The sequence below is a fragment of the Necator americanus genome, chromosome III (genome assembly GCF_031761385.1).
Source record: "Necator americanus strain Aroian chromosome III, whole genome shotgun sequence".
Taxonomy (NCBI): domain Eukaryota; kingdom Metazoa; phylum Nematoda; class Chromadorea; order Rhabditida; family Ancylostomatidae; genus Necator; species Necator americanus.
Genome location: NC_087373.1, coordinates 29,062,875 through 29,123,349, shown reverse-complemented (window position 1 = coordinate 29,123,349; position 60,475 = coordinate 29,062,875). Strand labels below are relative to the sequence as shown.

The window sequence follows — 60,475 nt, the reverse complement described above, 5'->3', positions numbered from 1 at the left end:
TTGATGATTTCAGGAGGTTTCTGAATCGCTTAGAATTTTACAATTTTAGGATTGGAATCATATCAGTGAACAGGCAGTTGCAAAACTACACTTTATTAGTCATGGAAGACATTCCATTGGCAGAATAAAATAATTTTACGACAGTAGAAGAAAGATTCTAATGTGAAAAAAATTGAATTGTGAAATGTGCCACATTTCTAGCACTTTTCCATGACCGACCACTTGCTAAACAATCGGTGAATATCTATTTATGCATGATCTTACTCTGTTTATTTTCAGGAGCATAAGGACATAATGGTTACTAGCTTTAAGCGATAAATATGTAGTTAGTTTAAAAGAAAGAGAGAGAGAAAAGGTCAGAATTAGCTTACCATAGATGAAAAGAAAAAAACTGCAACGCAATACAATAATAGCCGATTGCGCATGTTGTTCATAGTGATCGCTTGACAACGATGAACCCATTGTCGAAGAACCGGTGTTGCTTACACGAAACCTAATTCTAGCCGTTTAGCGTCAGAACTAGTCAATGTAGGATGTGTTCCGATAAGAAGAAATAGTGATGGATGTGTGCTTACTCAAGATGCTTCACAAGATCGCTAGGCCACCTTTTAAACTATGGAAAAGTGACTCGCATTCAGGTGCTTATCGCTTGCAAACGAGACACAGTTCCAAGCACAGTCTGAACGTCCGACTAAAGCCGGACTCCAGACCTCTGGTGGTGCTCACTTTGCTTGTCCTCACTGATCAATAAAAATAAAAAGTAATCACACTTTGTGCAAATTTTTGCAACAGAATTTGCGTTTTTCCCTAGCAACACCTTATTCTTTCTTTTTAACAAATTTAAGCATTGATGAAAGATCCTACAGTTTCCTTCCTAATCGCGTCAGAACTACATTTCGAAAATATTCTAACCTGACTTTACACTTATCTTCTTTCGTTACTACCATTTGGAAATATTATTCGAAATATGTGTTTCTCTCCTTTTTGCTAGCGATTAGCACAAAATCCCAGTGAACTGACGTGAATATCTTCGTCATGTTGATGATGATAAGGTTCTACATTAGATCATGTGTAAACTGTTGCCCTCTATTTAAAGGCATCACCCCAAATCTGGGGTGGTGCGGGTTTCAGGTGGGTTATGCCTATACGGGGTCGTAGGTTGTGGGGAAGAGGGTGATCCCGTCCACTTCTTCATAACTACCGTAAAAAACGGCCCGGAAGATGCAGCGCGTGCACATGGCTGGAGCGCTCCAGTCAAACTCGTTGTGGAAAAAGCGCCCCGGAACGCTCGAAGCCGCATTTTCCGGCCGTTTTTTTTTGCGGCAATTAGGAAGAAATGGGCGGAATCACTCTCTCCCCATAATCTACGACCCCGTATAGGCATAACTCACCTGAAACCTGCCCCACTCCAGATTCGTGGGGTGATGCCTTTAAGCAGCAGTCCGCATTAGTGCATCCAATTTCTTAGTAGAAGAGAAGCCAAAGAGAATAATGCTGCACCAGTAACTGCGCTGGTTCCAATTTTTGCGCCATTGTACCAATCCCATACTATGGAGAGTTCCTCAGTATATTCTGGTGTCGACGCACCATCTTGACGCCACGCGACCAGTTTCACCCCATTTTGCCCTTTCGGGCCCGGTGCAGTATTTCGACGTCGCGGAACCCAACCCGCTCCATCTATCGTTTTCTGGGGTCGGTGCGCCGAATGCCAATCTTCAATGCTGTTGAACCTGCCTCACTGCATTCTGGAATTTCGTTACACACATTCTCACACACTCCAGCACAGCACAGGACGAAAGAATAAGCCCTTTATTTTTTGGCATTATAGCTAGGAGTATTACTTCTTTATTTCTGTCCCAATTTATTACTAAAATGTATTGTACATTACTTGTACATTACATCTGACACATGGAAAAACAAACATACAAAATCTCTTCTATGCAGTTATCATGTGATCTATGAGATAATCTCAGCTGGGTGATTTCCATAGTTGCGAAATCTAGCACATTCATCCACCACGACAACTAAGAGGAGCAAGTAAACTGTAAACTAAGAGGAGTAAGCAGTTAGCAACAGCCTTAGGCGATAATATCAGCGCACCGTTCAGGTCAAACAAGTCGAACCCATCAAACAGGTGTCACACCACTGCGGTATGGTATTTCGGTAGCCATTCGATGTTAAAAATTCCCCGTCCTCGCGGCCTAGGGTTCACGTATCAAAAGGCAAGCATATATGGGCCGATCACGTTGTGAGAAGAATCGACAATAGATTGGCTAAACGAATGTTAGAGTGGAACTCAGGAGATGCTAACGCCCTCGAATAAGACCGCTGGTGGGTGGCCTGATGTGTTTCCAACACAGATAGATCAACTGCGAGATCAATTAGATACGGCTCGCAGACCACCTCAACGCCACACACGAAACTCACGGATATCTTGCGACTGCAAAAAAAGATGAATAAGAAGGAGTTTGAGACATGCATGACTAATGAAAAATGGCCTTCTAAGCATCTGAGTAAGAAAGAAGCTGGGAATTGCGAACAAACCCATATTTATTGGTATACAGAACCCAACACCAAAAATTTCCAGGAGAGAAATATCTTTGCTATTTCTCTCGATCAATGATTGATGTGAAATGTGGTTGTGTTCTTTCTTGAGACACAAGCTTAGGGATTGCTGTCTAAGTAATGGTTCTAGTCAGAAGAACACAGGATAATCATTCTCTATAGTAATTTAATTAGAATTTATACACTTACCAGCACATTCCAACCTTGAGTACATGCGAGTTTTAAGTTTCTTTGCTTCGTAACAGATTCTTGAACATGTATATGTTGACGAGAGTAGTCGAGATAACATGGACACTTAGTATTGTGAATTGATATGCTTTTATTTCACTGTTCATGACTGGATGAAAACAACACATATGTATATAAAGAGTATTTCAAAGTGTGGTTCAGTTTCTCAGGGTATTTCGCCGTTTACACTTCAAGCTCCTGCTTTGTCTAAGTCTCGTAAGCATGAGCGATGAAGAAGAAGACGATCTTGGGATCAAGCCGGTTTGTTTCTATGTTGTGTATTCTCCAAAGTTTGCATTAGCACTGACATCCTGAAATACAAGGAAAAGATACAACTCCACTTCAAATGATGTCCTTTTCAGGGAACTGTAATAGATTCTAGTAAGGCGAACTACGTTGTTATCAAATTGCTCGGCGAAGGTGGATTCGGAGCAGTATTCAAGTAAATCTTAATTTCAAACCCGGATTGAAAATAAATTATAGCGAAGTTACTCCCCCATATAACTGGGCTTTGAAATCCATTGGCTGCATTGGTGCAAGATACATAGTACTATATGAGCTTCTATCGAATCATGATCATGCTATATAATAACGGGCTTAGTCTGAGTCTTTGTCAGGTGAGTGTGTGTATGTGTGTATTTGTATGTGTATGTGTATGTGTGTTAGCACGAGTCCAACGGTGTGGAATTGGTGTGCAGTGGTGCAGTAGTATCACGCAATAACTTTGTGTGCATTTTCCAAAAGGTGAATGAGAGATGACAACTGTTTCATAGCCGTGGCCACTGCCAGTGTTGCGTTTCACCTCTATGACTCCTCCGCATGCCCCTTTCCCCGCTCTTTGATTCAGGATAGTAACATTCCTTCTTCAGAAACTGGAAATTCGCATACTAACGGCCGCTTGAAGGCATCACCCCACGAATCTGAGGTGGTACGGATTTCAGGTGGAGTATTCTTATACGGGATAGTAGATTACGGAGAGAGAGGTGATTTCGTCCATTTTTTCCTAATTGCCGTTAATTAAATTAAATTAATTAAATTCCGTCCGGAAGATGCGGCGCGTGCCCAAGGCTAGCGCGCTCCAATCGAACTCGTTGTAGAAAAAAGCTTGTCGGATCGCTCGAGATCTGATCTATCGTCCGAGCCGTTTTTTACGGCAATTAGGAAGAAATGGACGGATCCTTCTCTCCATAATCTACGACCCCGTATACGAATGCTCCACCTGAAATCTGTACCACCTCAGATTCGTTGGGCGATGCCTTTAAGTAATAGCCAACAGTTCACATGATCTGATGTGGAACTTATCTTTATCAGTACGTGATGTTGTTGAGATCATTTTATGTTAACACATCACTCCTTGATAACGGTTGGGGAAAAACAGGAAGAAAACCCATTCGAGTTGAACTTCCAAATTTTGTCTATATTATATTGGTATCGTAGGAATGTTTGAAGCCCGAGTTCGAATGTTCTACAAATGTAGAACTGACCCGTTTAGAAAGAACACTATGAGATCTTTCGCCTAACTTTAAAGACAAAAGGAGAAGAACGCACTGTTAGAAAAACACAATTCTAATTTTACAAAAAATGGCACTACTACTAATTTTCCTTGATGAAGCGAACACCAGAGCAACTGGGAGGCAGCGAAGCGAACCCCACAGAAAGACTGATGTCCGCCTTTAGCTGGACGTTCTTGAAAAAAAAAGCGGGAAACGGGTTTACGGAGCATTTGTACCTACGAGAACGCACCTCTCTGTACATACAACGCGTCCAGAAGCTGACACGAGTCAATGAGGACTCCTCAGCAGCCTCTCTTGGTAAAACTAAGGGGTAAGCTACTGAGAAACTGGAGCTTGTACAAGGACTAAGGACTTGAGCATGATCACGCTCATACTCGTAATCTATACGTTTAACTCTATATTTTTTTACGAAAGGTCTCAACAATGATTTGGTGGTGTGCTGACTTTAACTGCAGGAGTAATCAGTGAGAATAAAGCTTTTGAACATCAGTTGAAATTGTTGTACTCAAAAAATGTTCCATATTGAGTTTAGTTTCTCCATTTCCACCTTTTTAACCGACGCATCCAGAAGATTTCTCTTTCCTTTTGTCTCATCGCTAAACAAAGTTATATGAAATTTTGTTGGACTGGAGTACAGTGGATGTTTTTGGAGCGAGCGATACGCTCGTAATCACCTGCGAGGAATTGGAAACGTCTTCGGTTTGAATGTAACCGCATACTCAATTTTGTGCCACAATGAGGGTTTGATCTAACTACACGGTACCTAGAATAATCGTTCTTCCATTACTTTTTTGTATTCAAAGTCTTTCTTGACAAGCCTGTATTTGTAGGGATACGGTTGATCTCCCCATCCCGTCTGAGATCTCTCTCGACTTCTAGGTACAGTATCACTTGTCACCTGTACTCCCGTTGATCATCGATTTGCCCGAGCGGGCACCACTAATATAGTCGGGTCAATACGACATGAAACACGGACATTTGCGCAAGCGGCTGCGCTCGAAGCGGAGCGGTGGACCGTAGCGGTTGGGATCGCGAAAGGACCCTCACTGCCGCCACTCACCTCTGCAGTTCGCCATGGTCCCACCTCGATTCCAACCGCTGTCTCGACCGCACCGCTTCCGAGCGCGGTCACTTACGTAGCTGTCTGTGCTTCATGTCGTTTTGACCCAACTATGCTTCCATTTGTCCCGATCGCGCGTGTTGCCCAGTGGCATCTCTTATCGCGAAAGACCCGGAGAATAGCGTATTTTTCTTTGAAGGACTTCGTAAAGAGGACTGACCCCTGTGTCGGCGGTCTTCCTGCGGTGCGTTTGATGTCGCGTGCTATCCAGTCGGCTCTGGTCCAATGATCGTCGCTGAAACGCACCACGTGTCCGACCCACCTGATTTTGCTTTCCTTGGCATATTCATCAGCGTCCCTGATCTTCGATCGGTGACGTAAGAGTGAACCTTGAATCCCTTCCTTCACTTGCGTGAAGCGGGTTACTCCTAGCATCACCCTTTCAATTCCCCGTTTTATGAAGCTGATCGCATTTTCCTCCTGCTTGCGAAATGCTCACGTTTCTGAAGCGTAGGTGAAAGCAGGAAGAACCGTTGCGTTGAATAGGTGAGCACAGAGCCGGGTGTTCCTGGTCTTCACTACATCCTTGATGCTCTTATATGCTCCCCAAGACGATGGTTTCCTTCTGCCCACCTCGGAGATCAGGTCGTTCACGTTGATTTCGCGACCTAGATATACATAGCTGGAGCATTCGGCTTTCCGTTGAGCGCGAATGGTGCATCAGAGACCCATCCGTTCCTCATAAACATCGTCTTGTCTAGGTTCAGCTGAAGACCGATCTTTTACACCTTCCATAAAATTCAGCCAGCATTTGTTCCGCCTGATTGTTGCCTGATGTTATAAGAACGATGTCATCAGCGGAACGAAGATGGTGTAAATGCCGGCCTTCACCTTTCACTCTAATGTTGTCCCATTCCAATCCTCGCATCGCGTTCTCGAGAGTGGCACTGAATATTTTGGGTGAAATTGTATCACCATGACGAACCCCTCTCTTCACCTCGATGATGACATCATTGTAGAAAATTTGGTAATGAAGTGGCTATACACCTCACGAATTATCTTTACGTACGAAGTAGGGACACCTTGGTTGTCCAAGGCCTCCATGAGCACTTCGGTCTCAGCTGTATCGAAGGTTTTCTTCAAATCGATGCAAGTGAGACACAGCGGCATCTTGTACTCTCGCGATACTTCTATGAGTTTTGAAACCGTGTGTGATGCGCCTCTACTCAACCCTTTTCGAAACCCTGCTTGATCGCATAGCTGTCCTTCATCTAATGTTCTTTCTATCCTGTTTAGGATTACACTTGTGAAGAGCTTCTAGATGTCAGACAGTAAGCAGGTTGGGCGATAGTCGCCCATGTCTTGTGGTTCTCCCTTCTTATACAATAGCATGGTCTTGCTGGTTTTCCATTGCTAAGGAACCTTGCATTCCGACAGATAATGAGTGCAGAGCCGTCAATGTGTTGATGAGGACTGGCGGTAGGTACTTAATTTGTTCAGGCAGCTTGATTTTGTCGGGACCGACATGCCATCATGTCGGTGAAGTACGATTCTTCATCGATGTCATGTCCATCTTACCTCAGGTGGTGAGAAGGCAAGTGGACCCGGCTGTCGAAGAGATCTGAGCAGAAGTCATGAATGACCTTTTCCATCCTCCTTCTCGATGTTGAAGTTCCAGCGGACGTAGCGAATGCTCTGTTCCGCCTCTGTAGCTTCAGCGAACACTTCTCTTCTCTCTTTGAAGTCTTCTTCTATCGCCTCTCTACAAAACCTTGCAAACTCGGACGCGAGTCCTTGGTTGCCTGCAACTCGTGCAGCTTCATGCTGGCGTATCAGCTCGACAGTTTCAAAAGACAGGCGCCTCTTGGTGGTTTTAGAACTCTCAGCCTTCCTCGTGCAGTCGTGAAGATGTTCTACAAGCCGTTCATATTCGCCCTTTGTATAATTTCCGCAAAAGCCAGCTAGCGTACCGAAGAAATCCCAATTAATTATAGTTCTGGGAGTTCGCTTAGTGAAGTTGGCGGCATTTTCTCCTCCTCTCTGTGAAAAAAAATATTCCTCAAAGAAAGCGATGTTCCGACCCCGTATGAAACTTTGGTCCAACAGCGACATCCGACTGGCAAAACCTTTGACTGACAATGATGTGGTCAATTTCATCATGATATCATCTTCGGGAGACTCCCACGTCCAACAGAGAGAGGAGGGCTACTGTAATTGCGAGTTCCCATGGATGGTCTTAGTCGTCATGAACTCGGAGAACCTCTCTCCCTACTCATTCCATTGTAAGCCGTGAGTTCCGATGTGAGGTTCTTCAAGCTCTCTTCTGCAGCCAATTTTGGCGTTGAAATCAAAAATTGCGACCTTGTAGAAGGTATGATCTTCTTGTAGAACTTCTCCAGATACATATAGAAGGCTTCGACTTCTTCTTCTTCTTCTTTGTATCTTGATATTGGAGCGTAAATGACGAAGATAGTCAAAGCTGGGGTAGGACCACATCTTCTCATCCGTAGACGTCCGATTCGGGTCGTAAATTGTTCGAAAGAGTCGATTTTCGATTTTCACTGCCATATTCGTGTTGACGAAGACGCCAACTCCACCAACATCTCTACTGTCGTATGTTCCTAAGAACAGTTCTTCTCCAGTGTCATACACTTTGTTCAGTGGGTGGCTTCGCCTCGTCTCGGCCAGTCCGATGACGTCATACTTAAACTTCCTGGCTTGCATCATCAGATCTTCAATGGCCACATCCGACGTACGCGTTATAGGTATAGATCGTCATCCTGTTCCTTTTCCATTTTGGAAACCCATATGACTCCTGCAATCCCGTCTTTCCTGGCGTTACTGTACCAGGCTTTCCTCTGACTCAATCTGACTGAATCAGGAGACTCTTTTCTATTACTGTGACATGCGTAAGGTGGAGCTTGTTTGATGAAGACGACTCCAAATCTCCTCCCTTGCACCTCCCAGTCCCATCCTGGCACAACAGGTACAGGGTTTCCATCCCTGAATCCACCTGCGTCTCAGGACAGGTACAAGGTCGCTTCTAGTCCGCCGTTAGCCCTCTATCCGCCAGCTGGTGACGCGCCACGTAGCCTAACGACTAACCCTTCTAATGGGGAAGATCCGTGGTTAGGTACAGTACTGAATAAATTGTGTGTGCTACGATGGTTCCGTCTTGTAATCGGTGTCTGTCGCTTTTTCAGTGTTTGAAGACAAACTTTCTCTTTCGCACACCTTTTTCCTATGCATCTTATTAAAGGCAGCGCTTAGGAGATTTTCACTTCAATAGTAGACAAAATTTATGCAAGCTTGCAAGCTTCACAGCAGAAATGCAAAGCACCATCTTAAAGGCATCACCCCACGAATCTGAGGTGGTGCAGATTTCAGGTGGAGTATTCGTATACGAGATGGGAGACTACGGAGAGGGAGGTGATTCCGTCCATTTCTTGCTAATTGCCGTAAAAAACGGCCCGGAAGATGCGGCGCCGCACAAGACTGGCGCGCTCCAATCGAACCTCTTGTACAAAATGGTGCGCCAAAACAAATGAAGCCGTATCTTCCGGGCCGTAGACTGCGGGAACCGGGATGGTTCCGCCCATTCCTCCCCACTCGTCCCAAAGAATGGTGTGGAAGACCACGTTTTTTTTTATGACAACTTCGGTCGCGACGCGACACCCTTGCGCACGCGATGCATCCGAGTGCGGTCAGTCGAGGAACAGTGGTGCCCTCTCACCAGCGTACTCGAGTGAAACCAATGAATAGGCAGGTGAGAGGACCGGAGTGTGTGCATAGAGGTGCGTTCCAACCTCTCAGGAATTAAGGCGGTTCCAACGCCGGTTTTTACGACGCTGAGGAAAGGTTTGCTTTGCTTGCTTTTTGGTTTGCTGGATTCCGCACCACAAATGACCACAAAAACGAATGACATCACGATCTCTCCAAGGAGAGGTAGGAGTGTGGGTAGTTTACGAGTATTGAGCGTAATTGCGGTCATTCTCGTAAGTGACACTCTTACTCCTACCCTCATCTATTCGTGGAGAGATACAAACAACGTCAGTTTTGTGATACGCTGCCTTTAAATTATGGCAATCTAGGGAAGTTGGAGATTTTAAAAAATTTTGAGTTTAGTTCTTGAGTATGCGAAAGTATTGTTGCTGAAACATCAAAATCAGTTCGGGATTGACGTTGTTAGAAACCTAAAAGATTACATGCATAAGAATCTTAAAGCAAAAGAAGCGGGTTCAGAGTTCATGACCAGAAGGATCCCACCAAGTTGTTTGCAATGAAGGTAGAAAAGAAACTTGAAACTCGGAAACACTCAAAGTTGAAAATGGAGGTATGTGTACTAATTCCAATCATAGATCAGTGTTTATACCGTGGAGTATGTTGTGACCAACACCCTAGTTTAGATAGCAATCCTCAAACTTGTTTCTCAAGAAAGAAAACAATCACATTTTACATCGATCATTGATCGAGGAAAAAAGGAAACGTATTTCTTTCTCGTTATGGAACTAGTCGGAAAGAGCTTGGCCGATTTAAAGAACCAACGTCCTGGACGAGTACGTTCCAAAGTGCTTCAAGTTTATGAACTTTCAAAAGCTGTTCCTTTCAGGTATTCAGTATCTCCACGGGACTAGGCGCGTCAATCCAGTGTTTAGAAGCGTGCGAAGATCTTCACAAATATGGTTTCATCCATCGTGATCTGAAGCCGGCTAACTATGCGTGCGGCCTTCGAGAAAAGAAACGGGTGGTACGTTGTGAAAAAAATATTTGATTTGAAATCACCGACGTTCGCACCAGAAAATATGATGCGGATGTTGTTTACACGTCACACTATGAATGCGCTAAACATCCCGTACAAATTCAGAGAGTAATTGGTTCAGCAACACCAAACTTATTAATCTGCCCGTCGAAACAACCCTTCAGAACACCCGTACGAGTGAAGAAGTAGAAATGAGTGAAGTGACTCACTGATGAGATTAGTCGATGAAGCGACCCTTTGAAGCCAGCATTTATTCCACTTTCACATTTTCACGGGTATATAGAGCTACTTTGGGTGAGCTGATTAGTCCTTTGCTCTTGATTCGCGTTATCGCTGTGGAGATCGCAAACTATAGTAGGGTCAAAATGACATGATCTACGGCGCAGTTGCGTAAGTCGCTACATTGAAAGCTGTGAACCGAAGCGTTTAGGATCGAGGAGGGACCCATGCTAGCACCGCTCCTCGTTGCACCTTCGCAATGGTCCCAGTTCTTCGTAGATGAGCCTGCGCTTTCGACTTGAGTTCACAATAGTTTGATTTATGAACACCTGTGTAGTCTATACAGTGAGTGCGTGGGCCAATGTACCAAGCCAGCGGTTTTACCTCTCAGACAGGCCTGGTAACAATTTATAGACATCTGAAGGACAAAAGTCTTTGTTGGCCTGGGGTGGTTTCGAAGCATGCAACCAAAACCACTTGCAAAGGGAGTGAAGAAAACTGCGAAGAGCCTAAACGCCTAAACACCATGGATAATATTAAGCATCTCTAAACATGAACACTATTTGCAGATTTATATTCTTGATTTTGGAATAGCAAGAAGAATTTTGAATGACAAAGGGGAACTAAAAACGCCACGGATGACAGTGAAGTTTAAGGTGCCGATTAAAAACATTAACAGGGTTTTGAGCTATGAAAGTTTAGCTCGAAATATAGGGTACAATTCCATTTGCGTCAATATCTTGCCATCGAAACACCGAGATGGGGCCTAAGGATGATTGTGAATCGTGGTTTTATTTGTTACTTGATATAACAGTTCCTCAAGGTAAGAGAATCTACTTTGATTTGTTTATATATTTTAGATTGCACTGTTCATCTTATCGAATTCCACCACGGATATACATCTGTATACAAATTCCCATCCAGGATATACGTACGAAAATGGAGCAACGATTCTATTAGCAGTGTACGCGTTTTAAGGGAGTACAACATTATAGTAGAGTCGAAACGAAATGAAGCTCGGTGCATTTAAGCTGTTGCGGTAGAGGGAACGAGTAAGATCGAGGCGGGACCTTCCTTAGTTCCACTCATCGCTGCGGTCCGAATTCACCGCGCTGCTTCGAGCGCAGCCGCTTACGCGACTGCGCTGAGCTTCAAGAGCTCAGAAAAAAGTAATCCTTACAACTTTTAGTTTACCATTATTGATTACCTTGACTCCCGTTTATCTTCGAACTGGTCAAATGGGCGCCAGTAGCTCTTCCATTTGTTCCGATCGCGTGCTAGAGTCGCAAAGTGGTTCCTCCTTTCGCGTGGGGCACGAAGAGCATCATAATTTTCCTTGGAGGAATTCGTGAAGAAATCTGACCATCGGGTCGGCGATCTTCCTGTAGCGCGCTTAATATACCCAGTCGCTCACGGCTCTAGTCCAACGGTTTTCGTTAAAGCGCATCACGTGTCCGGCACACCTGATTTTGCTTTCCTTTCTCATATTCGGCAGCGTCTCTGGTCTTCGATTCGTCTTCGACGTAGGAGAAAACTTCGAATCCCGCCCCTCACTTGACTCACTCACAAAGCGGGATACTCACTCTTTCAATTGCGCGTTCAATGAAGCCCACCACATTTTCTTTCTGCTTGCGAAATGTCCAGGTTTCTGAAATATAGATCAGAGCAGGAAACACTGTGGTGTTGAGGAGGTGAGCCGGGTGTTCCTAGTCTTCTTCACTACATCCTCGATGCTCTTATACGCTCCCCAAGGCGCTCGTCTCCTCCTGCCCAGCTCGAGGTCAGGTCGTTCATCATGTTCAACTCCCGACCCAGATAAACGTAGCTGGTGCATTCGGATATGTTCGTTCCGTTGAGCGTGAATGGGACATCCGAGACCCATGCGCTGCGTGAACATCGTCTTTAGCAGATTCAGCTGAAGGTCGATGCATCCACATGTTTCGTCGAATTCGGTCAGCGTTCGTTCCGCTTGGCTGCTGAATGTTATCAGTACGATGTCATCAACAAAGCGCAAGTAGTGTAGCTGCCGACCATCATCCTTCGCTCCCATTTCGTCCCATTCTAGGTTTCGCATTGCCTTCTCAGAAGTGGCTGCGAATATTTTAGGTGAAATTGTATCATCCTGTCGGACCTCTCTTCATGTCGATTATGATCTTCTTGTAGAATGGCGGAATGCCGATCGTGAAGTGTGTAGTCATGCTGTACAAGTCTCGAAGTACCATTACGTACTGATTAGGGATGCCTTTGTTGTCCGAAGCTTCCACAACCGCTTCTATCTCAACTGAGTCGAAGGCCTTCTTCAAGTCGATGAAGGTGAGACAGAGCGGCATCTTGTTCTTTCGTGATACCTCGATGAGTTTCAAAACAGTGTGAATGTGGTCAATCGTACCTAATCCTTTTCGAAACCCTGCTTGCTCGCATGGCTGTCCTTCATCCAACACTTTTTCAATCTTGTTAAGGATCAGTCTTGTAAAGAGCTTGTAGATGACGGACAGTTGGCAGATTGGACGATGGTTGGCGATGTAATGTAATCTCTCTTCTTATACAACAACACGGCCTTGCTGGTCTTCCACTGTTTAGGAACCTTGCATTGCGACAGGTAACTTATAAAGATCCCTCAGATGGTGAGGAAGCAAGTAGACGCGGTCGAAGAGGTCTGAGTAGAAGTCATGACGACCTATTCCACCCCCTTCTTGATGCTGTAGTTGTTCCATCTGGGGTCCGGCGAGCAGTTGTTGTTGTTTTAAGATTGGCGAAGTTCCGGCGGGCGTAACGAATGCTCTGTCACGCCTCTGGAGATTCAGCCAACGCTTCTGCTCTTCCCTCTTTGAGGTCCTCCTTTATCGCCTCTCTGCAAAGCCTTGCAAGCTCGGACGTGAGCTTTGGTTCCCTGCGGCTCGTGCTGCTCTACGCTGGCGTATCGGCTCAAAAGTTTCAAGAGACAGACCTTCCTCGTGCGGATGTTCTACAAGCCGTTAATATTCGTCGTCGAAGTTGCCCATTGCGGAATCTTCCCAAAAGCCAGCTAGCGTACCGAAGGATCCCTGTTAATGATAGTTCTGGGAGTTCGCTTTATGAACTTGGGGGCATTTTCTCCTCTCCGTGCGAAAGAAAATATTCTCCGAAGAAAGCGATGTTCCTATCCCGTATGAAACTTTGGTCCAACAGCGACATCCTACTGGCCAAACCTTTGACTAACAATGATGTGCTCAATTTCATCATGATATCATCTTCGGGAGACTCCCACTTCCAGCACAGAGAGGAGGGCTACTGGAATTGTGAGCTCCCATGGATGGTCTTAGTCGTCATGATGAACTTGGAGAACCTCTCTCCCTACTCATTCCATTGTAAGCCGTGAGTTCCGATGTGAGGTTCTTCAGGCGTTCATCTTGGGCCAATTTTTGCGTTGAAATCGTCAATTATGACCTTGTAGAAGGCATGATCTTCTCTGTAGAACTTCTTCAGGTCCATATGAAAAGCTTCGACATCTTCATCTTCTTCGTAGCTTGATGTTGGAGCGTAAGCGACGAAGATATTCAAAGCTGGGGTTGAACAACATCTTCTTCCGCAGACGTTCGATTCCGATTCCGACGGGTAGTAAGTTGTGTTGCCGGACCGACACGCGGGATACAAAGATGTCGTGAGTCGGTCGTGGCTCAGGAGAAACAGGGAGTCCATCCCCTGAATCCACCCGCATCTCTGGGCAAGCACAAGGTCGCTTTTCGTCCGCGATTAGCCCCTATCCGCCAACCGGGGAAGCGCCACGTAGCCTCGCGACTAACCAGCTGTGATCCTTCTGGGGAGGGGGATCCGTGGTAGTTTAGCATACGAGGCATAATTTGATAGATTTGATTTAACACTGCTGATTCTTGAGCTTGTGTGATAAAGTCATTTATGAGGAATTTCGGATGAACTCCCTGCTGTATCATGCTTCAATGTTAATCAAACATTACACTCTGAACAAAAATTGCAGGCCTTTTATGGAAAGCTTTTAGTGAGAAGAACGAGGTTTTGCGTATGAAAGAAGAAATTCGAAAGGAAAAACGAGTAGGTTTTGCTATCCAGATTATTCTTTATCGTTGACGCGTTGACATTTTTCCATTTTTCAGGAGGCACAATTTGGAAATATGAAGTGCAAGGAGGAACTAGGGAAAATAATTGACTATATAGATACTCTACATTATCACGATCATGTTGACTACAGCTATATATACAAACTGTTAGAAGAGGTACGGTTCAAAATTTCTATCTAAAAAATGGCGTTCTTCTCATAGTATAGTTCAGGGAGCAACGGCAGCTGGTGGAAGCATTCATAATCCTTATGATTGGGAAGTGGATACTGCGCGGGGGACACCAGTGAAAAGAAGCTCACTTTACTTAGCCTGATAATGGGCCTTACAGGACAAAATCCTGTTTATAGAGATTTTCATCGCAATATCTCTCTACACAACATTCGTGTCGTGTTTCTGTATCGATTTCATAAAGTAAATGTTTAACTAGCATTGAGCATTCACGTTTTCCACGAAGACAAGACTTTCGTTTTTACCACGTTCAGATGATATTGGACTTTTGCAGGTCTTTATTTCCATGTTTGATTTTAAATTTTCTACGATTCGCAAGGTGTTCTGCTCTGGGAGGTGCTCGATGGTAATCAGACATTCAACGCCAATCTTTACGTGAAACAACTTCAGAAACTGGTCAATCCAGAAAACGCCTTGAAGTTGCACAGCTGCATAACAGCGCGACACCTCATGCAGCAGAGATGGCGCAGCAGTTTTTCAGTTTCCGCAATGGGTGGGCGGTGTATAATGACACAGGCAAGTTACGCGTTCGTAAACCTTAAAAGAATTCAATTGAAGTGAGCGCGATGGCTCACCTCAAGCAGACTTATTAACCACAGACACTTTATACACACACCTTAAGACTTTCTCGGCAGCCATTATCCTCTTACTATCAACGAACGACGACTCCAAACGCGCTCTGTTGATTGGACATCCATTCTTTCTACTTTGCAATTCATTTTCTGCAAATTTCCTTTATATCACCAATGTTAAAGAGCTACGCTTTCCTCTACGGCAAACTGGCAGTTTCCAAAGTAAAGCAGTTAGCCCATATTTTCCCTGGTTGCTGTGGAAATCCCGTTATGGAAGATACGGACCAGTTGAAAAAGACCTGCTCACCTGTTCTCAACAGTTTTTTCATCGCCCTAGTACGCAGTGAAGACGTGGGCGGACACCACGAAGTTACTTCTCACCCACGGAGTGCAAGAGAGATATAGTATAACTAGCGCACGCAACGCTCAGCCGGTCTTTGAAGCTTCGACCGTAGAAATCTCTCAGTCTATACGACACAACCGAAGGTATATCGAGCGCAGACAGACCAATCACATTGTGAAAAGAATCTACACTAGATGGACTAAAAGAACGTTTGAGTGGATTCCAAAAGATGCTAACTTCCTATTGGGAAGTGCCAACGACATGTGCTGGCGTAAATGCGGTCAGCCTCATAGAACGCTCAGCTGAAAGAGTGATGGTGGTGGGAATATCCAGTTTTACGCACGTAAAAGGTAAAGTAGTAGTAAAACTTCAGTTCTACGTCAAGGTCGAGGAAGGAGAAATTAAAGGAAAAAAATTATTAAATTAAAATCAAAATTAAAGAGCACGATAAGTAAAATTAAGTGGACGTGATTTGTTTCAACTACAATTCCTGAACTAGAGCAGTGAGATTTAGATTATACGCGAAGTCAAACGCATTGCGGAAAGGCCGGTGATCTTTTCTGATTTCTTCACTAAGCTTTTCAAAGAACTGCATGATGCTCTTCGAATCCCTCGCGAGAGGAGAAGCCACCGAGCAACCCTCCACCGCGCAATGGCGACAATTGGAAGTGGCACCTTTCTGTGATCTCTCTCGTTCTCTGTTTGCTGTGCACATTTCCGTGGTGTTTTATTTTTATTTTACTTGGTATATGTTCTTATTTTAAGTTCTATTTTATAGAAATGAAATTGTACACAATAGATCTCCTAAGAAGCAATGAATTCACCATTGATTAACTTGGAACATCATTCTTCAGTTCACGCTTTGCTTAATGTGAATCTCTTTATTTTCTTAACGATTATGGTTAAAAACTTCTAAAGACTCACTGCAGCGCAATACAATTTTGTAAAAACGAAATGAAGCTCGGTGCAGTTGCGTAAGCGGGTGCGCTCAAAGCGACGCGGTGGTGCGTAGCAATGGGTGTCGGGGTGGGACCATCGCTAGCTTCGGCTATGAGTGGTGCTAGTGAGGGTCCTTCTTCGACCCCAATCGATACGTACAACTGCGCCGCTTCGTGTGCAGGCGCCTCCGCAATTGCACCAAACATCATGCCACTTTCACTGAACATGTCCTCCAGGCTACTTGAGAAGGCCAGTTTCGTATCTGAAAGTTCAAAAACTCTGCCTATTGCGTCCAGTTACTAAGTTCAACACTTGCTTTGTACCTACCTAATGTGTACAGTTACAGTACTCATGTTATACCATAATGTGAAAAATATAGTAGAGTCAAAACGACATGAAGCATGTCGCAATTGCGTATGCGGCTTCTCTCGACGCGCGTTGGTGGAGCGAAGCGACGAGCAGCGCGGTGAAACCCCCGCAGACACCACCCATCGCTGCAGTTTGCGACGGTCCCACCTCGGCTCCAACTGCTTCCCATACCGCGCCGTTTCGAGCGCGTACGCAGATGCACAGCAACTACACTCGTGATTCATGTCGTTTTGACTCGACCATATGCGCTAATGGATGAGAGCAAAATCTTGCATGAGACCTTGAAAAAGCGTTTGTGCATTTTTGTGAATTTATTCAACTGCTGCTTTCGTGAGCCTTGCTGCCACTGCAAATCTTTAGTGGTCAGTGATAGGGGGATCTCTCAAATTTATTTGTCGTTTTGGTTGCTTGCTTGTTATGATGGCCACACCATGATTGTGACTAAAGCACTATTTAATTCCTGGTCTATCAGTGAAACAAATATTCACAAAACAACGAAGAATGGTTTCATTTGTGTGTGCTTTCCTGACGTTAGCCAACGAGTGAGCACACTCACGCTCCAATCACTCATTGTTGCCAACGATTGGTCCCACTTGGAAAATACAGGATGCCAATCAATCTTGAGCAGGAGGTTTGGTGATTAGGTGTTCCGGCTAAGCTTTTTTTGTTCTTTCCCGGGTATAATGTTAGTAACTACACTTGGTATTCCTTTATCATTTATTGCTTTCAGACGCCAACTGATGTGATGCTTTCAGATCATAACTATTCGCGTTAGAAATGGGCCACCACGGTAGATACGCAGCGCGACGACAACGTAAGGTAATCGCACGGTGTTCGATTTCGTTTTGGCTCGTTTCTGCATGTTCCTTAATTTTCTGTTGTTTCACACAAAATAGATCATTTGGTCGCTTTTGTGACCGTTGTGACCAGCCGGTTGGCGCCAATGGGGATCATGACCCGACTAGAGTTGCTTTACATGTTATGTCCCGTAAATTTTCCGGAATAGAATTGTAATTTCGTTATATCTTGTGAATTTTCCGGAGTAAAATCCTATTTTCGAGTTCATGAACTCGATATGACCAGTTGGAACGAGTTCAAAGAGCATACGAAGTATCGGGAAATTCCCACATAGCGATCTGTAGCGTGTCTTAGTTTTTGCCAACTCGACCAGCGTTTTGGTGATCTTCTTAACATTTCCCCATTTGTTTTCTTTTTCTTTTTCTTCTCCAGCAATTTTCAGAAGTCTTTTTTTTCCTCGTAACCGTGCAACATTTAGTGCACTGACAACTACTGTGATTGATGGTAAGAAGACGAAGCAGTGCGTGAAACATTGTCGACAAGCGGAAAACGTGAAGTGTTAGGCGATCCTAAGAAAAGTGGAATTTGGTGGGTGGATTTATCGTCGCCTAATTCGTTGTTTTACTGTTCATCCTTGTTCTCTCTTATATTTTTGAATCAAATGTTAAACAAGGTTCAGTTTTTTGCACGTCACGATCTTCTTCGGGTGCCAGTGGATCTTAGTTTAGTTGAATTAGTTAAAGTTAAAGGTTTTTGCGGAAGAATAGCGTGTGCGCAAAAACCTTTAACTTTGGATGGCTAAAATGTTCGCATTCGACTTCCGTTTTGACTTAGCAAGTTATTCCGAAGTGTATGTAGGCTTTGATCTAATCACAATTTCTTTATTGTTAAGAGCACAAGCAAAGGATTGTTCTAGTCTTTTCCCTCTATCATATTTCTTCTTGCACAATGGTTAAGGATTACATTAAGTTAAGTTAACACCAGCGTTCGTTTAAATTTTCTGTGTACGTTCTCCTTAATAGTACCTGGGGTTCAAGATTGTTTGTACGAGCATCAAAGCAGGAACGCTGAGCATCCCCAACAGAACCATTCTGCGGGTAGCATCAGGAGCAGCAGAAGCGTTGTTTAATCCATTAATCTAACTGTAACTGTAATGATGCCATGAAAATGTATTTCATTGCTCTAAGCTGTAGAAATTTTCCCCGACGAGTATTTCCACCGCTGGCTCCACCTCAAGCGTTTCTTTTCTTCAACCTAACGAGAAGAAAGAGCTGTTTTGTTTGAAATTGTTACCCTTCTCTGCTCTTGATGCCTCAGGTCCCTGGATTTTCGGTGGGCGGGGATGACTGTTTCACACTTTCAGTAAAAGAAGAAAAGGCCATAAAAGAACCTAACATTTAATGTTTTCTCAAGCGTGTCTTTAAATGCTTCTGTTATCTGAGTAGAAGAGTGGAAATGACTATACATGATGCACTTCAATTGCTATGCTATCAGTTTTCGGAAACTGGATCTGACAGTGACGGTGATGAATGCAAAATCACGTCTTGGGACGGGTGGTGTCACCCGCTGAGATTGTGCATTGGTTATGCTATGCTGAAATGCACAGCAGATTTCAAACAGCCTTGATTTGGTTGTGGAGAAATGTGTTGACTAAGTTTAAGAACACAATATAAATTTTTAGTTCTACCTTTGTTACAAGCAATTATATTCTTTCGAAAATTGGATGTGTAACTCTCTTGAACGAAGGGGCTGTGGACTGTTTTCTTGGTGCAGAGTGTTCTCACAGGTGTCAGTGGCATTTGAATTTCATTTCCTGTATTCCTTACCACCTCCCGATATTCGGGGTAATTGAACGATAGTTGTTACAAACTTCATTTGAGGTTTTCAATTTGGTCGTTAGACCATTATGACTGATGGTCAGCCGTATTCGCGGAATAACTTACTTGAAGCCCCAAAGAATGCCCAGCAACATTCAGCGATGCTGTCACCCTTGCTGGCTTATGCATACATACATGGTGCAGAAGTCTCTAGTTTTTGCTCTAAAGGAAACTTAGGATTCAGCAGTTGGCACGCTCTGGATAATTATTTAATTCCATCTTCGCATAAACGAACCAAGCTTTTTTGTTAAGAATATTGTCGAGAATGAATCTTGAGTGTGTACTCTAGTTTAAATTTTTATGTTTTAATTTAATCAATAATTTATTCAATTAACATGATTGAAGTTCATTTGGTTTTCTTAATTTGATTCGTTCTCTTAATTTCCAGTTCGTTTCATCTAATTCCGAAGGGTAAGAATTAGTTGATTGTTTCGGAAAGGTGGACATAAGATGAATTGCAGTACGGTCGAAATGGCCCAGTTTGAGATGCAATGTGTGAATGGCACAGTTCCTTGCTCTCGATACAGAATTTTTCAACCGCTGCCAAATGATCGCGTACCTATCGTCCATCGTGCTCTTTCGACCGTTTACGCCAAATTGCGCCATAAATAATGTCATTTTGATATGCTTTTGTCTCGCTGTAGATATAGTAGAGGACATCGAAACTCCCGACTATTGTTCTTTCAAACTTTCTACCGATGTTTTTAGTACTGTTCCGCAGCAAGTTCTTTTTTTTTGAAACTCTCAATTCACAAAGTGCATCTGTGGATCATCCTATTAGCATTGTTGTAGGTGTTTTGAAATGGCAGATAGTCTCAAACTCAACAGCATTCAGCAGCTTCTTACCGTGTAGTGTTAGAGTATAGTTGGTATGTGAGACTTAAGTCGTATCAGCAAAATATTCGGTTTCGTGGGAAGCGCACCAAAGTTGACGATCGCTGCCGGTCGTTTCAGCTTCCCGTACTTTTGTATGTGTGGACCGTTTTTTTCCTGTTCTTTCTTTTTCTCCATAACAGACATCTCGTTAGACTATTGTGTTAAGGTAAGATATTCAGTGCCGCCTCATCACACGGAAAGATATTGTTAAAAAAAAACTGTGACGTTTGAGTCCGTGTTACGGACGTTTCCTTTAACTTTGCGTCTTCCATTGTGTACACATCTGATGGATGTACTATTCAAGAGTCCTTAACATTGATGGGAAGGGAAAGATATTGTTTAAAAAAAACTTGATCTACTTACGTAGCTCTTCTTTTTTTTTCGCTGTAGCTCAAATGAAGGGGGATGAAGAGGGGGGGAGGGCTTCTTTGTGTGCATTCGTTTGGTGAAAGCAGATTTTGGATTTCTTGCCTTCTAATAACGTTAACCTGATGTGAGGAGAAAATGCTGCAACCGAAGACTTTGAACAGAAGTTTTATCCATTGTGTTTTTAGCGCTGTACCAGTACTGTAGAGCTAAAGAAATTGTAGGATTTGTGTAGGAGAAATTTGGAGGCTGTCAGATTTTATGGCTTCGAATAAGGAGCGTCTATTGGAATAATTGATTAGGCCACTGTTGAACATGTGCAATCGAATGCATGTCGAGCATAAATTGCAATCAGCTGTTGATCGTCATAATCGCAGCGATGCGTAAATCACTGCGCTGACAGACAGCGGTCCACAGACGTACGATACAGTACCCCAGCACTGTAGCGGTGTGCGGAACCCTCCGAGATAGGCGCGCTCATTTCGAGAAAGGGCGCGAACCGTGAAGGATTATCGATTCTATGGGATTACAGGGAGCAGCTGCAAAACGAAGCTGCCTGTTGCAGACGCCAGCATTGTTCAGTAGTGTCATGGTCTTCTCTCTGTGTGATATAGGCCACTGCACAAGAACTGGATCTGCGAGATTTCAGAAGTGTCAACAGCAAATGCGATTTGTTTGAAGTTTAGCTGGGCATGAAATATTAGCAACGACGCATGGTAGACGTACAGTTAATATTGCTGTACGTGCTAATATTTCTGAAAGCGATCAGAACATTAGTATGTAGGCGATGATTGGTCTGTTACTGGGTTTCATCCTTAGATATCGTTCAAGTGTTTTCTCGATCATTTGAATTAAAGATGATCTCTGTTTTCACTCTTGTAGCATCTAACATTTCGAGCGAAAAACTATTCGTTTTAACCGGAGCTGAACCAGTTTTCATTTAGTCGACTTCAGTTTAGGTTGTAGGTGTGGAAATGGACCTTCAGTTCACTGAAGTGTACGAAGAGTTAGTTACTCTTTATGTAGAAATTGAAGTTCAACTTACACTTGAAAACTCCATTTTTAATGCGACTGTTTTTTTAAAGATTTTAATAACAGAAATTGAGAAGGAGAAAGTGATCTTTTTCCATCCAACTCCAACTTTATGAACTCATAGCAGCATTTAAAGAACGTAATTAACGAGGATAAGACGTGGGATATTTTAGTAGCTGAATAAAAATGACTAAAATTCCTCCTTTTTCAATCGTGGAGGAAGCACTTTCACTCGAGTTCTCGGAGATAGGTTGCCGAGGTTTACTCACATGGTAAACCTGGCATCTATCTATATTCACTTGAAAGACATAACATCTTCCTGTTGTATGCATATCACGCAATACATACATATATGTGTAGAAATGTGTTCATGTTCCTTCACTATGGAACGTCGGCACCTCACGCAAGCTTTACATAAAGTTATCTCTAGCCGTAGTACTTCTCCGCGCTAATATTTTTATAATTTATTAATTTCAGTTTATTAAAGCTACTCATTTGACCTACAATTTTCTTCATGCTGTTTTTAGAAAAATGACAAGTCTGCAGTATGCAAGTACACAGCAAGGAAAAGGTTGAATATATATTTTCATATGTTGAATGATAAAACACCCGCTTAGCCAATGTTTTCTAGTCGCTAGGATTTTTTTTATCAACACTGCATCCCGACCGACAAGATCTAAAACATAACCATCACTTGAGGCTTTAATTCACATTAAATAAGTAACGAATTTAAATTTTCAACTTCTAGATATTACCTTAGATATTTAGAGTCGTTTGTTAGAAAGAAAAGGATGTTTTAATTTGAGAAGTAGAAAAGCTAGTGTTCTCAATAACAGCGCCTTTCTGCATACATTTCCCTAATTCTTCGGTTTAGGAAGTGTTGACGAATAGGCTGACAAGTAGCCACAGTTTGTCTATGAGAATGTCGCAATCACAGTTGACGAGTAGAATGATAGTCCAATGAAATTTTGAAATGTATCGTTTATTCTCAGATTCAGCATGCTTCCTAGGCGCTTTTTATTACGTTCCGTTAACCTCTCACTGTTCCTTTCTTTCGCAAGTTATTGGAGTTGAATTTTTGTTTCGTTCTACCCGTACCTCAGAAAAATTTCTCATTCTTGATTTCCTATTAGTCGATAGGATGCTTAGGATTGCGCTGGCAGTATGCGCATAGATCCACTTTTTACCACCTTTCTTTGTCTTCCACAATATGGCATCTTGAAAAACTGCACGCATTACTCATCGTCGCTACCGCATCCATCCGTTTGTTCTCCGTTTCCCCCACTGCTAGGTAGGTGATCTTCTTCGAATAAAGTCCAGAATTCTTCAAGGTAATTGTTCCATCGGTTATACGAGATTTTCTTGCACCCGTTGTTATGCCTCTACTGTTTCTACCACTTCACTTATTCATAAACACTGTCAGCCCGCCATCGCTAGAATCAAAGCAAGTTCTCCTCGATGGCTGTTGGTTTCTTGTGTCAGTGACCGTAATCTATGATCGTTGTTTACCGGAGTGCCACCAATCTGACCCAATCGATAGTTGGTGGTGGTTACATAATGTACGGCTGACCCTTTAGGTTCTAACAGAGGTCGAGCTGAGCTGATTTGCCGCAGAGTTGATGCGATTGTGGGCGCCTACAGTTTCGGTTCTTGTAGGCGGAGGCTAATGGATGACTTTCGACAATCAAAGAAATCCAACAGTATATCTTTGTTTTGGAAATCTCTAGGAGGGAGCGAGTTAGGGTGCGCATCAGAAGGCCTCCTGAGCGCCTCCCAGCGAGTTACTGTTAAGAACCCATGTACACATAAGTGACTCCATAACAGCAAATGCAATGAAATACACTTCTTCGCCAATCAGAGTCAATGTTCATCGGTAAAATCTATTTCATTATTTTTCAAATTAATTTGCTGATTTTTTTAAATTAATTTCTGATTATCACACGAGCTACTATACTATAAGGAATGAGAAGAGGAAGAAAGCGAAGGGGAATCGTTTTAGGAGCATCGTGTCCACTCATAAAAATCGGCAATTTTAAAAAAATCCTTTTCCAACAAAGCTGCTCTGCTGAAACACTTCGCTTTTTTTTTGATTTTATTTAGAAGCTATCAATTTACATAGTTGTTGTATCTTCGTTCTCTAACTTGTTCCTGTTTCTTGAGTTACAACAAGAAAGATGTGAGCTTTCGTTTTACAGTATGCTCTTCAGTTAGTTCAAATTTAATTAGGCTTAGATTTGAAAAAAAAAACTTCAAACTGTATCCTACTCTTCAGTGGTATGGCTAGCAGTTAGGATACCTTATAGTTGTCTTGCGTTAATGAGTGAATGCATATTTTCGATGCTTGAAACAATCAAATTTGCGCAAGTTGCTCATTTTGTGGAGTCTTCAAAGGAAACGCTCCTTATTCTTAGAAATGGACGCTCATTTCCAAATATTTATTTTCCATAGATTATTGATGTTTCAAGTTTTGCAGACAGTTTTTGAATATGTGATTGGTAGGATAAAATTTTGCGTGAGTTCTGAGCAAAAAGAACTAATATTAAGTTTAATTTTTGCTTGTTTCAAAGCGTTCAGAATTAATTCGAAGATGTAGTGTGATTGTTTCAGAAAAAAATTGCGAGCAGTTAAAGGCATTTTCGAAGTAAAATATTATAGTACTATTTTAGATTTAAGCATTCCCATCTTCTTTTTCTTGAAAATAGCCTTGCAAAGTTTATAATATAAAAAAGTAGTAATATTGGTTTTACTGATAAGGTATTGGTATTTAAAATCCTAGAATCCTTTGTTAAAATGTTAGAAAGGACTGGTATTTAGAATCCTAGAATTCTTTGGTAAAAGAGCTGTATTTTGAAGCTGACATAGGTCATTTGATTACCTGGAAGAAATTGATAAATCGACATTTTCAGCAATAAAAAACGATCTTGTTATAGTCTTCATAAATGTACGTTTTCTCTGGAAACACTCCCTTTTAGTGCAATATTGCGAGTTCTCATTTGTTGCCTAAAGTTTCCTACTAACTCGGGGGAAAGAGAAGTTTGTTAGTTTGAGGTGCTGAGGACTAGAGTTGTAGTAAAGTAGTTCGTATCTTTGAGCAGGTCAATCCTTTCAAAGCGGGTTCTTCTTTTGCATCGTGCACTTACAGTCAGATCGGGGGAGCAATTTTTTTCGGCTTCTGCCGCTGTCTGCAATTTGCATATCCCGGCAGATGGTCTCGGGCTGACCCTCACTCTGTTCCCTCTATTCCTCACACTGTCTACTGCGATCGCATGGCCTGGTTTGTACCGCCTTCATTGAGAACCTCTCTATCGGCATGCTCTCTGCTTAGCTCTGACCAGCCGGTGCTCCACCCCTAAAAGAGAATAGAGGCATAAAGCACTCAGCACATATCCAGACAGTCATCTATGTATTGTTGACGCAATTTCTGAGGGCTACTCACGTCTCCATCAACTAATACAAGGTTACAAGTGACTACGTACATCAAAATTAGCAGGTAAGCCTGCTGCAGCTTAAGTTAGCTACGAAGAATGAGCTGAAGATATTAGCAAATCAACGATATCCTGTAGTTTAATATGAGAAGAATGTCCCTACATGCTCGGTGTTAGCAAGTTTTGCCCTTCAGTGCTCACTTTATCTTGCTAAAAAGCCGGAAAATGAAAAGATAGACCTTTTCTTAGCCTAAGTTCTATCGCACCATTCTTCTTTCGGATTATTCACATCTAAGCTACCACCCTGTTTTCAAACGTTGAAGCATCGCTGATGATGAATGATTTAGTTTGAGGGATCAAGGCTTGACTCCTTGTTTTTGGTTGAATAACCGAGGTTTCGAAATGTTTTATCCTTTCTTATTTCAGTTTCACTTTTCTAACTCTAGAAATCACCCATGAAGGTTACGGTGTTCGATATCATAGGTGATTAGTGAATTTGTTCAACTCATCACCATTTCCCAGTATAAACCGCAAAGAAATCCTAGCAATTAACAAAGTTTTTCCCGCGCGAGGAATTCTGCATAACGTTATTTCATGCGTCGATCTTTTTCTGTTCGCATACGGTGCTGGGGCATGCTTTGCGGTTACGGTATTAATGTGCGCGCGACATATGGGAGTCGTAAGGACCTTTTAGAACTGCTCCTGTTGCCGTGCTGTTTAAAAGGGAGAGACACGGGAATTATTAATGGGTTGAGCTGAACCTCTATCCACTCGCCCTTTATATGTCGAAATACCGTTTTGTCTTAGTGCTGTCGACCTACGACCTGTCCAAGTGACCTTTTTCATGCATCGGCTGTGACATACTGCCATTGGCAACCGCTAGGTACCTCTCTAATTGACTCGATATCGTATATGCTTGGCATATCTATGACTTGTTCCCAATCGGCTACCGCAAAACCATACAGCGTCGTCGGCAGTTTTGGGCGCCAAAATGCCGATAGCATGGGCGGAACTGATCCAGAGGCTATTTTGAAGGATGGGACAGATTTGGACTAGCGGGGTCAGTCGCAGCCGTCTACCCACCCTAGGCTTGTCTTTACCTGTTTTCTTTTTCGTTGTGTCACTTAAGCTTCAGCATTCAAGGTTTTCAGTTCAAGATATGTTTGAGTTGGCACTCTGATAAGAAGAACCCCTTGTTGAATGTTTAATGTTGTAGTAATAAGGCCACAGTATTTGTAATCATTTTCTGATGCTTTTTTTTGTCAATTATCATTTTCGACGTTCATATGGAACGTTCCATACATGGGCAACCGCAGCCGTGTAAGCGTCTACCTTCCTCTCTAAGAATTCTTTATACATGTATTCTCACCGACTACTATTATTTTTCTTTAAAGAAAAATCAGTTGAAGAAGAGAAGGGAGACATCTTCCATATGCTGAGGTAAATCTTCCTCACAATCCTCGATCTTCTAGTATCTTCCCGTGTCATGCTATTGGCAGAGGTGGGACAGTGTGGGTGGGTGTGAGAGGTCGGGCATCAGAGGCCCGAGTTGTTTTCTGCACAGCCGGGTCGTGGCTGGGTCGCATTGCGTAACCCATCATTCTCAATCCTTCTAGCCAACCTCCTTTTTTCCAACTCGTATCTGCATTCTCTTTTTTGGTTGCACAGGATCACTGGGCATATTTGAATTAAACATTTGTGGAAATGCCTCGAATGTATGTCATAAGAGCTTACGGGACTCGGTCTTGAGCTTCCATCTGCAGTCATGCGCCCTTGTTGTTTTTTGTTGAATGATTCCTTCAGAACGAACTTTAATTTGCGTTTCGCATAGATGATTTCATACTTTAAACATTGTATGTTGTGAATACACTATCAATTAAAATTAGACTTTCAGACAATGGCGGCTGGAAAACCAAATCAAAATTTTGGAGTGGAAATGTACGGATTCCCAGACTTTGTGGTATGTTCGAATTTGAAACGCTTGCTTACTGAGCTGTGCGCTTCAACTTTTCTCTTTAGCACGTCCCCTCTAAAAAAGCACACTACGACGCGTGGAGTAACAGTACCGGAAGCAGCAGCGGATGCAGTAGTAGCTGCAGTCCAAGTCATCTAGAAGAGCTACACGTGGTATGCGTTTAGTACTTTTTCAATACAATGTTTGTAGAAGTGTAGGCTCATTTGTCACGACATGATGAGCTCAAGAACGTCTGCTGACCTTTTGCTATCCAATCTCCTTTTTGATCGAACCGCTACTATGCTTACCTGCCGAGCTACTTTTGCAAACAAACAAAGTTTGAAACCGTATAAGCTTCCTTCAGGACATCCCACACTCTTCAACAGCTTCTGTTGCATCAACGAGTACTGCATCGCACTCATTTTCCGAAACTGATGTGAATGCTGTTCGAGCTCCTGTACCTACTTTCGTTGACCTCAAGCCTAGTACGCTTTTAGCAGAATTTTTTCAAATTTCCTCTGGGTTCTGTAGGTCAAGCCTCTTTTTTCCAGTTTCTCCGAAAGATGGCGCACCGTCCATCGCAGGTGCTCTGGCACTAGCATCTGAAGTGCTTGCAAATAGCGGTCCTAGTAACGAAATTCCATCGTTATCGACGTCCTTCTCTGAAGCTTCTCAATCTGCGTATCAGTCTGCAACCACGACAGCACCGGATGCAGTGGTAGCACCGCTGGCTCCTAAACCGATCTATCCGAATGTGCAAGCAAATGTAGAGAGTGGGAGTCATCCAGTGATAACACACGATGCACGATTTTCGAGGCGAGGGTTTTCTGAAACATTTACATTTGCTTTAGACACTCATATCAAGTCTGTGACTCGTTATAGAGAAGATAAAAAGCTGACCAAAACCAAATATTAGTGAGGTAACGACCCATGAAAGCCGTTCATATAGAGATAAAGCTTGATTATGGGACATGGTTTCTAGCGTTCTTATACATAACACGATGCGTGACGTTTCAAGTTTGGCTAATTTTGATGGGGGATGGAAAATCACACTTCGCTACATCTTTATGTTTAGAATTTCAAAGATTCTGCAACGACTTAGGAGCACTCTATTCTTTGAATTTTCTTCCATTTGAAACATACATTCATCAGTTTACCAGCAACCATTTCACTAACGATGCTATTTTAGTTATGCGGAATTCGACGAAGCTTTTGAAGCATGGAAAAGGGAATGCTTGCATCCTTTCCGAGTTGCATCATCGGAAACTTTGAGGGAACCGGATGGCACCGTAAATCATCGCTTTAAATATCGCTACGTTGTCTTCCATTGCGCACATTACGGTGAACCAAGAATGCGAGGTAAACATTTCAGTTATTTCACTCTATTTTCACAACATCACCTGTGGTGATTGCATAGAATTGTTCCAACTTGACACATTCACCCATCTGTCGCTCGGTTGCCGTCCCCGAGACGTTGAAATGGACATGTCCGCATGTGTAATTAGGTGAAGGGGCGCTGAGGGTGGAGAACATGTGGCGCGACTGGATGCCGTTTTCTGTTACCAAAAAACTGTTCCACCTGTAACCGCAAATTTGCCCCGGTAGAGCTGCCGTACAAGGTCAAAGGTAATGCAGAAATTTTGCGCATATGAGAAAGGGAAACCGCTACCGTATTATGACGTCGTCATTACAAAAAATTTTTCTCTCATTATGATAAGGTTGGAAGTTTCAGATGCTAGAGTGATGAAGTTAGAGTAGTGATGGTGTGGTAGAAGTTATCTGCTCCGCTCTATATTCCATAAGCTTTTTTCATACCAGAGTAGTGGATCTAAGGTTGGTACTCCCAACCCTTATAGGGATATATCTTGTTGTGTAGTAAAATTCAGTTGCAGCTTTATTGGCGTTCTATTCCGCATGTAGCTGGATTTGCTTTTCTAGGGTTCTGAAATAGTAATTGCTAAGTCAGTGCAGGGTTGATTTTAAAACAATTGTAAATATATAAGCTAATAGTAAGAAATAAACATACAAAATGAATATACTCATTTTTGGAAGATGGTAAAGATTACAGTCTCGTCTGAAGCATGAAGTCTGCTTACTGTTGTATTTTCTCTGGGTTTGTTCCCTCTTTCTTGTTCCGAATTTCCGACACTGTCTTGGCGAGAAGAATGCGTACTTTGAAGGGATTATTTCATCTATTTCCTTTATATTGTGCCAAGAAGCGCAGTAAAGATCTGTTATGTTGAGTAGACAATTACTCCTTGGCAGTTGTGGAACGTCATCAGCCACTATTAGGTCCAGAAATTCCGAATCCCAGCTAAAGAACTGCTGCGCAGACAGCTGTGCGAATTGTGTTCTATGCACGTCGATCTCTCTATAATCTGCGTTGTACATTGCACGGTAACCCACAATTAGCATAGACAGATGCTATTACCAGCTGACAGACTCGTGTCCGCCTCACTGTTGGGTAGCTGGTTGTTTCGAAGACATAGCACACGATTTACTGCCGCTCGCCGTTTGTTCGATATTGTGCTAAGCGTTTTTGGAGCTGCGCTAGGAGAAAAAAATTGCGTCCGAAGATAGCAATAAACCATAATGCGCGACACAGCTGTGTGCACTATGCGGTTCGATTGTTCTATAACAGACTCGCCCAAGGGAGATTTGTGTCAAGGGGTGACTTAGTAGAGAGATAACGAGAGTTTGTGGCCTTTTGCCTAGGAATGCATCTTCCTGGAACCATTGTGTAAAACAAAACTAAGGATTCCACTACTTTAAAGCTGGTATGAAGCACACTCAATCCAATCATTTTTTTGCATTCTGATAGAAGCGGGAAGATTACTGTAGTTTTCTTTAGAGGTTTTTTTAACGCTGTAATTATAAATCATTCTAGGTATTGGAAAACGACCTAATCAACACTATTTACCATCAGGGTGTCGTGCTATGCTACGACTAAACTACAGTTTTAGTGAGCAGGTGAATCTTGTTCGTTGTTTGTTTGATATGTTTTTTCTTTCGGTCTCTGCTCTGTCGGATTTATTTTCTTGAATTTTTGCACGTTTTATTTTTGGAATTTAGAGTTGACGGCTATAGTCTTTGTTTCAGCTACTAAAAATTACCACACTTCACGATGAACACCTTAACCACGAAGTTTCCCCTGAGATGTTCAGAAAGGTGTCAGCTAAATTGAAAAGGTCTTCGTGTGGAGGTACTGTCCATCTCATCTTCTGAAATTTTATTTTCCTCATTATGAAATGAGACAATTTAGCGCCGTCACCGGCAGGGAAGCGAAGTAAGCTTGACTCGCCAGTTCCGTCATCACAAAGCGTGTCCTCACCGGTAACAGCTCAATCGTCACCAATGACTGGATCAAATTCGCCTTCATCAGCAAGTACAGTAGGCTCTATGATGAACGCTTTTCCTGCCCAGGTATGTTGGTGCTATCTTATATTTTATTGCTTCAGGATTTACTATCCCATTATTATTCACAGATTTCTTTGGCGCAACCAAACGCCATGGCAAATGTTGCGATCGCGTTGCAACAACAACAGGTCTGTTTCTCCTTTTCTCCTTTTGTTTTTGAAATGATGCAGCATTTTTTTCTAGCGATAGTTGCTTTATAGAAGTGTTCTTGTTCGCACAGTTTGCTGTTTTAGATCATGGCATCACTGTTGAACCAGCAGAAAGAGAACATCAACTTGGCTGCAGGTCTATCCTCTCTTGGAATTCCGAGACCGCAGCCGTCGATGCTGAATATTTTGGTAAGTTGTGAAATTATTTCTATGCTTCTTTTAGTGATATTCTATGAATATGTTCCATTATAGAGCATGATGGGGTTGCAGCAACGAATGTTGCTTCAACAACAACCTGCATACGGTCTGATGACACCTTTGGCACCGCAAATGGCGACGCTGCAGCAAGCACAGATTCCTTCGAAGACGGATGGGAAATCCAATGCTAGTGATGTTGAACGACAGGTTCGTATAATTGAACGTCTGTAATATGTAATAATATTACAGACAATAATATTACATGAAAGAGGATGAGCCCAATTTTACGCTGACAGTAAGGAACCTAAGTCTCGTGTTCTTATTTTAGTGTTAGACTAAGGAATTATTAGATTACTTTACTCGAATTGTTTAGAACCGCACAAAAACTGATCTACCAGCGCCAGTCGCATTGAAACCAAGTACTGCTTCATCTTCCTCCGCGTCCCAAGTGGAGGTGTCTCCGGGAAGTCCTCCACCGCACCTGGTTGCAGAGGCGCCAGTTCCAGCATCGCAAGTGCCAGCGAACGCTAGTACTTCGCCTGCGCCAACGACAATTGCCTCTGCTGGGTCCTTCGAGGAGTCGTTAGCTCTTCTCCGCAATGGTGGCCATGACTCGGAAATAATGACCCGTATTGCTCAACTGAACTCACTTTCTTCATTCTGGGGAACACCAACAATTTCAGAGTTTAGGTAAACCGTGTTATTATCGTGTTTAGGACGCACAGCTCACGTCGAACTGACCCCTTTAATTATTTGTTGAGAAGTACTGTTCATGTAGACCATTCAAACGTACGTGTAATGAGTGCGTGTAGTTGTGAATTTAGTTGTATTTTCGTTATTTATTAATTACCTATTTATTTATTTATTTGTCTTACTTAGTGAGACGTTTCTAATTATAGGACTGCCTCAAAGGTTATCCATGGTGGTTGTTGGTTATGTATTTATTTCAGTTTTTTCTTCTCTCATAACGGACTTGAACTGTACGGTTTTAAATTAGGTCAACGTGCTATCTTTGCTCTTTTTAAATGGGCATTTTGTTCCGTGTTCAATATTCAGCTCAAATGCTATTTTCAGCGGTTTTCACTTCCATGTTAGGATACGGGAAATTGATTTTGTACGATGTTTATTGTATAAATGGTTGAAATATGTTCGGTTTCATTTAAGTGCAAGTTGGACAGAACTATTAAAAAGTTTGGAAGTGGATGCGGGATTTGCGATGCTTGATTCTAGAAAACTGTACAGGAGACAACTGTACAAGAAACTCTGAGAGCAAGCAGAATCTCTTACCTGATTTTGATCTACTGCTGCAATGCTTGTACAGAAGGATTGAATCAAATGTTTTAGTTTCTTTCGGGGAAGTAGGAAGCTGGTGTGACGTGTCCTGTAGATATGGAAAATTCTCGTACAGGTAGGGTGTGAACACATGGACAAGTCACCAATAAAGCATACTGCCTCTCAAGGAAAAAAAGTTCAAAGAAACTGACAGCCAGGATACTACAGAAAAGAGGTAGTGGTCAAAGAATGGTAAGAACTCACTGAATAACCTAAAGTCAAAAGAGTAAAGTTTAAAAAAACTCTGAGAAATTGACGAAAAAATGTAATCGTGAATAGAATTATGTGCAAAATCAAATAAGAGCAGAAGCAAAAAACAGGAAGAACCGATCGTCTACAAACCTTCAAGCCTTTTTATTCAGCAGAAAACGATCCAGTTGCATTTGTGGTAAAGTGCAAACGGTACAAATCCAACAATGTACTTGGAAGTGCTTTAGAACGTTCTTTTGCGTCACATCAGCCAGATATTGGTATGGCTTTGCGTTTCGCAGAGGAAAAAAAAAGAAAAAAAAGGAAAAGAATTGAAGTTTCGCGGAAGTGTTCATCATAAAGTGTTTCTCACGTTAGTCAATTTGGTTAGGATGCATTCATGCGTCAATTCAGGATCATTTGAGGTTCACGAACGCGTGTCTAGCTCAAACAATAACCTTCCGACGGCGAGCCGATCCACTAAGTCAATGTTTTTATCTTTCCAAGTAGGTCTGGCACCAATTTATCGATCCCGGAGGAATGAAAGGTTTGGATGGCAGTAGACCGACTTCAAACTATCAATGGTGCAGTCACAACCGAACCCCTCCCTCTACCGACTGCGCCATACCCGGTCCCTCACTGCGACATACCCTTAAATTTCACTTTGCTCTGTCTTAGACATTCGTAGTATCCACAGGAAAATTTCGAAGACCATTGAGTTTTATCTTGTAGTTCGTTACAGATTTTGCTTCATCTGAAAGATGCAATCTGTTTCAAAAATGTTCCTAAAATGTAAGCTGAAGGAAGGATGCTCGGTGCCAATAGGTACACGAGACGCAGAATGTTGAACGGCGACAAATGGACGGATTATGTGCGGACTTTTGCTGAAGATCGAGATAGTTGGGTGAGTTATGCTCGAGACTATCAGAGGATGTTGGAGCTAGAGAATTAATCGTACAAATAATTAAAGTGGTTATTCTATCTGAAGGGTCCTAAGGAACATGAACCACATTGAAACTAAGGTTATGGTAAAGTATGAAATGCAATAGAGCAGCGTATGCCATTACTACCTGCTTCTGGTTGCAATCAGTTCTTATCAGATCATGAGTCTGTGTTCTGATTACGTAAGAGCCACGCAACTGACGCAGTTACGTGATGGATCTTATCAAAATATTGCAAAGACTTGGTGTTCAGTACAACAACACATCGCCAATGCACATTCGCATAGGTCAAATCCCTAGTAGGAACGTGGAAATTTTGGCAATAACTTTCCATTTCGTAAAGAACGTCAGGAAGCTAGGACGATACACCGTTTCGAAAATGCGAGCAATTGCGTCACGACGTAATCATCGTCCCGGTTAAAGGCATCACCCCACCAATCTGGGGTGGTACGGATGTCAGCTGGAGAGTTCCTACGCGGGGTCGTAGATTATGGAGACGAGGATGATTCCGTCCATTTCTTCCTAATTGCCGTAAAAACGGCACGGAAGATGCGGCGCGTGCACAAGGCTGGCGCGCTCCAATCGAACTCGTTGTAGAAAATAGCTTGCCGGAACGCTGCCGGAATGCTTTTGAGTCAACTGTGACTGAGATGTACTCAGAGCACTTGCGAGCGCAAGCAGTTTCTTGATTCTTATGAGATCTAGCGTGAAATCACTTGTCGTTCTGTGATTATATCCATGAAGGATAAAGGATAAAGTTTCTGGCGTTAATCAATCCGCATGGGATGCGCCCTCACGCTCACTTCAATTCAGAATCGCTTGAGGTTTACGAACGTGTATCTGGCCTATACAATGACTTGCGGTGGCTAGCCGATGTGTCAAGTCAGTGTTTTTATCCTTCCAGACAAGTCTTATACCCATTTAGACCCCGGAGAGATGAAAGGCTTGGTGAGCACCGAGGCAGATTGAACCTCGGATCGATCGCGCAGGAAGCGGAACCTCTAACCGCTACGCTACACCCGCCCTGATTATATCCATAACTTCTGAAATAACAGTTTTTTTTCTAATTAAGGAGGTTGTTCGGGAATTTCCTGCTCGTGGTCATACTTAAACCTAGTAATCATGGCCATCTTCGATTTCTGTTGTAGTTTTTCTTTAACCATACCGAAGGTGTTCCAATTTTTTTTCTTCCAAAATTGAAAAAAAAAACATCAACTAACCAAAGCCAAAAAAATGCTTGTTTCACTCCAATGCAGGACGAAACAACGCGTGCGTTGGTAAAAAATGAGACGGTTTTAGGACCCTCATCTAATACACGTAAGGCGATGGTGTGGTGATGAAATATTTTCAGTAATTTTCTTTTTAGAAGAATTCTAGTTCAATTTGATCTTTGTCACACTTCAAAGTCACTTTCACTTTATTCTAATAGTTAACCTATCTCAATTTTTATGAAGAAAACAGAAGTACTGTTTTCACGGACAAAGATGAGTAAATACACGTATAAATATGAAAAGCAAATGACGTACAATGTATAGAGAAAGGGAACAGATAATTTTTTTTTACAGAAGCGAGTTGCTTAGAACTACGCCGGTAATATAGCTTTATTCTTTGGTACCCTTAAGTCTTTCAACTGCGTGTTCAGTAGTTTTGCAAGGAAACTGTAAAAGATGAGGAACGATAGTAACATAACGGGAAAAAGTGGAGAACCGTACGTAAAACTGTCCTCAAAGTTCTCATTCTTCTAATTTATCCACTAATCTCTCACTGTCTCTGCTTTTTTGTTGTTTATTCATTTCTGTGTGTTCGCATGGGTCAAATCTTAAACATAGGAAAAAAGGACGGGATATAAATACGATGTTAATTCAGGTAGTTAACTAATCTAAGGTGGAGGGAGTTTTTCTTTGTGTCTTTGTTTATGTTGAATGTTTACGTCGTCCCTTAAACGTTTTACTTGAAATTTTCATGTCCACTCTGAAATTAAGTACTCCACATATGACTATAGTGCGCTCAAAGCGAAATGAAACACAGTTAGAAGAACGAGAAATTAACTAAGACTAAGACCATCCATGGGAACTTGCAATCCCAGAAGCCCTCCTCTCTACGCTGGACGTAGGAGTCACCCGGTGGAGGGTACCGTAATAAAATAGACCACATCATCGTCAATAAAAGGTTCTGCCTGACGGACGTCGCTGTTGTACCGAAGTTCTATACGGGATCGGACCATCGCCTCATCCGAGGAAGATTTTCCTTCACAAGGAGAGCAGAGAAAGCCGCCAAGTTCAGAGGGAGAAATCCTAGAACTATCATTAACTGGGATCTCTTCGCTACTCTAGCCGGCTTTTGGAAAGATTCCGCAATGGACAACATCGACGAGGAATATGACCGGCTCGTTGAACACCTTCACTGCGCGAAGAAGGCTGAGAGTTTTAAAAACACCAAGAGACGCCTGTCTCTTGAAAATCTTCAGCTGATACGCCAGCGTGGAGCAACACGAGCCGCAGGGAACCAAGAACTCACGTCCGAGCTCGCAAGGCTTTGCAGAGAGGCGATAAAGGAAGACCTTAAAGAGAGAAGAGTAGAAGTGCTGGCTGAAGCTGCAGAGGCGGGGAAAAGCATCTGCTATGCCCGTCGAGACTTCGCCAGTCGCAAGACGAGGATGACTGCTCTCCGGAACCCGAAGGGAACAACCATTGCATCGAGAAGGGGATGGAGAAAATCATCTATGACTTCTACTCTGATCTCTTCGACAGCCATGTCCACTTGCCTCCTCACCATCTGAAGGAAGACAGACATGTCATTCCAGAATTCTCCCGTCTGAAATACGACATGCTATCATGTAGGTAAGGAATCGTACGGCACCCGGTCCCACCAGAATAAAACCAGAACAACTGAATAACCTTCCGCCGGTACTCATCTACACCCTGGCGAGGCTCTTTACCTTTCGGAATGCAAGGTTCCTAAACAGTGGAAGACCAGCAAGACCGTGTTGTTGTATAAAAAGGGAGATCCATATGACATCGGCAAATATCGCCCAATCTGCTCACTGTCCGTCATCTACAAGCTCTTTACAAGAGTGATCCTTAGTAGGATTGAAAAAGTCTTGGATGAAGGACAGCCATGCGAGCAAGCAGGGTTGGTATTCGGCACGATTGACCACATTCGCACTGTTTCGAAACTCATAGAAGTATCGTGAGAGTACAAAATGCCGCTCTGTCTCACCTTCATCGACTTGAAAAAGGCCTTCGACTCAGTTGAGACGGAAGTGGTCGCGGAAACCTTGGACAACCAAGGCGTGCCTACTCAGCACATAAGGTACTTCGAGAGTTGTACAGCACGACTACACACTTCACGATTGGAATTTCGCCATTCTACAAGAAGATCATCGTCGACGTGACGAGATGGGTCCAACAGAGTGAGGCAATTTCACCTAAAATATTCACAGCCACTCTCGAGAACGCAATGCGAAAGCTGGAATGGGAAGACATGGGAATGAAGGTTGATCAGCACACCAGCTACTCCATTTGCGCTTTGCTGATGGCATCATTTTGATTACACCTAACATTAGTCAAGCGGAACGAATGCTGACCGGATTCGACGAAACATGTGGATACAGTCTTCAGCTGAATCTGCAAAAGACGATATTCATGCGGAACGGATGGGATGCCCCATTCACGCTCAACGGAACGAGCATGTCCGAATGCACCGGCTACGTTTACCTGAGTTGGGAATTGAACGTGATGACGACCTGACCCCCAGCTGGGCAGGAGGAGACGAGCGCCTTGGAGAGCGTATAAGAGCAACGAGGATGTAGTGAAGAAGACCAGAAACACCCGGCTCCGTGCTCACCTCTTCAACAGCACCGTACTTCCTGTTTTGACCTATGCTTCGGAAACCTGGGCATTTCGCAAGCAGGAAGAAAACGCGGTGAGCGTCATTGGGAATTGAGAGAGTGATGCTAGGAGTATCCAGTTTCACGCAAGTGAGGGACGGGATCCGAAGTTCTCTCTTAGGTTAGCAATCGAAAATTAGATACGCTGCCGCGTTTGCCAAGGAAAGTAAGATAAGGTGGGCTGGACACGTGATGCGCTTTAACGACAACCGTTGGAGCAGAGCCGTGAGCGACTGGGTTCCCCGCGATATTAAGCGCGTTACAGGAAGATCGCCGACCCGAAGGTCAGATTTCTTCACGAATTCCTTCAAAGAAAATTATGATGCTCTTCGTGTCCCACGCGAAAGGAGGAACCACTGGGCTACTCTGGCGCGCGACTGGAACTTATGGAAGAATTACTGACGCCCGCTCGACCATTTCGAAGATCAACGGGAATCAAGGTGATCAAGGTGATCATATTGAGCCAGCAAATTGTGTTCTAATAGCACTTCTCTTCTTTGAGAGTGACAAGGAAAAGAAAATGTGCATAAAACAAATAGAGATTTTTTTCAAGTGTTTTTCCATTCTCACCTATTTTACAAACTTTGCTTCTATGTGTGTAGTACAAAGTGTTTTTCTCGTCTATTTTGGCTACTTTTTCCTGAATGTATCTTTTTTTTCCAAAAAGTTGACCGTTTTTTCGATTACGTTCCGCCCCACCACATGCGTTCCTTGCAAAAAACAGCTACACGCGCAACTGTTCGTACTATAATCTTTTTAATAACGTTGACTCTGTTCTCAGTGTTTCAAAATGTATAATTCTGTGAAGTAACTCTGCGTTAGATGTTAGATGAGATTTTTCTCAAAAAAAGAGATGGCATAATCTGAAAAACTCACAATGATGGCCTATTTCCATTTCATTAATGCATAGTAATGAATCAAAACATCATGATCGTTGTTTTACGCATCTTTAGTACTCCATATGTACATTAATTGCATTACAATTAATGTTCTGTGATATCCTTATCCTCTGGTAACATCCTATAATATAGTCCTCTATTTTCCTTAAGACGGGTGTAACGCAGCCGGTAAGAGGTCCGCTGTGGCGGTACGGGTGAGGGTTTGAAACCGCTCCAGTGCCAACCAAGCCTTTCATTCCCCGGGGTCCATGAATTGGTGCCAGACTTGTCTGGGAGGATAAAAACACTGATTTGATCATCGACTGGAACCCGCAAATCAGGTTAAGAAGTGTTCCAAAACCTCAACGATTAAAAGTTGCAGTAAAAATTCGTTCTCGCATCCCAACTGGATTGATACGCTGTAGACGTTAACATTTTCCTTTGTTTAGATTTCAAAACTTTTTTGAAGTCTTTAAATAAAATTTTTTCCGTTCGAAATTTCATTGCGACATTTTCTTACATCATTTCCAAATCGAAGTTACTATATATGAAATTATAGTTGAAAGGTGCTTTTCTCATCGGAGAAATTGTTTATATGGGATATTTCACGTTTCCTCGCTATATCTCTGGTCACTATCACTTTGTCTATAGTATAAATATCGTAGCGCGGTGGTAGGAAGTTTCGCGGCGTCTGTACATCAGATTGCTGGAAACTCTTATAAGCTGACCAAACTTTTCCAGAAGATATCAATAAATTGATCTTTATCTAACAGGTTTTGGCTTACGTTTTAGTGTAGTTTTAAAAGCCAACTTATGTCGCCATATCACTTTTCCTTCTGCAACACCTTGTACCTCCGCTTCTGTTGTTGCAAACTTGCAGTTTTTTCCCAGCTAAAAACTTGCAGGATGGCACGGATCAGCATTCTTTTTGTTTCTTCTGGAAAAATAAAGCCTAGAAAAGAAGACAGATCAATAAAATGACTTTATTTGTGAATACATATTCGGACGTTATTATGGATGAATTAAAAGGATAAAGTCACTGGCGTATCAATCCACTTGGGATGCGCCAACGCGTTTTAATGGAATTCGTAAGGTTTTGGAGCGCGTGTTGATCTATACAATGACTTGCGGGGCCCAGCCGGTGATCAGGTCAGTCCCTCCCAGACAAATCTGGTACCAATTTATCGACCCTGGAGGGATGAAAGGCTTGGTTTGCACTAGGTCGGTTTCGAACCCTCGACCGTGTGCCTATAACGGACCTACAACAGACTGCGCCGCACCCCCCACTCTCCCCTCCCCCTCCACCCATTGTGGATGAATTACGTTGAATTATGTATGAATTATGTTTATATCGTAGCATTAACCGCTAAGATGAAACAAGGTCGATTCTACTAGTATCCGTAGCATGATGAACAGTTGAAAAGTCTTGTTTGCCTTGTCTGCTTCCACAAAATATCTAACAATTAGGGCAGAATCATGGAAATTTCTACAGCGCTTCCCTAAATCTTATTATCAAATGTTGGTTGAACAAGATGCAGGAGTTGGACATCTGCAGCATTGAATCAGCCATTCATGCCATCTGGCGTAGCCCGAAAAGAAAATCCACCGCCTGATGTCTGATTAATAAAAGCGAAGCCGCCTGTTTGCAAAAATGTTTTGTAGAGCATTTTGTTGCGGCTCATGCGGCTTCAGAACAGCGCCGTATTAGTTAGGCTAGGATTATGGCAATTTGACCAGAACGTTAGCCTTTAATTTTATTCCAAAAATGTCCTTACCCACCAGAGTCGTTATTTTATATCTTTCGCATAATATACTCATGTGCTCTGTGGTTTAAATGGTTTGAAAAATTTCCAGAAGCCTTGATTGGCAGTTTGAAGATGGATTTGGATAGTTGATGTTTTAACTGAGCCAAACTGAACAAAAATTGTGGCACACTTCATAGCAACTAATGTTTCTTACCTCTGCCAGATAAAAAGAATAAAGGATGAAGTGTCTGGCGTTTATCAATGCGATTGGTATGCGCCGCCACGTTCACTTCAATTCAGAATCGTGTGAGGTTACGAACGTGTAACTGGCCTATACAATGACTTGCGGGGGCTAGTCGATATCTCAAGTCACTGTTTTTATCTTCTCAGACAAGTCTGGTACCAATTTATCGACGCCGGAGGGATGAAAGGCCTGGTGAGCACTAGGGCGGATTCGAACCTCCGATCGATCATGCAGGTAGCGGAACCTCTAACCGTTACGCTACACCCCTTATTTTTGCCAGAGGAATTCAGAAATTCTTTCGAACAAGGAAATTGGAATCAGTGGTCGAAGGAGAGAGAATCGGTGACATCTATTCGCCTCAATCATCCTCAAATGTTCTAAAACTGGACGTTAGAGACTACCGCCAAGGAAGTGGTGTGGTGAAGGAGCCGTCCACGTCTGCAGACATAAGTCAAAACATACATAGATCGGCGAAGGACGTTGTTGTTAGTTATGGAAGCACATTCATTTCTCTTGTTTATTTTGTACTCTTAGTGGGAATCCAGAATATATTTGAATTTCCCATAGTTTTCTAAAGCAGGAAATTTCAGTTTATTAGGATTTGCTCTCGTAAAATGGGAAGTTTTTGCTTACAGAGGACAATAAAGATTTTGGATTTCTGACTTTTGGATTTTTTCAGATCTTCAAAATTGAAAAAAATATACACGTGTTCTCCTAATTAACAAATTCGCACCTGTGTCATCACCCTTCGTCCCCTTATCTATCGTTTTTGAGGTTTTTTTTCTTAGTGTCGATGTCATTAGATAGACTATGATGTCAACTCAATCTGTAGTGACCTTACAGATTCAGTTCATAAACTGATCATAATTATTGATCCAAAAAATAAAATATACTTTACATGTGTATTTCTTCAAAAAAAAAAAACCCAGAAGAAACCCAAAATTAGTATCATCAAATTTTATTGGGAGATCCAAGGCCTGAAAGCATGTATAGTTAAACAAAGAAGGATCCGTACAGGGTCAGGCTTCAAGTTTTTTTTCTTTATGACTCTATATCCCCCTCAGAATTCCTGTCCTAAGATTTGTCCGCCTTTCTGTGGGACGATATGTCAAATTAGTCCCGCAGTCCTTACTACTTCTTAAAACGTTACTTGGGTCCATTTTAGTGATCGGAATTGTACGATTTCATTGTCGCTTCCTTGAAAAACTGCTGTTTACACTAACGCACAGATCGTCGAACATATGTCTAATCGGTATAAAAAGAAGATCGAAAAAGGAGCTGTGGAACAGCAGGAACAGCTGCGATCTGTTCTTCTTCACGCTATTGTTATAGCCGAAAGCCAGCGGCCAGGACGGACGAGCTGGACTTTGCAGTGTCGAGCATTAATCACTCGTTTGATACACGACTCTGCATCGTTTTCGCAGCTGTGCTGATGCAGAGCCGTGTATCAAACGAGCTTTTCATGCTCCTCCATATCCTTCAAGTAATCTCAGCCGTCCTCTTCGAAAGATTCGTATATAGCAGAAGTTTATCGTTCTCCAGTACAGTTCCATTGTTTAAACGTCACTGAATTGTTCAAACCTAACCAAACTTGCAATTTTCGATGTTTAGGACTACAAACGTACGTAAACAATATTTCTATTTGGGCGAAAATCCCTCGAATATTTGTCTTTGTAGGCAAAATAATTTTTTGTATGTTTAAGAGTCATAGCTAAAATACGATGGGACACAAACGTAGAAAGTAAGTGTAAACTACTGTAAACACGTGATATTAATTGATTTCTCTATTTGAGCCGGACACGAGGTTGTTACTATCCTTTATTCGTGGCTAACGTTTCGGCAATATCGCCTTCTTCAGAGCCTGGAAGGCTGAAATCGAACGTGATTAATCCGATCAAATGCCTCATCCGCCCAACAAAGAAAGTACCACGTTTACTGTTTGGCCTCACAGCCACCAACTAGCTCATAGCTATGTGATATTACTTTTTGATACTGTTTTTGGCAGTGTTTTTTTGATTATGTAGATGACGTTAACACAAAATTGCTACATACAGTTGGTTCCCACTACCATCGTTTGCAGCAATAATCACTTGAAGCTTGTTTCATCCACCATAGACGCTATTCAGCGCCATGAACAGATTTCTGGAAAATGCCAGGGTGTTTTCATTCTATATTTCTCGCATGATATCAAGTATTACATATTCAGCTATGCTCAGTGAAACCGAGGTTGTAAAATGTTTGATGAAAACAATCTCCTGTTACTTCGGGTCCGCTCTTCGTTACACTTCTTTGAGATTTCTCGCTCGTTCGTACAATCTCCAAGGAAGTCGTTTTGCTCATTTATTTTCGTCGCGACATTGCCTCAATATTTCGAATAACACAGCTTTATCAGTTTATTTGTTTATCATACAGTACTTTTTCTTTAGCAGAACCAATGTTGCTATCGATTTTAATTCCGGCGAACGTTTCGGCGTGCTCGCCTTCTTCAGAACCGATCATGAGTCGTAAAGAAGAATGCAGCGCTGTGACCAACGAGTTGGCGCCGGGTCAAGACGTCAAGACCGTGGCGGGTTTTCAAAAACCGGTTCAGGTACAAGAGGTCTCGTCGTTAGTTGCTATTAGTGACGCAACTCTAACAATCGGTGGTCCGCTAATATCTGGATACTGCGAGTATCACAGTGAACGCTATTGTGATCTGGTTCTCTGACGGAAGAGGTTGAATTCCTGACGACGCTGTCTTTGACGAATGTGTTTGTTGAGTCATATCTTCTGGAGTGACGAGCCGACACATTTCACGTGCCTTTGATTTTCCAGGAAGGCGACGACGCCGAAACGTTAGCCAGAAGAAAGATTGGTAACAATCCCGGTTTTGCTCAGGAAAAGTAGCACATAACTCTACAATGTCAAAAAAGGTCAAACTTGGGACTTATTCAACAAATGCTTATAATTTCGCTATACAGTACTTTGATAAAAAAAGAAAGAATAGAAATAAAAATCATATTATTTTAACTATTGGTACTACAGGTAGCTCTTTTTCAGCAACAATGATTTCACGAATCTCTTTGTTGCAGTTAGAAAAATTCCAATGTAAAGTTTGTCTGTGACGAAGTTTTTTAGTATCAGTTTTCTTTTTTTAGTATCTAAAAGGTAAAAAAATTGTGTTTATTGCAAGTTGTTCTGGAATATAAGACAGTAAATGCTTTCTATGTAGTGATCCTCTAGAATCTCCTTTAGTATTGCAGTGAAATGTTTGAAAATACTTTACTGTATACTAATAAATACTGCAATTACAATCAGTATAGCATAAGAAAAGAAGTATGTATGCTGGTCGTTAAGAAGGAAACTTATTTTCCAGCTTTTCGTTCCATTGGCATTGGAAAGGACTGATTTATTCCAGCTGATTTCTTTTTTGAAATTGATCCTAGAAAGTTTACAGAAGACTAAAAACATAATTTTTGCTAATTTCATGTAATTGTGTAAGTGATAAGAAAGTGTTGAAATCTAGTTATATGCAAAGAATGATGCTGAAAAAGATGATTGTTTTTTTTACATGATTTCCTTAGTGAATTTCCGTGATACTTCCACTTTTGTCGCTACATAGAATGCTACTCAGAGCATTTTGAGGGTAAAGTAAAGCTTTTGGGATAATGCATGGAGTGTTTTAAGTGATCTATTGTAACTTTGTTAAGGCGCAATCTGAGTGCTTGCCATGCACTACATATTTTCTTTTTTTTTCCGGTACTACGCCTCCTGGTGCTACGTACAATGTTGTAATTCAAATGTGGAAATGTATTTGGAACTGGGCTTATGTCTACGAAAAACGTTATGTTGAACTTACACTTTAAAGAGACATAGTAAATCCAACAGTTTCGAAGGAGAAAAAAAATCTGCTCCTGGGACTTGTCCTAATTTGCGGATAAAAACTATCCTGCGGGATACGATTTCTTGTATCTTGACATCTTGACAAATTATTATTGAACAACACTCCAACCAGTATCCGAAAGCAATAAAGTCCAACCAGCAGAAAGGCTCTTTTGTTACTGACAGGTTAAAAACTTCTTCAAGAATATCTGTTGTAGCAAACTTAAAAAAAGACCTTAGGAATAAGGAAACTAAAAGTAGAATTGCTAATTTTACTTTTTGCTTACAAAATTTTTACTGCTCTGTAAATTTTTTTATGTGTATGTTATGTTTTTTTATGTGTATTTTTACTACTTTTACTCTTTGATTCTGTTAGTTTGAATATGACTAAATAAGTATGAAATAATAATAATAAGATTTTAGGCACAGGAACATGTTGGAAAAAGTGACAGGTTAATTTTCAAAAAGTGCTCTGTAGTTTATTGTAACATAATTCTATGAAGAGAGAGGTGAAATATTAGGAAGGGCCACGAGATACGACAGCAGGCACGCGCCATAGCTGGTTCTGAATGTTTTACTCAATCTTTCCAGAGTTTTTTTTTCTTGTCTTGTAACCTAGTTCATTTTTTCAGACATCATTCAATATGGGCGGCAATCGGTTCATGAAAGCGAGATCTACATACCTATCTATTTATATCTATCTATCTATATTTATCTATTTATTTACTTTATCCCGAACTCTAGCAAATCTCCTGCAAAAGAATTTGTTTTCCAGAGGCACATTTCAAGATGGTCAAAGGAATTACGTTTCTAGCTGGATAACTACGGAAATTCTTCGGAGAACTATTTATAGCCAAAAAAGTTTGAATTCAGCTTTCCAATTTTTCTGTAAATGTTTAGAGTTTAGGGTTAACTAAATAGATATGTCTCATCTTCACGGGTCGATCCACAACCACAACTAATGGTGGAGAAAAATGAATGATGTTTCAAGTGGAAAAAAAAATCGGAAGATCTTGAAAGAATTCATGTTATTTCATTTTCTAGCGAGGAATTACCATGACTAATGCATGTAAATTTGACCATGTTGAAAGTTACTGGGATTGAGAAGAATTTGCGAAACAACTTGGAGTTCATGTCCATTGCCATTTATCCAAGTGGATAAACACGTCCTAGGGGATAAATGGTTTAGAGCTGAATGACATCCAGCGGTATCCAGCGGAAGTTCGTTCATGAGTAAATGCATAATGTCGCGTAAATACATATTCCGTTTTAGCACTGGAAATGTTTATTGGAGAAATTGCTAGGCTTCGCCAGTGGTATTGCACTGAGTTTGCGTCAGAATATCAAGCAAATAATCTTGGATATCTGGATGTGTTTTGAACTTGGAATTGGTTGAGGAAAAGCTCCGACGGTCTCATCTCCATCGTACTAATCCCTTTTAGGAAAAATACACTGGATGCGGATCCTGATTTTCTCCTTAAGTTTTCTTTTCTTCCGTCCCTCCTTTTTCTAGACTGCCAAAAAAAACATGGCTCACGGTAATTTTTAATCACCTACAAGCAAAATTGCTCATGGTTTGTATTTGAAAAATCACCTCAAATGATAAGGATTTCTGTTTTATGAAACTAGAAACAAATTTAGTGTAGTTCGTATGGGAAAATTCAAGGTAATTTCAAAGAGTAATGGCTTCCGGCACTGAATTCGATCGTTCTTCTCCTACATTCTGAACTGGTAACCATTTATCGTTCACAATCTTCTCCAAAAACTGACGACGGAATGTTGATTGATGCCGTCTTAATCCTTATACGGATGAGTGTGGCGCAGATAGTAAGCGCGTCTCCTGCAACGCAGCAGTCGAGAGCGTGTAAAGACGGTCCCGGCGGAATTTCGAGCATGCCCCAGTCATGCCTCATCAGAGCAATTACCGTGCCTATCTTAAAACGATTCAGTTTTGTTGGCGCCTAAATAGCCGACCCTGCTTACCTACCGCTAATCGTTCTCTACATCACCGGCTAGGATGTAATCCACGAGCTGCTGAATTGCTTCAGAGAATCAAACACATCTAGTGGAATTTTGTTCTTTGCTTCTTTACCTCTAAAAGAGCATCTAATACGGTTGTCTAGGTCTCCAGGAACGACTGGAGCGTGGCTTCGTCGAGGTATGTTCCCCCGAACACTGACTGACTCGTAATGTCTCGGAGGCATTCGTGGACAATCCGCCGGGACCCTCTTTACCGTTCTCCGCAGCAGTCGATGGTTCGAAGACACCGGCTGGTTCCTTCTTTCGGAATTGATAAGTTGGCACCTCGGACTCGTCTGGAAGAAAAAGTTGACTTGGTATTCCCTACGACTCAAATCATTCTATACATTGCATACGCTTATATTTCTGTCACTTTATTTCTAATTTCGTTCCTCTCTGTTCGAAATCCTAATTTCAGACTCAGATTGTTGTCGATGTGGAAGACTACAAAGAGACTCATCACTAATTGACTCATAGCCTTGGTTGAAAGTTTGCGACCTAGCTCAAAACCTCATTGCCTTCATATCACGACGCAGTCTGGAAACCTGATGGAGAACATAAAGTTCGGGGATTACTGACATACGTGGCCTCGCTCAATTGCCCTTAACCGTCCTGAAAAAAGGTTGACAGAACGCGCTTACTCAACGCTCCTGTTCCCGCATCTGCCAAGTCATTGGTTCTACTTCGACAGGCTGGTCACTGATCTGCGGCCGCTTTCAATCTTACTTCGTGGGAACGAACTCCGTTTCCTATGCAGTTTCTTCTTTCGGACAATTAAAGCAGCATACCACGAATCTGACGCGGTGAAGGAGTCCGCGGAAGAGAAATTTGGACGTAGATTTCGGGCGCAGAGGTGGTTCCGCTCATCCCTCCTTAATCGTCCAAAAAAACGTTGTGGGAACCGCTTTAGTTCCTACGAGGAACGTTAGAATCGTATTCAATGTATGCGTTCTGGTCTCTCAGCAAGCTTTTCGCTGGTTTCACTTGAATAAGCGGTCGAGGAGAACCCACTAGCTTTTGACCGCTGCGCAGCTGGATGCGGCGCGTGTACAAGGATGGCGCGCTACAACTGAAATCGTAGTAAAAAAAAACGTGGCCTTTCACGCTGGTTTTTTTTTTACAACGATTGGGATGAGACGAGCATATGTACTATTCCCTGATTCTGCAGTCAACATCCCCATCTCCAGTTTTTCTAACGGTTTCCCTCACTACGTCAGATTTGTGGTATGCTGCCGCTTAATACATCCATTTTCACTTCTTCTTCTTACGTCCAGTTGATAGACTCAGGAAGTTGTGATATGTAGGGCTGGAACCACTATTGTTGGCTGAAAATTCCAACATCGTATCATTCACTTTTGCAAGTAATTTTTCCTTACCTTTAGCGACAAATGTTGCGGTCGTCAAATCAAAAACACGAGTTTGTACTTCGAGTATTCGATTAGAAGTTGGAGATGTCTCATGACTAAATGTACCAAAAAAAATGACTTTTCCTACGTCAGCTATTCCAATAGCCACAAACAGTGTTCATCTGTACCATCGTTTGAAAAAAAAACTCCTAATTCGGTCCTATGTGTAGCTATAATTGCAAGAATAAGTTATTAATTATTAATTATTTATTAATTAATTTTAAAGAAGAAATCGCTGACAAACACCGATTTTAGAAATAATGTTTACCTGCTAATTCTGGAAATCTTCAACAACTATCCGATGTAGTAGACCGCTTTGAACCTTCGTAGGATGCAGAACATCTTTTTTTTTCGTGTTCACTTCTAACACAAAAAGGCTACTTAAAACTTTAGAGCATTCATTTCTGATCCCTTAGAACTACTTACTTTCTCAATTTTTTATGATTACGAGGAATGTGTCATATGACACAGAGAAACGTCACTGGATTGCCTGGTTCGATGTAAAAAGCCGGCGAAAGAAGATGGATCACTCTTGTGCCATGCCAACACATTTTCTCGAAGCGGTCTCTGGACTTCTTCCGACAATTTTTCTACTTTTTTTCCGTTGCTCGCTCGCTTTCGTCCAATTTTGTTGTTTTTTTGTCGATGATTGGTCTTATGAATTGATCGAAATTGATCTTTTGTAGGTGCGATGATTGCTCGGCTTTTCCTCTGTCTCCCTCTAGTTTTCGCTGTTGTTTCATCGGAACCGATGGTATGTTCAAAATTCGGATATAACTGGGCTGCTGAGATTCGCTGTCTTCGTGCGTTGTTGTCACAGTGCAAGCGGTCCGCGAGTAATCGAGGTAGGACTGTCAAACGTCAAGAAAGTAAAGGAATTCGAAAAATTTGTTACCTCAAAATATGCTAGAAAAATGATAAAAATTATCCAAAATTTCAAATTTATCAAAAATTTCTCAATTTCTCAAGAAAATTTCTTCCATTACTGGAATAAAGGGACGTTAGGTATAGTCGGATGAAAGCGCCATGCAGCATGGTGTAGTTGCAAGAGGAATCACACTGGAGCAACGCTGTTTTTGACCGCTCGCAGATCGTCTGCTTGACAACTTGCCAGATTTTCCCAACTGATGTCACTTGAGTCGATATTGGCCGCATTTTTCGGTTGTTTTCTTTCTTTTTTACTTCTCTTCCTGATTTTTTTCGTCTTCAAGGCTTCTTTTTTCGTATTTTGGTTTTATTTGTTGTTATATATGCTTTTGTTATATAGTTCTATTTATATTGTATCCATGTTGCTCTTTAGTTATCCTATTGCTTTTTTCATGTTTTGCTTCTGAAATTTGATTCAAAATTGTATTTATGAAAATAAATACATGAACAAAAGCAATAGAATAGCTTAAGAATGATAAAGAAACAATATAGATCTATGTAACAAAATCAAATGCAGCAACGTAACAAAAATACGAGAAAAGAAGCATGAAAAACGAAAAAATCAGAAAAAAGCGAAAAGAATGAAAAAAACGAAACAACCAAATGTCGATTCGAATGTCGTCATCTGCCAAAATTTGGCAAATTGCCAAGCAGGACGCTCGCAGCTCGTCTGCGAGCGGTCGAAAACAGCGTTGCTCCTACGCGATCGCTCGTGCAACTACTCCAGACCCGACTATATTCCCTCTTTTCCCACTACTTTCTAACCGATCTTACTAGATTACACGCATGGAGCGAACTGTATATCGATAGTAAACGTTTCCTAAATTGTTCAAAATGCGTTCGGCTCAATATTGAGCACGATTTCTCACAATTTGAGATTTTGTCCACTCAAAAATTGTGCAGCACGACTACAAATTGATCTAGAAGAACTCGGAACAACATATTACAAAGTTTCATTCACTGTTATCTCTGTGATTTCACAGTTCAGTTGCCTCTATTGATCTGTCTGTTTTAATATTGAAGTGAATTAAAAGAAGAGAACAAGGCTAAGATCGAACACGGATAGCACCATGTTGCAAGATTGCCCGTCAGTGTTTTTAATGGGATATCCCACGAAACTCCGGAATAACGTATACCTCGAAAATTGGAAGCTGACACTGGACGATAATGAACATCTTCTGTCCAGCGACGGAGTGATTTCTTCGACCTCTTTTCACCCCGTAGTTGGATTTGCCACTTCCTGGACAGGCGTACCAATACAGATTTGAGGGGATTGGAGTACGTCTATAACACTTCTTTTGAGATCTCCCAAATGTCGTTTTGTTTTGCGTCATATCGATCTGGTTTGTAGATGTGAACTTGAGCTCCTAACATTTATTTGCACGTAATTAAACCGTAAGGAGCGAGGGTGGCGCAGCCGGTTAGAGGTTCACCGTAGCTACACAATCAATGGTTCTAAACCGACCTAGTGCAAACCAAGCCTTTCATCCTTCCGGGGTGAATAAATTGGAACCAGACTTGTCTGGGAGGATAAAATCACCGACGTGATCACTGGCTGGCCCAGTACAAGTCACTGTATAGGCCAACACGCGTTCCAAAACCTCAACGATTACGAATTGCAGCAAAAAAAAAACGCATTGGCGCATCCCAAGTGGATTGATACACCAGTGACTTAATTAAACCGAATTAACCTTAATCAACTGTGCATCTTGTGCGTCTATATGTTAGCCATTCATGCTCTCCCAAATCGCACAAGTTGAAGATCGAAACAGAGCGTGCAACCGAGCTTTTAAAACAATATTCAAACGACATTAATGAGTTACATGTTCCCCGGGGATGAGGAGCGAACTACGCTAGGAAAAATTGAACCTTTCTGGAAGCGATGATGATGAGGTTCTCTTTTCGTAACATTCGCAATAAAATGGAATTTGGCCCTTCGGAGCAGTTGACGATGCTGATCACGAACATAATTAGCTCGTATTCGATGGCATTCTTCGGTAAAGGCGGATCTAATAAACGTTTTTTTGCTTCAGCGCTGCAAATTTTCCAGTTGACGCTTATTTTTTTTTGCTGCGATACGTTGAGTTCCTGGTTGTTGAAGAGTTCTAACTGTGCAGATCTCTGAACGCAGGTCACAGTTTTGTAGCCTGGCAAGAAAAAAAAATGCTGGAAGTGCATTAATCGATGTGCATTCCCTTTGAAAGCTTCCGCAACGGCTGCCTCATCACTTTTTTTGGAACCTTTTCGGAGAGGGATCCGAGAGAAGATCCAGAGACAGTTGTTAAACTCACTGACATAGCTTCTCTGAGACAGATACTTATTTTTGTTCGTATTTGGACTTCCAGTGTCAGGCTGAACATGATGTGCAGATGACTCGATGCGACTATTACACATATCCTTGATCACAGGAAACTCGCGTTGACTTTGATTAGACAGTAGACTTATTCTTCTTGTAATGCTTTTCACAGATTCAAAATGACCTGAGTTTGCTCTTGGAACTTATCGCCAACAAGTTGGTCTGTGGCTTTATCTCACCCTTGGTGTTCTCCTTGGTGCCCTTCCCTTGAAATTGATGTTACTATGTATGCAGAATTGGACCACCATCTCATATGTTTTAAATCTATACAGAAAAGACTGATGAAATCTGACGATGACGGAAGGAAATTTGGGGTCTTTTAAACTCCTAAACCGAATTGAGAATAATTTTTTCTCCAGTAGCGGCGTAGGCTTAGATTTTTGTCATTCTGCATCATGTCGCAATTTTTCATCTGGAATATTTCTGTTTGAAGTGAAGAATGTGGTGATCATTATTCCCGAAATTATGTCGCTTGAAATTTGTTTGATTCAACTAAAAAATCATGGTTATAATTATAAATTAAGTTTATTTCGCCTTCAAATCTGCCGGAAGCAAACATTTTAGAAGTTCGAAAAGTCCCCCACCAATGGAGCGAGCACTCTAACAACTTTGTTTCTACGGGTGAGAAGCCAAGACCATATAATATTGTTCCTTCGCCATCGACCTCAACAACTACAACCACGTCACCTACAATTCGGATGTCCGCTTCGATTCCAGGCTTGTGTCTTTCATTTCCAAGATTGGTTTTATGGATGTAAATAGTTGAAAATGCTGTGACGATCTGCAGATTTTCCTGATATCAACACTATCATTGGGAATCTGACGGAGCATTTCGAGATTAAGCTGCGTAAATTTAAAGAAGTTTTGCAAATGGAGCAGCAAAGAAGAATCTCTGCTTTGCAGGTAAAATTTCACTGGTTGGCAAGTATTGCAAAAGCTGATTTGAAGTATCTAGCAAACCAGGAGCTCAGAAGTTGACTGGAGAAAGTAAAAAATGTTTCCATATGATATTTTCAAAAAAAAAATCACGAATAATGAGTACAAACTTTAAATCAAACTCTTGCGAATCTTCATCGTAACTTTTGGGAAAGTTTTGTTCTTCCAGATCGTTTCGGACGCTGTTTCTGACTTGATTTGTTCATATAACAGTAAAGTTCAACTGATTAATTGACAGGTTCGCTTTGAAAGTGACATCAAAACATCCGAAGCTAAAGCGGAAAAGAAATTAGCTGACCTCAAGAAAAAACATGAGTTGGAGGTGAAGGAATTGAAGGTGAGTCACTAAAAAACTTCTCCATGGGTTTCATATAAAAATAGGTGTAGGACGGGAGGTCAGCAGCTTTTTTCCAAAGAAGTATCCAAGTTGCACACCTCTCCTCGTTTTCCGTCTTCATCCCTCTAGGGAAATGAATAAGTATTATTCCCTCAAATTTTTTTAGGGACATATAATTTCACTACATATACTATTGTGTTGTTATGTTGACTTACGTGACTTAATCTTCGAGCTAGTACTACTGTTCAAAGTTTGACTGCACCTTCGTCGAGGTGTGTCGTCGTCGAACACCGCGCTGCCCAATCCTCGATCTACAGGAAGAGCTCGCACGGAGTCCTTTCGTTCGCCACCGTTCCATTCCCTGCGAAAATTCGCGTGTCGCGTGAACTGCCCATCGAGACCGAGTGACCTGAGCACCTCGGGTCGACAGTGTCCAGTGTAATTCAGCGTAATGAAACGGAGGGTTGATACCAACAATTTCACGCTCCCTCTAGGTATTTGAGCTATTTGTGTTGGGCTTTGGCAATGTGCTGGAAAACAGCACCAATCTGCAATATCTGGGTAACGTCCGCCATATAACAGTGGATGTTATACAGCTAGTACGTACCTAAAGCGTATACACTAATGCGTGATTGGATTTGGTACAAGCGCAGGCACTGCGGGCAGATAGCAAACAAACTCGTATACGCGCTGTTCTCTTACAAATCGTACAGAAAAATGTGCAACTTCAACGACAACAATTGCAACGGAACTGAGCGTTAACTTAAAAGCACTAATTAAAAAGGTAAAAACATAGCCGGCAATGATACGAGGGTTTCTGTTGTAGTGTTTTAATGATAGCTCAACAGCAACTCACTGCTTATGAACAAAATATCTACCCTCAGACTTTACCACCTTCTCTTATTGTTGAACCTCATTATTTTCGGAGGCTTTTCCTAATAGAAGGATCCAGCCTTGAGTCCATTTTTTTTCAATTCCACACTCTACGCTCGACACCTTGTTCCTTCATGAGCTTCACATGATTGACATGATTATGGGCGGAAATTTCATTTGACAAAATCAGAAAATAAAATCGTCGAAATATCGTATTTTAGTTTTCTAATCCATCTTGAGCAAACGATCCAATTGTTAACACAAGTAGCAATCTTCTCTTGTAGTGAAGCCAGACTAATCCTACCAAAAAATAATAGGATTGATGAGATATCCTGATAATAAAGTTTTCCAGATGAGAATTCCCCTAGAAAACAGCAGACAAATCAAAATTGTATGGATTTCCGCAACTATCAATTGAATTCACATGCCTCATAATTCTACTGTAGCAAAGGACGTTGTTTCACTGTATTCCTCTCTATTCCGCCTTGCTTTCATACTCTAAATTTTTCAGTCTCGCTGAAACTCAGAGCCAGGGTATCACGAAATTGGCGGTTTTGGGGCCTGGGGGGCGGGGGCAATTATAAAGTATGGGTGTAGATCACGAGCATGACCGCGATCTCGTTCATTTCAATATAATCATAGTAAAAAAAAACGGCGTACAATATGGCGTATATTCTACTGAGGAAAGTGAAAACGTGTTATCCACGAGCGAGCGGTCGACAATCAATAAGATCTCTTTGGCAGGCCATTAAAGTAACACCAATCAACAAAGGGGACTGAGGCGAGCGGCGCGTTATAACGTACCTCATGGGAACAAGCACAAAATTTAGCAGTATGGAGTTTGATAAGCTGTACACGAGGTTGTTAAATAAATTTACTGGCTAACGTTTCGGCTATATCGCCTTCTTCAGAGCCTGAAAAGGGCGATTCAATCTACAATTTAAACGACCAACCTCTCCACAACTAAACTGATAAACTCCACGCTTACTTTCAACCACCAATTTAGCGACTACACTGAATGTTCACCTTATATCGGAGACGCCTAGCATGGACCGCTGACTGATCGATCACGAGGGCGAATGGTACGAATGTCACATTCGGATCAGAAGAACCATTCGAGATATGGCGCGAGTTCCCGCGTTATCGACAGACATTCGCCCTTGCGGTTCATTTTAGGGTTTTTGGATTGGATCCAAAATGCCTCCAGCGATTTTCGAGCCAACGTTTTAAATTCGTGCGCTAAGATTTGGACCCTAATTTCAAAATCGGTTCCGTCGTGTTTTTGTGTTCTATGGGCACCCAAAGGTGTCCATTCTCGTAATCTATTTTTGCCGTTCACGTGCTCTTTGATGCGGACATACAGCGGTCGTGCCGTTTCACCGACATACTCGTCGTCACAGTTCGTGCAAGAAATCAGGTAGATAACCCCGGATCTCAAGCAGTCTTCTGGTCTACCTGTGGGACAAATAATACAGTTCGGTGTTGTACAGATGGTATCGTACAAACGATTCCGAACTGGCTGACGTTTCAAATTTAGCGCTATTTTTGGGGATAATTCTAGAGAATGGGCTGAAGCTCACACTTGTAGTCGATGCCATACAATTCTACATTAATTTGGTCCGTACGTCCTACCCCAAATTTCAAACATAACTTTATTGTTTATAGATATCAGTCAAGAAAAAGCGACTATCATGATCGTCTATGTATGTCAAACGCTTCGCTAAACTGTTAATTTCAAAAATCCAGAACTCTGGCGGCTGTGAGTTGACGGAAAGCGAAATTTCATTATTCAGCTTTTTCTGATCAATGAATCTTCTCATCTCTCGTAGATGTCCAAGTTAGAAGAATAAACAGAGCGCAGTAGAAATTTGCAAACAAGTTTGATAGCGCACCTTGCCTATGCCCCTGACGTCTGACTACCATTTGTTTCGGGCACTAAAACTGCATCTACAAGAGAAAAAACTCAATGTGTGGATAAGCCAGAGCTCTCCTCGCCTTGAATTGCCACGCGGGATACTCGGTCAAAACAGACGTTCCACAAGATACCTCAAACTTGGATAATTAAACCTTTTATCTTTAATAACAACACGAAATAAACATAGACGATAAACCCGAGACGACAGAATTATGACATATTAGACACCATAACATTCATAACATCTCCATTCTTATTGAATTGCTGTACGAACAACCACTAGAATCACAATTATGGAACTTTCTTAGTACCTAAAGATTCACTCCTAAGATCTAAACACCTTACACACAAGTAACCTAACCTAAGTACGTACCTGTTCCCCCACTCACATGCCCGCAGCTGGTTCCCATCATCCCTCGAGTGCAAATGAAGCTGGTTCCCGCCGTCCCATAATTTTTCGTCCCAACGAATCGATACTCGATAGTGCAATAGCGTGTCATTTCGGGAGACGCAGATACTGAGAGTAGGGCAGCATGGGCCCCTTGATTATCGATTTCCTAAAATGGCTTGCCGTCACAATGATTAGAAACAGCTGGCTGGTGAGTTTTCACGTTTCTAAGATTCGGAGCCGCCAGAGTTCTGGACTTTTGGGATTGATAGTCTAGTGAGACGTTAGACATGATTGGCGGTTTATGAAGGTCACTAATTTATTGGTTGATATCGAGGGACAATACAGCTGTTAAAATTGTTCAAAAACAATTGCTTGAAAAAATGGGAATTTTACTGCAAGATTTCTGGACAACCTAATATTTGCCCACAAAGACCTCAATCGCCAGTTTTGTGATACGTTGCTTTTAAGTCTGCAAAAGCCAAGTTTCAAGACGGGAATAAAGTGCCTGCGCGTGAGTACAGTTACGTAGGCGCCTACCCTCGAAGCGATGCGCTGGGGCATTGCGGTTAGATGTGAGATGGAGCCCCTGATTGCTGCAGTTTGCTATGGCCTCACGTCGGTTTTAACCGGTTTACTCAAATATATGAAGGTTTTCCGGAGAGGCTTTATTTGTATTTGCATTTATATAAATACTGTATGCAATCTTGACTGATTTTCTTCCTAAATGTTCAAATGTAGACTCGTTATTCGAGCGTATGCAATAGTAATTGCAGAAGCGTTTGGATCTTCTAGGAATGCGTGCATATGTCCATGGTCGCAACGAGTTCATTTTTGTTCAGGTTCACTTTAACACTGTTTTATCTGGCTTTTTTCTCCGTATATATCCTTGTCCCATTATTTTTGAGCACCGAAAATCTTGGTATGAAGCTGAGGAGGATTGCATCTCTTGGGGAGGTCATCTCGCTTCTATTAGCGATGAGCAAGAAAACTCATTCGTGAGAGGTTCGTCTTTGAATCATTACTGTTGATAGCCGGGTTAGTTGCATCTTCGTCTATAATTTTAAGGTGTGTTTTTCTGCCTGTAAGAAACTTGACGGCTCCTAATGAAAGTAATAAAATCATCCAGGAATACACAGTGGCTTTGTCGTATTACTTTAGTTATTTTTAAGTCGAGGTCTACTTCCTTGCAGATTCAAACAAAAATGAAAGCAGCCAGAGAGTTTAAAAGAAGAATGACAGAGAGCGTATTGAAGTAAAGCAAGCAGTGCTCAAGTAGAGAAAAATAATCACACATGAATTGTGATACTACTTAAAGTGAATTAGGGAAAAAGTTAGGATTCAAAAAATTATTTTTTGCTACCCCCTTTGAGCCCTTTGCCAATAAACATAATTGGATGTAAAGTCGAAAAATCGAAGAAAAATTGGAAAGAATTATCAACAATTCAATATCATGGGATGGAACGATAGTAATGGATAATTTAGGTGTCAGGACATAAATGAAAACTTATGAGACCTAAGAAATCAATTTAAAAAAAGATGAGGATTCTTTCCGTTCTACTGGTAAATTTAGAAGACATATCTTGGTTTTTGGCAGTCTCTACGAATTTTGTTTTTAAAATTAGTTTTTCTTCTAACACCATCTACAGCAACTACCAAAACCAAACCTTATTTTGATGTGAATTTTGTTCATAATTAGAGCCATGCACAAAAAAAAAAACTGTCATATAGAGAAGAAACCGCGGTCGTATTCCATCCCAGTTTCGATTTTGGAGATGCTTTCTGAAGGATACTTTTAGTTCCTTAGGTATTCTGCGAGCAGAATCTGCTTGGATTGGAGTCAACGACGTTCAGGTTGAGAATGTCTTTGTGAACAGTGATCAAACACTCGTCTCTTACAAAAATTTCCAAGACGGTAGGTGCATCCTTAACAAATTAAATTTTGATCAGTTTTTCTTCCTTTTTTACGTCTCACATCTTTTATAAAAGACAATAACGAGTAGTATCCAAACAGTATTCGAGCGCAAGAATTGCAATTTCACAATTTCTCCCACTCTGGTTGACACTGGAGATGTTGAACCTGGAAGTGTAGAACATCTTTTATTTCAGGAGAGCCGGACAACTCCAACCACAACGAGAACTGTGTGGCAATAGGTTCATCCGGGAAATGGGCGGATGCATTCTGTCTTGTCACAAAACCTTTCGTCTGCAAGCGATGACTGTGAAATGCTACTAGCTCACTGTATGTTATTGTCAAACGCCCACTTCCAATCAATACTCTAGGAAGAAGCATTTTGTGTTGTTCCTATTGTTGTACTGTTCACTAGTCGCCGCCGAACATTTTCTGCCGGACTGACGCGCTACGTCCTCGGCATAAGCAAGCGCTGATTCGCTACCTCTCAACTTCAACGAATCGATGGGACGATCGATCGACATGCGTTCGACGCTGACGAAGAAGTGTTTGCTACGGCTACGACTGCTCTGCCTAAATATTCCTAATCCTGGCCGACTGCACGAAATAGAACGACTAGAGGATAAAGGATAAAGCGTACGGCGTTGACCAATCCTTATGGGGATCCGCCTACGCAATAGACTTCAATCCAGACTTCGTTTCAAGTTTATGAGGACGCGTATAGCCTTACAATGATTTACGGGGCTAGCTTTTGAAACAAGTCAGTGCTTTTATTCTCCCAAACAAGTTTGGTACGAATTTATCGACCCGAAGTATGAAAGGCTTGGTTGGCACTAGGGAGGATTAGAACCTTGGATTGATCGTTCCGCTCATCGATCTATCAATCGATCGTCCCTTCGATTGACGGGTGGAGGGAAGAAGTGTATTATCGCCCGCCGAGAGCGTAGTGTGTCCGGGCACGGCAATACTTTTTGCGGCGACTACATCCCTACGACAAATTGTGGATGAAACTTCTTTATAATGGGTCCTATAATGATTTCCTCATGAAAGTACTAATTTTTAACATATAACAATTATTATAAGGAATATTTCTGCTATGTAGCCATTAGTAAGAAGAGATTGGAGTTTACAGTAAGAAAGAAAGTTGAACGCCGACCTTAACCCTCCAGGAAATGTGGGCTTGGTTACCATTTGAACTTTTTGCTAATAAAATACTTTTCATCCTCATTCCATACCCTCTTCGTCGTCTTCATTCTGACTATGCGTTTTCGCCTTGTTAGAACTTTCTGGAAAGATACGCAAAGTACAAAATAGGCGGCATACAATTCTCAGGCAAAGCTTTATCGTTGGCGACATCTCATATTCACGTCTTTTACATCTTTTATCTTTTTACGTCTTTTACATAGATTTACAGCTTATATAAAAACGATTTTTTTGGATATGTTCTTCTCTGTAACTAAGGTCTGTTACATGCTTCAGGAGTTTGGTAGATGAATAAATACATGGGCAAATTTATTCCGTTCGCATAAGATGCGAAAACAACTGTTTAAAAATTTTTGCACTGTCATTTGTAGTTGTTATATTTGAGAAACACCGCTCTTGCTTGCTAAAACTCGTCGTTTGCCTTTTCTGGAATAAAAAATCTTGCTAAATTTTTCAAACCAATTTTTGCACGACTTTTGAAACGTGTATGATTTTGAATAATGTCTAATAACTCGGAGCATCCTAAGGCTGAGCAAGTGTTCTTCCAATATGTTGTAGTTGAGAATTTTCTCTATCAGCTGCTTTATCCAAAGAGTTTCAATGTTTGGCTGTTTTTCCAAATTTTAGGTGGGACAAAGGCGAAGAAAACGGCACTTTTCCCATCCCTGTCATATCTAAATATCAAAAAAAGGTCCCCAACAATATCATTAGGAATATTTTGTAGAGCAAGCCTTCTCCCATAAGAAAATACCTGTCTGAATGTCTCCGGACTCCCTCGTTAATCATGATAGTTAATCGTTCGTTGTTTCGTTCCTACATGTTTGCATTTGATACATGGAAAGGAATGGACGTTGATGTCGTTCGCGGGATTTATGGATATTTATCATGCAGACGGAAGGCTCGATGTGTTCACGTCGTTTTAAGTCTTCAGTAGCCAACATATCAATCTTCGACATAGAAGGACATCAAACATTAGACGTAAAATGCAGTTAAAGGCATCATTTTTTCGTATGGATTTTCGTTGGAGTATACGCATATCGGGTCGTGGATTATGTATACAGAGGTGTTTTCGCTCACCTCTCTTTGCATGACTGCAAACAGACGGCTCCAGAACGCAGTTTCTTACGACGTCCTCTATTGCAACGCGCCACCCTTGCGCCCCGCCTCCGCCTGCAATTCGTCGAATGAAATGAATTGCCTCTCGGGGCCTATATGTTCAAATGTTATGGTGTCATTTTTAGCATGTGAAAGAAAATTAAATTGTATTTTACTTTTGCCGGATTTAGCACAGTGTTAAAAACTTTCTACACCTTTTGTGCGATTCAGACAAGTTCGAAGCCTTTCGGCCTCAAGGGGCTGACGGGACTGGCACCATTTTTCTGCGACTCGTCTATTGTAGCTGCTGACGACGAAGTCACTGTACAGGCCCACGTACGAATTCATAAATCCGTACGATTCTGAATTGAAGTCAACTACGTGGACGCAACCCAATGGAATTGAATGCACTTTATTCGTGTCGTTTTTGAAAGAAAATAACAGCTAATCAGTATCGCATTTATAGCTTTAAAATCATTCAAATTGGTTTTTAATCTTTTGCGTATAAGCCCCTAAAAATCTACAAATAAAGTATTGTGAAGTCACGTTCCGTTAGTCTGATACAGTCGAAAAATGAAGAGTACCCTAATAAAGTCGATGAAGACAAAAATTCAAGCAAAGTTGTTGAAATCCCGTTCATATTGAGTGAAGAATTAGTTTCGAGTGAGAAGTTTAGTTTAGTTTTTTCGTTAATTACAGACTATACACAAGAATTTTATTCTTTGATTCATGCTCTCTCGATAATACCAGGAATGTTCTTATTAATATCATAACCTCATGATGAGGAGGGATAGATGTGGAAGACAGAGAGTGGAACGTTCGAAAGTATTTGAGATAGTGCAAAGTACATACAAGTACAAGTACAAAGTAGTAGATACATTAGCGCAAAGTTGGGAAATATCTCAATCCACGTTGTCCAGAAAACCCATCTCACTCATATTCTGACCTGAGACAATGTGATCTACTGAAGCTGTGGATAAAATCAGCTTTCCATAAAGATTCAAATGCCATCGACATGATGAGCTGCATTTTATCTTTTTCTCTTCTTCGCTCTTTCTCCGTAATCCT

The 60,475-nt window shown here is 41.8% G+C and overlaps 10 protein-coding genes across 16 annotated transcripts; 6 read left to right on the top strand and 4 right to left on the bottom strand.

Annotated features, from left to right (window-relative positions):
* Positions 1-3,015: 3,015 nt before the first annotated feature.
* On the top strand, positions 3,016-14,731 carry RB195_011311 (uncharacterized protein; the record flags this gene model as incomplete). Of its 4 annotated transcripts, XM_064192664.1 has the most annotated exons (10): positions 3,016-3,054; positions 3,156-3,235; positions 9,610-9,700; positions 9,774-9,923; positions 9,977-10,114; positions 10,915-11,001; positions 11,060-11,168; positions 14,319-14,392; positions 14,455-14,574; positions 14,630-14,731. In XM_064192664.1, the coding sequence occupies 10 exons, from the start codon at positions 3,016-3,018 to the stop codon at positions 14,729-14,731; spliced, it is 990 nt and encodes a 329-aa protein (XP_064050245.1). The 4 variants fall into 4 exon arrangements, with proteins under 4 accessions (XP_064050245.1, XP_064050251.1, XP_064050246.1 ...); XM_064192663.1 differs by lacking the exons at positions 14,319-14,392; positions 14,455-14,574; positions 14,630-14,731 and adding exons at positions 11,206-11,309; positions 11,535-11,597 and having other exon boundaries at positions 11,060-11,123; XM_064192662.1 differs by lacking the exons at positions 3,016-3,054; positions 3,156-3,235; positions 9,610-9,700; ... (2 more) ...; positions 10,915-11,001; positions 11,060-11,168 and adding exons at positions 13,122-13,692; positions 13,811-13,942.
* Positions 12,006-12,419, bottom strand: RB195_011314 (uncharacterized protein; the record flags this gene model as incomplete). Its single annotated transcript, XM_064192668.1, has 1 exon — positions 12,006-12,419. The coding sequence occupies one exon, from the start codon at positions 12,417-12,419 to the stop codon at positions 12,006-12,008; it is 414 nt and encodes a 137-aa protein (XP_064050250.1).
* RB195_011313 (uncharacterized protein) lies at positions 12,463-12,675 on the bottom strand (the record flags this gene model as incomplete). The annotated part of the gene is made up of 1 exon (XM_064192667.1): positions 12,463-12,675. One exon carries the CDS (start codon positions 12,673-12,675, stop codon positions 12,463-12,465), a length of 213 nt encoding a protein of 70 aa, XP_064050249.1.
* On the bottom strand, positions 13,730-14,023 carry RB195_011312 (uncharacterized protein; the record flags this gene model as incomplete). Its single annotated transcript, XM_064192666.1, has 1 exon — positions 13,730-14,023. One exon carries the CDS (start codon positions 14,021-14,023, stop codon positions 13,730-13,732), a length of 294 nt encoding a protein of 97 aa, XP_064050247.1.
* Positions 14,732-17,476: 2,745 nt separating the features above from the next.
* RB195_011310 (uncharacterized protein) lies at positions 17,477-31,655 on the top strand (the record flags this gene model as incomplete). 2 transcript variants are annotated; one of them, XM_064192661.1, is made up of 17 exons in its annotated part: positions 17,477-17,500; positions 17,625-17,639; positions 18,022-18,047; positions 18,146-18,171; positions 18,242-18,255; positions 27,138-27,203; positions 27,263-27,370; positions 27,562-27,682; positions 27,749-28,013; positions 28,387-28,556; positions 30,085-30,167; positions 30,297-30,399; positions 30,460-30,620; positions 30,683-30,742; positions 30,848-30,952; positions 31,016-31,168; positions 31,335-31,655. In XM_064192661.1, the coding sequence occupies 17 exons, from the start codon at positions 17,477-17,479 to the stop codon at positions 31,653-31,655; spliced, it is 1,821 nt and encodes a 606-aa protein (XP_064050243.1). The 2 variants fall into 2 exon arrangements, with proteins under 2 accessions (XP_064050243.1, XP_064050244.1); XM_064192660.1 differs by lacking the exons at positions 17,477-17,500; positions 17,625-17,639; positions 18,022-18,047; positions 18,146-18,171; positions 18,242-18,255 and having other exon boundaries at positions 27,141-27,203.
* A 1,635-nt stretch (positions 31,656-33,290) lies between these two features.
* On the top strand, positions 33,291-36,202 carry RB195_011309 (uncharacterized protein; the record flags this gene model as incomplete). Of its 2 annotated transcripts, XM_064192659.1 has the most annotated exons (2): positions 33,291-33,386; positions 35,537-36,202. In XM_064192659.1, the coding sequence occupies 2 exons, from the start codon at positions 33,291-33,293 to the stop codon at positions 36,200-36,202; spliced, it is 762 nt and encodes a 253-aa protein (XP_064050241.1). The 2 variants fall into 2 exon arrangements, with proteins under 2 accessions (XP_064050241.1, XP_064050242.1); XM_064192658.1 differs by lacking the exon at positions 33,291-33,386 and having other exon boundaries at positions 35,780-36,202.
* Positions 36,203-36,625: 423 nt separating this feature from the next.
* On the top strand, positions 36,626-37,234 carry RB195_011308 (uncharacterized protein; the record flags this gene model as incomplete). Its single annotated transcript, XM_064192657.1, has 2 exons — positions 36,626-36,735; positions 36,994-37,234. The coding sequence occupies 2 exons, from the start codon at positions 36,626-36,628 to the stop codon at positions 37,232-37,234; spliced, it is 351 nt and encodes a 116-aa protein (XP_064050240.1).
* Positions 37,235-42,613: 5,379 nt separating this feature from the next.
* RB195_011307 (uncharacterized protein) lies at positions 42,614-42,886 on the top strand (the record flags this gene model as incomplete). The annotated part of the gene is made up of 1 exon (XM_064192656.1): positions 42,614-42,886. The coding sequence occupies one exon, from the start codon at positions 42,614-42,616 to the stop codon at positions 42,884-42,886; it is 273 nt and encodes a 90-aa protein (XP_064050239.1).
* A 2,893-nt stretch (positions 42,887-45,779) lies between these two features.
* On the bottom strand, positions 45,780-48,006 carry RB195_011306 (uncharacterized protein; the record flags this gene model as incomplete). Of its 2 annotated transcripts, XM_064192655.1 has the most annotated exons (7): positions 46,129-46,134; positions 46,225-46,355; positions 46,639-46,671; positions 46,786-46,931; positions 47,315-47,384; positions 47,436-47,521; positions 47,996-48,006. In XM_064192655.1, 7 exons carry the CDS (start codon positions 48,004-48,006, stop codon positions 46,129-46,131), a joined length of 483 nt encoding a protein of 160 aa, XP_064050237.1. The 2 variants fall into 2 exon arrangements, with proteins under 2 accessions (XP_064050238.1, XP_064050237.1); XM_064192654.1 differs by lacking the exons at positions 46,129-46,134; positions 46,639-46,671; positions 47,315-47,384; positions 47,436-47,521; positions 47,996-48,006 and adding an exon at positions 45,780-45,974 and having other exon boundaries at positions 46,848-46,926.
* A 150-nt stretch (positions 48,007-48,156) lies between these two features.
* On the top strand, positions 48,157-57,416 carry RB195_011305 (uncharacterized protein; the record flags this gene model as incomplete). The annotated part of the gene is made up of 8 exons (XM_064192653.1): positions 48,157-48,310; positions 51,313-51,465; positions 51,536-51,651; positions 51,923-52,021; positions 55,974-56,039; positions 56,106-56,202; positions 57,005-57,112; positions 57,307-57,416. The coding sequence occupies 8 exons, from the start codon at positions 48,157-48,159 to the stop codon at positions 57,414-57,416; spliced, it is 903 nt and encodes a 300-aa protein (XP_064050236.1).
* Between the last annotated feature and the right edge of the window lie 3,059 nt (positions 57,417-60,475).